Source organism: Plectropomus leopardus, chromosome 8 (genome assembly GCF_008729295.1).
Source record: "Plectropomus leopardus isolate mb chromosome 8, YSFRI_Pleo_2.0, whole genome shotgun sequence".
Lineage (NCBI taxonomy): Eukaryota > Metazoa > Chordata > Actinopteri > Perciformes > Serranidae > Plectropomus > Plectropomus leopardus.
In genome coordinates, this window is record NC_056470.1 from 644,721 (window position 1) to 716,809 (window position 72,089).

Below are 72,089 nucleotides of genomic sequence, written 5' to 3' on the forward strand. Positions count from 1 at the left end.
TGGTTTAAAGGTCCCACCACACTGTTTGGCTGTTGCTGTGTAACAGGTTTGCAGCAGGGGGAGGAAAGCAGTTATTCTGTCTCCATCATAGAAAGCTGAGGCCAGATGTGTGCTAGTGTTGAATCAGACATCTCTTCCTGTATTCGCCAGGCTAACTTTTCTCTGAATCAGCAGGTTCAGTCTGGTGTCATCCTAAAAAATTGTGGTATTTCAGCAAAATTACTATATTAGGAGAAGTTCTTGTGTTCTCTTTGCCAGGAGGTCAAAGGTCAGAAATGTAAAGGTCCAGTGTGTAGGATTGAGGGAGACATTGACAAAAATGGAATATAATATAATAAGTGTGTTTTCTTTAGTGTATAACCAGGAAATAAGAATTGTTGTGTTTATGTCACCTAATAATTCTGGTGCTCTGCCATGTTTCTACAGTAGCCCAAGAACAGACAAACTAAATAAACGGCTTTAGATAGGGCCACTTGAATTATTGTGTCTGCCACAGTAGTTTGAGGCCTCTCCTAGTTCAAATCGCTTATTAACTAATCAAAACTCACCTATTCAAAACTGCTATTAATGTCCAATTAATGTAAAATGATTTTAATGTTGTGTTTATTTTATTTTGTATTTTAATGTATTCTATTTTATGATCTTTTTTTGACTTCTATAAAGTGTCGAGTGTCTTGAAAAGCGCTCTATAGAAAAAATGTGTCATTAATATCATTATTATCTGCAACAAACAGCGTCAGAGATACACTAATTTGTAATATGAAACTGCTTTATTTAATGTTTTTACTGATTTAAATATCCATGTCCTTTTGTTTTTAGAGAAGAAAAGACTTCCACAGAAAGCTGGGCTCCCGATTAAAACATCCTAAACACCTGGATCTCAAGTTATCGGAGAAAAACGGTGAGCTCACACATTAGCATGCTGTGGGCAAGCTGACGTCTCTGACATGCCAAACAGCATAGGAGAAATTTGCATTGTAATGCCAAACTTTTTACCGGTTTAAATAACCTGGTCTGTTTGTTATGGAAAGGAAGAAACATCTGCTGATAATTCAGCTCCAGTTTAAGACCTCCTCCTCCAACACTGAAATAATTCTAGCCGGGAAAAGTTTCCGCTCTCTGCAATCTGCAGTCCTTATTGCTAGATACCTCTAAATCCCCCTAAATCATACACACTTAACCTTTTAACTCTATAACACCTGGATCAACATCAGTTTTCTTGTGCTGCCTTCAGACTTGTTTCACTAACGGTAAAACCACTGAAACTTGAGAAAATTGGTTTGATTTATTTCAGAAACGCAGGAAAAAATATTATGAGCAACATGGCAAGAAATATCCTGCAATTTTCCAAAAAGTATAAGTGTAAGGTGACAAGATAACGATCTGAAATTTAGCTGGAGGTTATTAGATATGACCAAAAAAATGGGGAAAAAGGTCAAGAAAATTATATTTATAATTGTTTTAATTATATATTCAAAGAAAAACATTTTTTTTTAGCACTTTGGTTTGTTATCGTTAGTTGTATTTCAAATTGTGAATTCATTCATTTCATTTTTACTGTAAATGCATATGGGTTCCAAATATCAGTTATCGGTCTCATTAACTACTAATCAGTATAGGTGTTGGCCCTGAAAACCAATAATGGTCGACCTCTAGTTTGTTATATACTGAATATGTATAAGAACCTCATACAACCCCATTTCAAAGGGATAGGTCAGGTCTTTTAACCTAATAATTAGACTGAGTTGCCATTTTTGTTTTGTTTGGCCATGCCTCTTCTGAGTTAGTACAATATCGTCACCTAAAATACAAAATATAACGTGAGAAAAGTAGACTATGCACGTTGGCTTAATAATTGTCTCACACTCACAATAGACCTGTAAAGCTGTTCACCTGAGGCAACAGCAACAAGCACACCACCTTGTAATTTCCATTCCTAATCATTCCCAGGTCGGGAATGTGCATCCTGCAGCCTTAGAGAAGTCAGTTTGCGTGTCAGAGTCTTTTGTTATGGGCCCCTCAGTGAGCGAGTGTTCATCTTTAAAGAAACAAGAAAAACAGTCGGCTGACTCTATTTCTCATATCTAAATGGAAAAAGCATTCTAGGTTTCAAACCTTAATAGCAGTGTGTGACAGAGTGTGTACTGTGTAGCAGCGGTGCAGAACGGACCACTGTTATTCACATACGTCTATTGAAGAATCCGCAGGGACTTTGTTTCCTTCGTTTAGACAAGGGGGAGAGTTCAGGTTTGTGATGTCTGGAAAGAAGCTTATGGTGGTTTTAACTGAAGACAGAGGCCCACCACAACCCACTGGTGCTCTGTCCAGGGGATGCACTTCTTACATCAGTGCTATCAAAGCAGGAGATGAGTTCCTGCTTATGTAATTCACTTAGAAGATGTTGGCTGATTATGTTCCACTGGTAACAAAGCGTTTTGTCTAATTCTGGATCTCAGATTAGGTGGCTGATCAGCAGTAAGGCAGTGCTGGTGGGCAAAATCATTATAAACTCATACTTAAACACTTGAGATTGATTTAGCCGTGAAACAGGAAATTTCACTCTAAACATGTTATCCTTTCGACTCTAAATTGCCCTTAGGTGTGACTGTGTGCGTGTATGGTTGTCTGTCTATATGTGTCGGCCCTGCGATGGTCTGGCGAACTGTCCAGGGTGTACCCCGCCTTCCGCCTGATGACAGCTGGGATTGGCTCCAGCCCCCCCGCGACCCTTATGAGGACAAGCGGTTACAGAAAATGACTGACATGTTATCCTTTCATTTTGAATTATTATCAACCTTGACAATGTTGTGATAGCTGGCATTGTTTTCACCTTGTGAGTCTGTGTGAGTCACCATGGCAAAATATGGTCCTGGCAACACCAATTGTAGCAGGAACTACCACAGAAGCCATTTTGAGAATTTTGCATAGACTGTATCAGTAATGGATGTGTGATGTCAACCACTGGTTTTTGGAGTTTGCTATTTTGGATGTTGCCATCTTGTTTTTTTGGCGCCAGAAATGACCATAGTTGGGCAAGAGGTTGATTCTGTGGAGGAGCTAGGGTTGGATCTGACTTAGAAGCTACATTTACACTGCCTATTTAAGGCAGGAATATCACGCCATTCTGTAGCCTATATAACAGCACTGGGGTTTACAGTGTATGACGATATAAGTGTGTGGTGGTATCTCCCCCAAATGGCGAGTTTGAAACTTATTTTCAGCTTAACTAACAAATACACAGTAGAAACCCATAACATTTGAAGAATTTTAATAAATTCTTAATTCATCAAGTTGGATATGAAAAACATGTTATTTCCCACAGTCTCTCTCTGCCATTGCTGGCCACCTGCTGTTTACAGTGTCTTTCAGTTTAGCTGTCTGTCTCTACCAGTAGAGATTGAGCTCTGGTGGTGCATGCTGTGCACTACGTGCAAGTAGTTTAATAGAAAGACAAGGGCCTATATTTAAGACAGTACTGAATAACATACTTTTAGTATTTCTAAATACCCTGGTGTACCGTAATACTGTGATACCACCCAAATCTATTCCAAACCTTATTTTATATAGCTGGTCATTTCTTTAATCTTTCAGATTTGCCTGGGAGGTTAATAACAAATTTTCTGTGGTGTGACAGACTCACCATACATATTTATTTTTGCTTTACCCAAACTTTTAATTGTCCAGGTTAAAAAATATAAATCAAGAAATGAATGACACATATGTAAGAGTTACAGTATGTGTACTCCAGGAAGACACCATGTCTGAGGTTTGGTTCATGAGGTTTTCTGTCTCGGAGTATCTCATCCTGTTGTTAACTGTTCAGTATTTTGGTCCTAGCTGTGTGAATTTAGCTTGCCAGGGAAAAACTGAGGGAATCCTTTCTAATTGGTAGATGTCAGCAGTTGTAATATGACAGTTTGTGCCTAACATAGCTGCCACACAGACAGACATGCTGTAACATTTAATTTGGACTGTTACATCAGCCTGCTGTGATTGGCATGCATAATAGAATAACTAACCGCTAGCTAATGCTGGTGATGCTCCCTGTTTTCTCTTAGCTCATCCAGAAGCTCCATACGACACCAAGCCTGTGATTAGCTGCAAAATATCATATTTTTCCTACCAAAACCTACATACCATCCATCACAAGGAATAGCCAGCAAATAACAGTGTGGCCTTGGCTGGATTATGCTCTGCTAGCTGTGGCCTATAATATTACAGCCAACATCATTGTTGCAGAATAACATAGGAAAATGTGTTTCGTTTTTCTTTGCAGAGTGCAAACTTAGTCATTCTTCAGATTTTACACTTCAGAATGCATGAAGAGAGCACAATGAGTGCTATTTTGGTCGAGGTTTCCCAGGATCAAGGCCACAACCAAGGTTTGGTTGTGTTAGTGGTGCCACAGTCAGATCCCACACCGCCCTTGTTTCAGAAATAAGTGTTTAGGTGACTCAGAAGCCGCGTGGCTTCAGTTCTCACACCTACTGTCTGTCTGCTGTCGCAGTGTTGTGTTATTTTGCTGACTGTTCCAAGTCCTGCTTGTCTGTCACTGGGTTGCTCCTCCTGTCTGTCTTTCTATAGTGTCCTATCTGTCTCTCTCTCTGTCTGTCCTGAGGTGTTGCCTGTATTTGGCAGTTATTGCTGCACTGATGCAACATTGTGTACAGTTTATCTTTACTTTCATGAGATGATGAGGTCATCCTATGCTGTCATAATTTTTCACACCAGGCCAAGTAATCAGCTCTACCTCACACATACAGACCATGGTTGTATTATAGTGAAGTCGATACAGACCCAGTGATATAATCTGGCAGTATGCAACACTGTTCAAAGCATTCATTTAATGTGGGTGAAACAGATTCTTTATGCATTCTTGTACATTTGCACAACTTGTATTGATTTACATATCAGGGGCATTAAATAAGATGCACATTTAGATGTGGTGGAGGAAATATTGAGATCTTTTAATAAAGTAAAAGTTTAGTAAAAGTAGCATATCATATAGATACAGTATACTAGTGTTTCCCACATATTCATTTATTTGTGGTGACCTGCCATGGTTAAAACATCTGCCACCACAAATAGATTTTCTTTTTTGGAGGTGAGGATTGGAGGTGGACTGTTAATTAGGAGCTCCGTTGGAATATACTGTTTGGTTATTCATTGCACACACTTTCAGAGTGCAGAGTTTACTTTTTGCATAGACGGAGCAGCAAAATGTCAGGCACATTGAAAGTGAAACTTAACCATTCGTTGTGCTGAGTCTAAAAGTTTGCATTCGGGGCGCTCACTAGCTCACCTGGTAGAATGGGCACCCCATGCACAAAGGCTGTGTCCTTGCCACAGTGGCCATAGGTTTGATTCCCATCTGGCCCTTTGCTGCATGTCATTCCCCTCTCTTATATACAGCCTTTCATGCTGTATCTACGCTATCAAATAAAGGCAAAAAATAATCTTAAAAAGTTTGCAATCATCACAGCAGCTGCTCCTCTCATCCAGCTGAGGAAAAAAAGAAGTTCTATGATGAGTTCTGCTTTCGCTGTATACATTAGTCTGCAAAAATGTCAGAACTTACAGAGGGGACACAGAATTATTAAGCACTAAAGCAGAAATGGAATAAATCTTTTTAGCATGTGCTTATTTCACAATAAAGAGCTGTGTTTACATGGCAATTTACATTATTTAATCTACTTAATGTGAGGAAGTTTAACAGTGCTAAAAACACAGAATGATACAAAGAGACCCACACAATCTAAAGGAAAAAACAAACAAACAAACAAAAAATTAGCTACTGCCTCACATATACTCTAATTCTGTGGAAGACACCCTATACACTATAAAAATACTAAATTACAAATAATAGTCATTTTATTTAAGAAGTACGTAAGTGTAAGCAACAAAATGTTTAAAATCATGAAGAATGTTATTATGTAAAAACCCATATTTGATAGTATATATTATTGGCCCTTATTCTACCTCACCTATCAAATGCATTTACACTCAGTAGGCAGTAATTTACATTGTCAGTGCTTTTAGATTCACTGCACACGTACAAGGGATTCACAAGAAATGACATGCATGTACTAGAAGAAATTTGGAAGATATGAACAGGCATACATTGGATATCATTTGTGTGCACTGCATGTTATGACATGATCCTGAAGAGCAGAACAGCTGGTCCCAGTTTTTTTGAAGAGAAAAACATTTTTTTCTGTTCAAGTGTAGTTATCATCAAAATGCAATAAAAACATTTAAATGTCTGTTGTACTGCCAACAGAGTAGCTGTGCAAAGTGTTTCCTGCCCCCAGTTGTCGATAAATGTTTTATATTCATAGACTGTAAATCATAATGGACATTGCCACTGTGATGTCACCTACTTGGTTGTAGAATTGAGTTTGGCATTGTGGCCAGGTCCATCTTGGATTTTTTAGGTGAAATTTTTGATCTTTAAAATGACTAATGACTATAGCTGTCGCAAAAATATACTTGAGTTAAAGTACCATATTTTTCTGTGAAATACACTAATAACAACAACAACAACAACAATAATAATAATAATAATAATAATAATAATAAACTTTATTTGTGTAGCACCTTTCATACAAGAAATGCAGCCCAAAGTACTTTACAAGAATGAGATTAAATTCACCAAGTGCTTCACATCAAAACACATAAAAGACAAAAAGACATAATAAAACCTGCATTTAAAAATGAATTAAAATCAGAATAGAATACATAGAATGCATCTGCAAATGGATAAAATCCACTTTAATAATACTAGTAAAAGTAAGATAAAATAAGGATGAAAATGAAGTGCACAGAATGCCTCACAGAAAATGGAAAATAAAATAAACTATATGTAACCCACTGACATTATTTATAAAATTAGCATAAAATAGAGTATATAGAATGCATAAAATCAAGTAAAATACAACATCTTAAAGATGTGGTGCAGTACACACAAAATCTATTTTTGCCAAAGGCAGACAGCAGCCGCGTCAAGCTGCACAGAGCAGATTGTACCATGCAGGAAGTCAAGCAGTGGTCATCCAGTTAATTTTCAAAATAAAACACCTTGCACAGACTCAGGATCATATTTCCCCTAACTATCCTTACATCAACGGTATTTTCTCCCTCCTCCTCAATCATCTGTATATTTTTTAAGATGGATATATTTTCAACTAAAACACACCCACAAATCTTCTGTCTGTTCTATGTTTATATGGATTTTTTTGTACTGATCTGTATAATCATCAAGATGAGCATGTTTGTTTTTTTTTTAGTTTCTTTTTTAGTGAATTCACTAAAAATTCTTAGATCTTCGTTCTTTGTTCATTGCTGTAGGCTACAGTACAACAAAGTGGGTTAAAACATCAACAGATATATTTTAAAAAGACAGAAAAGGAAACCATGTTTATATGTAGCCTACTCAGCCATGGTAGAATCACAGAAATCAAGGAAAAATGACCACAAAATCAAGGGAAAATTACAAAATTAGGACAATCTCAGCAAGTCTACAGTATCAGCTGGCAGGATGCGTCGCTTCTGAAACGCTCCCGGACACTCCCAGTGGGATATAGAGCTCTGTGGTGGAATCAAGGCGCTAGGAAACGGAGCTCTAACAGTAATAAAACCGGAGCGGCAGGGTTTTGTATCAGCTGTCATGGATAGTTTGACTTCAGTGTTCCCACTTGATATCATCAAGATGTGATGCCTCACTTTTGAAGAGTGCAGTTTGAATTCTTGCCAGCTTCCCAGTCAGGTTAAGCCCTCTCTGGCCTAAATATCCTAGACAGTCGGAGTCATGTGGCCGGGGTTCCCCTCTGCCATTGGCTCTGCACAGTTTGGGCAAGTCCCCCCCCCCAGAGGAACGAGGTCAGAGTGACTCCTTGCTTGTCCTGGCAAGCTGTGTGTGTGTGTTTGAACTCTGGAGGTCAGCAGCTCAGGACTCACATGCAGATCCTTCACATGCAAACAGCTCGTCTTGTGGGACTGATTCAAGTTGTGACCTGAAGACACACTGACAGCACTTTGCTCCATTAGAGGTAACGTAGAGACCTTGTGCGATGGTAGTGTCTTGCCAAAACCCTCGATCCTTTTGTTTTCAGTGTGTTTGACAGCTGAACTGACCTCAATGTGAAGAATGCGTGTGGTTTTTTTAAAGACTGACTTTGAAGTACATCAGTCTCACACTGATCTGCTTTGTTGTACGTTCTTGTCTTGTTTGCCAGGTGAAGAGCAAAAGTGGTGTTTGCTGTTATTGACATGCCAGCAGGCCACGCAGATTCAGTGGTTGGTGATAGTTGGGTCTGAGGTTTGAAATCAGACAGTTAAGGCTGAATCAACGATGACTACATACAATATCTGGTTTGATGAGTTTGTGTGTGTCTTTGATTCGTCACAAAGTGTGTGCTCATCATCTTCTTTATTCCCTACACACCCACAATGTGTGAGCTGCAAAGAGAAATTTGCATGTGTGTGCGAATATGTGCGGGTGTGTTTGGTGTTTGCTTATGTATTTTTAGAGGATCTTCCTTGTCCACGCTCTGCCCCACCCTTCCAAGACAACCGGTAGCAGTCTGGATGCCAACCTTTCTTCCATCATGCCCTCCTCTTTTCATTCCCCCCATTCCCAGAAGGCCTTGCTTCCTGACTGCACTGCATGTGAGTGACTCTGCCCTTTGCCTGTCATCAGTGCCTCTGGCTGTTTTGAGGTCGCTATTTAGCAACATGCTGCCTGTTAACCATTATTTACCCTGCCCCCGCCACACTGGGCCCACTGACCTACTAACCAGAGAGCTCAAACAAACAGCTTTGAACGTGTCTGTGTGTGTTACAGATCCCGGTTGTTGTTGTGTCACGTTGGGATCTTTCTTTTTTTACAATGTTGTCGTTATGTACCTGCAAACGGCCTGCAGAGCTAACATGCAGTAATGAAAGAAGCAGCTGTTTCACTTCATACATAAAAACATACTGTGTACCTTCAACACAACAGACTGACTCAGTGCTAACATATTTTCTCCTGATAGGTTTAATGGACTACATTTTAAAGGGGGACCAGTTTTACACAGGAAGTTCAATTTAACTGTCTCCAGCATGTGAAAACAATTTTAGTTGTAGTTGTCTTCTGTGGTTTGGGAGGGAGCTTTCTAAAGTTTGGAACACAAAAACTGTGATGATGTCATTGGGGTTATCTGGGATTGGAATTAAACATTTTTTTAAAGATTTATTAAACAATTTGAGAAATACGCTTATTTGCATTCTCGTCAGAGCCCAACCAATACTGGGTTTTTGGGCCAATATTGATCAGTGTACTGGCTGATATTATTTATATATATTCAATTGTAAGATTGGCAGTTTTTTTTTTATCTTAACCTCTACTAGAGATTAAAAGTGAAGATATTTGGGCCGACTGCTGCTTCAAATTAGACTATTTAAAACCAATCTTTGGTGAGTCCCACAACTTTATGAAATTACAATACTAAATCACTGTAGGACCCCTTTAATACAGAGCGGATGTGAGCGCTATTAATAAAATCTTCCTTCAGGGTGAATGTAAATGTGCTTTTTGCAGTATTGCCTGGAGTGGCAAAGTAAAAGCAGAGATATTTAAGGGATGGCTGCATGTGCGAAATGTATGGTAAAATTTCTGTTGTCTCACTGTCCTTATATCACCTAACTCTAATCCAGGCTGAGATTATTTTGCTCTCTCTATGAAGAAATACAAGTAGCGTCGTCCACTGTGCCAGGAGCATCTGTTGAGTCAGTTCACAGTGAGATGTTCCTCTAAGGAGTGTATTAAGTTCATTTAGAGGACATGGAGGGACACATGTCTCTGCTCTCTGTGAAATTTTAACACACCCTATTTACCCGGAATACAGTTTTTTGTGCTCCTGGAAAGTATGGTTTGTTTATATGCTATATTTGACTTGAAGAAGGACTTTTGAAGGACTTTGGAACAAGTCACATATTGCCCTATAGACCCGTCAATGTTTAAACAAGTCCAAAATATTTGCTTTGTCTGTTAGCAGCACGTTTGAGTGTGTGAAAGTCAACATGCAATGAATGTCAACGTTAACTAACGTTAAAATTTGAATTTTAACTGCCGTCTCTTATCTTTCGTGAAATAGTCTCATTTGCATGGTAAAATTCAAGACACGAATAGCAAATTTGAACAAACCATGAGGTTTAACCACAAGACAACTGCTTGTGCTCGTCACCTGCGTCTTTACAAAAATGTATTTTTTTTTTTCATTTTTGACGCAAATTCTCAGCTCAGTGTGATTTTCTCAGGGGTTTGATTCCTGTATGATATCTTTTACCAAGTGAGGAGGCAGGGTGACAGAGAGCGGGCGTGCTCAGGCATGCCAGTGTGTAATGTGAGCAGTAATGTGAGATGCGAGCCTGTTGTGTCCCTGCATTCGTGGAATGTGTTTCGTGCACCAAGTGACGAAGCTTATGATTTTGGTATGAGAGAGAGGAGCTGGAGCTGCAGTAACTTTACACCCCTCACCCTCTCCGATGGTCACTAAAAAAAGACATCTCCTGCTGATGAATCAGAAAAGAGAATAGAGCTGACGGAGTGTGTTTAGCAAACATCCAGTGGGGCGTCAATATAGAGTCATCATTGTGTGAGTAAGCGAGCATGTTTGCACATCTGTGCATCACGGATCACGGATCACAGAGTATTTAGCCAAATGAGAAGGCACCACACAGTCACACTAATACTCTTAATCCACCTGCCTCCTCTGTGTCTCCGAGTGAAGGTGTATGTTCTCATGGAGGTGCTTTACACTGCCAGGGGGCCGGCTGGGATGCTCACAGGGTATTGTGTTGAAACTATTCCCCCCTGGCACCGATATCGTGTAGCATGCTATAGATGTGAGAAAGACAGAGGAGGAGTAAGAAAGTTGATGAGAGGAATGAGACACAAGGTATACAGCAGGAATTTCAAAGAGAGAAGAAAAGACTGTTCTAGGGAGAGAAAAGATGTTATAAAATATAAAGGAGGAAGGGTAGTGTTCTCAGAAATGCTGATTTATCAGTACATATCGATTCTGAATATTTGAAACGGTTTGATATGCTGTATGCTGGCACCAGCTGTGCTTTTTTTCTAAATTAATTTTGACTACAGTTATTCTGCTGTTCTCTGCTACTCACCAATGAAATATAAATGTTAAATAATAAATGCTATATTTATCTGTTAAAGGTCCCATATTATGTTCATTTTTAGTTTTATGTATTTTGGGTTTCTATTAGAACACTTTCCCATACTTTAACCCTTTAAAATTTATTTTAAATGTTAAAAAAATTGTTGGAACAACTATTTTTCATAAGTAATTAACGTTAAATGTGTGTTCATAGTTATGGTAATAAAGTACCGAACACTTTAGAACTGCTTTTAGATAATGTGGAAAACTTAGTTGGAACAAATAAACCTGTATGGGTTATCAGCTGAAAAACTTTTCAATTTCCAAATTTAATTACCGTATTTATAATCACACATGTGTAATTCCTTATAAAAATTAATTTTTTTCACATTATTTAAAGGACTTTTATTATGTACCATATTTATGCACACGTATTAAGTTGATTTCTTGCAAAATTTTAATTGGTCCAACAAATTATTTAAAAGGAATTTTAAAGTGTTGTTCAAAAACACTTTATTTTCCTTTTACTGTCTACATAAATGTACCTGTAATTACCTTCTGTCTGAAATGCTCTGTTTTAGTGCCGTCATCCCAAAAGGTCCAGTCTGCTCTGATTGGTCAGTATTTCTAGGTTTTCCACATTTGTGCTCTCAGCATCCCTGCACTGGGGAAAGACTATAACGGCAATGTAGCGGCAGTTTCTTTGTTTATATGGTATAGTTGTGACATAACATCTTTACAAAAGTCCATTTGGCTCATTTAAGCACAGTTTCTGAATACAGACTGCATTTCTCTGTGAATAGGGCATTTTGATAATTTTACAGTATTTATATAGCACCTATACCTGCTTTAAAATTATTAGAAAAACACAAAACTTCAAACCATTCTCTATCTGGTGTATTTTCCTTTTTGTCTCCTTCTGTGAACCCATGTTGATGTTTTTGTGGGTCTGTGAACGCAGCGCAGGTGGTCCTCATCATGAGTTCCTTCTTTGTCAGCAGCAGTTTAAGTCACAGGGTGGAGAACTGATCAGTCGATCTGGTCAGAACTGATCAAATCGATGGATTAGAGAAGCAGCTGCTGCATGGGCGAGTGAAAGCAAATTTTTAGACCCAGCACAATGAATGGTTTCACTTTCACTGCGCCTGACGCTCTGCTGCTCCTTCTATGATCAGAGTGCACTCTGCGCTCCGATATTGTGGTGCAATAAATGACCAAGCCCTATATATATATTCCAAAGGCGCTCCAAATGAGTGGTCCAGCTCCAAAAATATAAAATCAACGCGTGGTGGCAGATGTTTTATCAGTGGCAAGCCACCAAACAAATGAATAAATGTGTGGGAAACCCGAATGTATAATTGTGACGTCACATCTTCATGGAAGTCCTTACCGCTGGTATATAGGCACAGTTTTTGAATATGGACTGTGGGCCTTTTTCTGTGAATTGAGCATTTTGATACATTCATAGTATTTATATTGCACCTATTCCTACTTAATAATAGCATTCTTTTAAAAAAAACTTTTAAAAAAGAGTTTTTACAATATTTTTACATTTCTATGTCTGATGATGACCCCCCCCCCCCAAAAAAAGGGGAAGGAATGGAAGAGTGTGATGGACAGAGAGTACAGAGGTGGAGAGGGTGTGGAAAAGTGTTGACCCAGCTGAAATGTTTATTGTCCCATCCTGTCAACTCCCACTGTGTGTTTTTGACTTCAGAGCCGATTGCTTTTCCTCCACAGTGAGGAGCCTGAGTGGAAGTCCGCTCCCTGCTGCTGCCTCCGGAGAATCACTGACCACTGCATGTGTGTGTTTGACTTTAGCCTGTGGGTGTGCTTGCCTGAATCCGTATACATGTATTTTAGTGTGTGCGTACCACAGGGAGGTTGGTCTGGTGCACCCCGCCCTGCTGACTCCTTTAAATAAGCACCGGCGCTGTGCTGTTTGGACTGTAAGGAGTGAGGGCAGCTCGGCCACGGTGTGCAGGAGGTGAAATGAACTACTCGTGGGAGTGGGCACAAGTGCTTTTACCTATTTATTTTTTGCATTAACTGGACACAAACCTTTTATAAACAAACACAGAGGAGTACTGTTGAGGAATTCCAGTATTTAAAGCCCCTGCTGAGCCACTGTTTTTCAGGAGCTAATGACAGGATATCCTTGACCACACCTTCGTCATAATCATAATCTTTTTCTTTAATTCACCACCTGTCTGTTATCCCACTTTACTTCCTTGACTTTCAAACTAAATAGAATACATTGTTTATTACCTCAGAAGAATCTATTGGAAAGAAATAGGTTCACTTTTTTTGGAATAACTTGGAGAAATCATTATTTTATTTGGTTGCTGGGGTGGGATAGAGGATAAACCCACCTAAACTCAGTGGATACATAGCATTTGTCTGCTTTCTTATGATGATGTTATGATAAATGTTTTTTAAGATTTACGTCTGGTCTTATTTATAGGAAATAATATATAACTTATTTAGAAGAGCTGTATGTGGCATTTAGAGCATATCTGTGATTCCGAGTCTGAGCCGGGATTGTCTACACATGGCTCTCATTATGGAGGTAGCTGGGCTGGCTGCTAGCAGCTAATGGCATTAACAGTTTGAACAATGCTAAAAGAGCAAAAAGTGCTGACAGAGCTAATGCTGTCAGTGTTGGCGGGAATTGGAGAGTGGTTGTTATGCTTATGCGACAACACTGTTTGCCTCCATGAGTAGGGACTTCATTCATTGGTTGTCAATTATTAAGTTCCAAACAAATTCAAGAATACACAGTACACAAATAAGCCCAAAGAACTGGGCTTATTCATGTACCGTGTAATTAAAATAGTCAGCTTTCAGCAACATAAAAACAAAACACTACAGATATATGGAACTACCATAAAATACACAACACACCATATATCCAATACACCTTGGTAATTCATGCTTAGCTTAAAATGGCTATTCTGCTACACCTGCATACTCTTTCCCAGGATAGTCCTCTTGTGAACAGGAAGGATGCATTTTATATTTTCAGCAGCGGCTACAGAGACGGCAGCAGTTTGTTTGGAAAAAAGCAGGAAAAGACTGAAGTTCTCATGAGAAGCAATGCTGTAGCAATCATGGCTGTAAATACACAGAAAAGTGTGTATTGCAGAAAAGGAATCAACTTTACTAAAAGTAGCCGTCCCAGTGCTATTCACACAGTTTATTGACTTCAGATTTGTGTCTATATTGATTGTTTTCTACATGTTGATTGACACAACCTGCTTTGCCTGCACCGCCACAACAGCACGGTTACAAACAGAAATCATTGTTTCTATTTCCTGCGTTACGGCTGCCACTGCTATAATTAGTGGAACTGGCACTTCAGTAATGAGAAAGTGTTGGGAAGATCACGTGAGTGTGAGTAAAAAGCTCCTGCTTCCTGCTCTCCTAACTCTCTTCCTGCTTCCACACAGAGGGGGTGGAGCCTTCCCCAGCAGTAGGAGGAGAAGAAGGGGAGCGTGTGAGCCCAAGGAGCAGAGAGACGCTCAGGTTAGTTTTCATTTGGCTCGCACACACAGAGCAACACACCACACGCTTACCGTCACAGTGTAGCAGCTGGAATCAGCCGTGCCGAGTTCCTCTAGCTGCTTCTGTCAGTGTGACACGTGACTCTGAAGTTCTCTGTGGTTTAAGATCTTACTGTCGGACTCATGTACATCATGTAAGTAAACTTTACCTTGTGTCCTGTTTGAGTAAGAGTGCCTGCAGTGGGTAGACATAGGGTTGTGTCTGTGTACTTTAAAGGGGGGAGGGCTTGTTGCTCTGCCAGGTATCGACAGTAAACTTAACACTTAAGATTTTTTCTCTATGTCTTAAATTTGTTCAGCTTTTGCTTTCTTATATGGGCTTTTTATATAATTGCATTGCTAATAATGTATTTGAAACCGGAGCAAGTTGGTTTGATTTCTTTCAATAACATGGGGAGAAGACATCAAGCCACTTAACAAGAAATGGCCCATCAATTTGCAAAAAAAGAAAGAAAATTATATTAATATAAAAATAATATTAATCCAAAAAGAAAGAAAGTATATATATACAGTATATATATATAAAAATGTGTTTTACTGTATCTTTTCTATTACATCATTCTTTGGTAAAATTATTATAATTATAAATACAGTTTTCTGGATTTTTTTTGCATAGTTTTCTATTTTAAAAAAAATATATTTTTAGATAATTTCTTGTCACCTTTTGCTAATTTCATAAAATTTGTGGGACATTTCTTGCCAAGTCGATCATTGCTTTTATTCCCCATGTTTTTGAAAACTATCAAACGAATTTACTCAGGTTTAAAAGGTCAAACAGCTTGTGAAAGGGAACGCATCTACAGAAAACTGATGTCAAAGGGTTAAACATTGGATATTAGCAAGAGGATCACTACAAGTCTGTATTTTGATAGTTTGAAAAACCATACAGAGAAATGCTCTGTTATTATAAAGACAGCTATTGTCTCTTTTCTTTGTCCCTGTCTGGGCTTCCTTGTCCTTGAGACGGAATGCCAAATCTAAAAATACTGGTCTTGATTATAACATTTGGCAGCTCTGCTCCAGGACTTTTCATTCTCTCAGAGCTCTCAGCTGTAACAGGGTGAGAAGCTGCGTGGCCGGCTGGCAGAGTGGATATAACAAGTTTTCATGTAGATGTTTTATTCCAAGCAGAAGAGGAGTGTTTGAGAGTGTGTTATCATGACAGAGGTGCTTCGGTTTACCTCAGAGTGTGCTGATAAGGGTCAGAGATCTGAAGGAGTTTCATGAGCTCATCTGTCTCTCTTTTTTTCTGAGATAAGTTACTTTTGTTTTTAAGCCTGTAAAGAAATATCAACGGCATATCACATCGGGCTGCCGGCTTAAACAAACACTTTTCCATGACTGCGCTTTATGCATTTAGCACATTAATCAGGGATTATAAAGGGTTAACAGTCACAGAAAGACTCCTGTGTGTGTACATGTGAGTATAACCAATGGTGTGTGTGTGTGTGTGTGTGTGTGTGTGTGTGTGTGTGTGTGTGTGTGTGTGTGTAAGTGAGTAAAACCCCTCCTCGTATCCAAGCCAACAGTGAGGCCTAGCCATTAAGGCGACTCCACAGTGACCACTCTCCCTCCCGAGAGTGTGTGTGTGTGTGTGTGTGTGTGTGTGTGTGTGTGTGTGTGTGGTGACTCTGTCGCTGACTGAGGACAGCACTATGTGATTGCGTCCATGCCTGCGTGTCTCTGGAATGTGTTCATCACCACATTGAAGGAGGGATACTTTTTTTTACTCCCTGAATATTTTTTTGTTTGACTTCAGGCTCTACCGTTGCAGCATAGATCTTTGTCTGTGTGTGTGTGTGTGTGTGTGTGTGTGTGTGTGTGTGTGTGTGTGTGCGTGCGCGCGCGTGCGTGTGTGCGTGTGCGCGTGTGTGTGTGTGTGTGTGTGTTTATGACTGTTCAGGTATGTAGTTCTGGATCCTTTCTATACTGTATGCAGTTGGCATGTAATTGCATTACAGTGTGCATTTATCCATATGTGCACTCTAGGTGTGTGTGTGTGTGTGTGTGTGTGTGTGTGTGTGTGTGTGTGTGTGTGTGTGTGTGTGTGTGTGTGTGTACCTAACAGTTGAGCTCCAGCTGAGTGAGGCAAGAAGAGATGCCTGAGGCCACTGATCCAAACACGTACTTGAAATTACACTCATCTCTCCAAAGATCTACAGAGAAGTTTCGGGGTATCATCACAGTTTTCACAATCAGCAGAAATTCTTTGCTGGATCAGAGTTATTTCACCCTCTAGAGGCTCAGCAGCGCCAGAATCTCTATGGGCGCTGTAAATCTGAGGGATCGTAATCCAGCAAACAGGGTCCAAAATGAATTTTTCCACCTATTTGCCAGTAGCTGGTTGTAATATTTCAGTAATATTAATCCAACAACATCAGATATAAGAGGAAAACACAGAAAGGAAACATTTTGCTGCACTGCGAGTACTTTAATGTGTTACACTTTAAGTACATCATGCTGGTAATATTTAAAGTTTTACTTAAATGATGTTTTGAATGCTGAACTTTTGTGAGTGCGTTGCTGACAGTCTTTCCTCGGTCTTTATTTGTAAAACATCACTTCTCTGTAAATGTACTTTTAACTGAATTTACACCGTTCGGATTTACTCCAGCAATGTGCTGCCACATACCTGCAGACTCTTGTTGCAATAAGTGCAAATTCTCCTCTTTGGTACCCGACTAGTGCCGCTGGAAATCGAGCCAAGATGTAAGCCCGACAAAATAAGTGCAATTGTAGCGGCAAGTCAGTTAAAGACTCACCGAAACAATTATTGACAGTCATGTGTTGCATTCCGCCACACAGCGTGAAGAGCTTACGTAATATTAAATGAGGTCCACTAACGTGTTGTTGTTGTAATGAGGGCTCATAGACTGCTTATTGAAACAACCACTTGGACTCATTGATGAACTGAACTTGGTGAACTTCAAAACATGTTAAGGCCATAACTCAGGAATTCATCCACTAATTATGACAACATTTCACACAATTGTCTAATAGGATGAAGTCATGACATTGTAGGTGCAAAAGGTCAAAAGTTAACTTCACTGTGACATCATAATGTTCTGCAAAAACACTTTTCTGGCCATTACTCACCATCATAAAACATCTGGACAGACGTGGACTGCAACATGACTGGTCCATGCAGGCATAAAACTGCAAGGTGGCACTTCTAGTTTTGTATTGTATTATGTTCATGTTGCAACACATATTAAATCTCTTTTTCTTCTTCTATTTATCTAATATGAACAAATGGCAGATGTTATAATATGTTTGCCTTGGCTGCCTGGTTTAGTTTTCCTGAGGGAAGACTTAGCCACCTGCTCCCCACTGATTACCTAATCAGTCAAAACTCTCTCCCTGACACACACGAACACACAGAAATGAGGATGCTGACATTCATGGATGCACAGCCACACATGTACATATGATAGACTCCCCTCACTCCACCCTTGGGTGTAATTGTGCATGGATGTGTGTGTTTCCTGGGGCCACAGACGCAGACAGTGATGGGCAGAGGTGGAGGGGAGGGGGGTTTAGGGGAGAGAGTGGGGGGAGGGCCGTACAAAGATGAACCTAGATGCTATAATAACTGTCTGCTTATGGTTCACTGGTTGTTTTTGCAGTCGACTAGACCCTCGTGCACATAAGAGTTGCGTAACCTTTTAGTCCGGACACTTCAGTCATGCATGTCAGTTCTCCACCCAGCCAAGAGCTGTTTTCAGTAGGAAATGAGCAGCGTGGTCAGAGCTGATAGCTGCACAGCAGTGTGTGGGGAGGCCAGGACATTATGGGATGAGGTCTGCTGTTGGCCTCTCTGTCTTCATTAGCTGCTTTTGAAGCTCCCTAAATCAGCCTGGAAGGGGCGTGGCTGATAACCTTTTGAACTCTTCTTTTAAGCTTTTTATTGACTTACAAAGTGAAGCTGGGGTGTCCCAGTGGGGTATATTACTGAGCTGGGGCTTTTGTTGCACGCACATTAACTGATTTTTTTTAATACCCAGGTTTGGGCATATTTGTTATCATGTTAGACTTTCATGTAACCAGACGATACAATGAAAATGTTTAACTTGGTTAATTAAGTCTGGAGTGTTGAAGTGGCAGCCGTTATCAGACTTTATTAGATGATGGAAATGTTTAGGAGGCTCTATGTGAAATTCAGTGTATGAGTTTGGACAAGATTCTCAACAGTGCTAACAGAGCTAACAGTGTTACTGGGGGAAAGCAGATGCAAATTTGCAAATCCTACGATAGCGAAGGAATGACCGGCTCCACTCTCCCTAGTGCTCCTTGCCTTCGTTGTTTAATTGGGTAGGTTTAGGCAGGAGGGGTTGGGTGGGATTGGTTAGTGTTAAGGTAAGAATTTTTGTCAATCAGAGGCAGAGTAAGGAAGCCATTCCTTTGCCATCGTAGGATTTACAAATTAGTGAACCGGTGGTTGCGCTACGCTTCAATGACGATGCTTTCCAGTCATCAGCACTATCTGCTGAATGGGTATAGTGCAAAGTGGCAGCAATGAGCTGGCTTGTGTGATACACACATGCACTACAAACAAACCACAGAGAAGCTTGGATCACAACACACTTAGGGGAGCATGACTTTATTTTCTGCTCAGGACGCCATTACTCCACCGCATCTTTACATCAGAAAAAGTTGTTTGCTGCTTAAGTATTACTCTGAATTGCACAAAGATCGTAAACTGTATGAAGATAGAGTGCTGCAGAAATTAGCCTCTAAAACCTGTAAATGAGTTAGCATTTAAGCACAGCTGGTTTTCTTGTCTTGATGTCAATGGGTTTTTTGAATGGGGTTTTTGGTTAGATGCTTAAAATACGTTCTGTGGTCAACACAAGCTGACGTGATTTTCACATTTTCTTGTAGGAAATAAATTTTGTCAATATTTTTGTCATGAATTTTGAAGCTTTTACGTGTCTCAACATGCATGCATGGTTTGATCGGCTACCACAACAAACCACAGAGAAGCTCGGATTACAACACACACAGGTAGACTTTATTGTCCACTGTATCTTTACATAGCAAATAGTGGTTTGTTGGTTTGATGTTAGTCATGATTTTTGTTGTTGTTGTGGTAAAGCAGTAGTTAGTCAGTCCCACAGCCTACTTCCGTGTGATACCCTTACAGTCGTTGCCAGTGCACACAGGCTTTGTGGCAAAGAGGCAAGTCCGAATGCCCAGAAATAGATGGGCGAAGGTCACCGTAAAACAGGGTCAACCTGCTGGTCAGTCTCACACACACATATACACATCCACAGTCTGAAGCAAACACTCCAGCTGAGCGCGTCTGTTTGTGTTTCTGTCTTTCTCATACATTTCCTGTTGTGAAATGCGTCACTGCTTCCTGCTCGTCCCTCCAGTGGGTGACAAACCTGAGGGCTCATTGCTGACTAACTTAGCCCAACTACCCCCTCCTCTCTCTCGTGCTCCCTATCTCTTGCAGTGCTTGGGTTGAAGGTGACTCTTTCGAAGAACATTAATGGTCTTGTGATTTTTCTCAGATATTGAATAATTTAAGCATTATTTGGTAGGTGCACGTTGACCATGAGTGGGCGAGATACTAAATCGTTTTTTGTTTATAATCAAAATCACCTTCAAATCACCTTATCTACATTTACATCATTCATTGAGGTCACAAGATTTCTGCAAAGTGTCACATTGGACAGGAGGGAGTTTCTGGTGACATCTCTTAAGGTGGGATCTCTGTTGTTTTCTTTACTATCTGGGGTCAATGTCCGCTGGGACCAAGGCTACTGCGATATGACAAGCCAGCTGGCGTCACAGACTCCGCTCAGGAACGCATCTTGTTCCTGTCCCCTCAGTTTGGACCCACAGAGTGCTGTGTATTCCTGCTGTTGTTGTGATTTTTTGTCATGATTCAAAACATTTTCAGACAGGAAAATTCTTCTTTAGGGTTCATATGATCATGAATAACCTGAAAAAAGCATGGAATTTGCAAACAGCAATTTCCAGGCCTAGAGAAGTTTTGGAAAACTAAATATACTCTAAGTTTTGGAAAAAGTCATGAAAATCTGTCTCATAAAGCTGTATAATAACATGATGTGACCATCCAAAATTTGAAAATCCAGCAGTCATTTCTGTTTCTACAGTCTCTGGCTTTGATAAATGGTGTCATTTGGTAAGCCTGTGGGTTTAAAGCATCTTTTCTTTAAAAATTACCCCCCAAAAAAGCCAAAATATTTTATTTAACAAAAAAAGAAAAGAAATTCACCAGAATTTTTTCTTCAAAAATTGCAAACCCTATGGTCTTTAAAATTTGCCTTTAAGTCATGGAAATTTATTGGTAAAAATGTGTATGAACCCTGTTTTTTTTCTCGACGCTCCAACAAAATCCCATTTCCTCACGTGTTGCTGTTTCTTCAATCAATCAGTAACTTAGTGTGAAAAAATATTGGTGAGGCAAATTGCTCCCAGTCGTGGGCTCTCCCTATAATTAGTCTTAAGTGAGCCTGTTGGTAGATGACCAAAGTCAGCTGTGGTCAAAAAGTTAGTCATGCGTTCCTTTCAGCTGGAGCTTCCTGCCACCCTTTGAAACATTTCTGGTCACAGAGGTCCGAATAATAACGTGCATCTCTCTGTTCTTTCTTTCCGTGTTTCTAATGCATTACTCACTCGCTCACACACTACGAAACACAATCTCTTTCTCACACACAGCAGACATCATAAGCTATATCATTACCCGCTAATATGGTGGTTGGAAAAGCAGTCCAATTCATAACAACAGAGTGGTTAGAATAGTTTTATGAAAAAAGAGCAAAGTTTCCATCGTGGACTAGAAATATCATTCCTTGGTCTGTAGATGCGGTGGGGGCCTGTGGTGCGCTCACTGCTTTTTGGAGACATTAGCTGTTTGTGAAGCTACAGAACATGAATGGAAAGCGAAAGACGGAAAGTTGGAAAAACAAGACGCACAGGCGGAGAGATGTTTTTGATTCCTAAGGAAATTATTTGTAACTCACACGCATACATACAGATTCATGACCTCACTTTTTAACTTGATTGATTCACACCTCTGATGGCAGCCAGAGGTATAACCACCACTCACAAATACATTAGTTTCATAACAGACATGCCTTTGAGCTGCCTGACCCTGTACATTGGTAAATGTATGACCAAAGCTGCTTTTTTTAGGAGTGGGGACTATCCAGACTGACGATGTTTACATGTAGAAGGCTCTTAGTGCAAAAGAAGGAACGTAACTGGGCTTGTATGTACATACTTCCAAATAGGACTGGCTGATATGGCCAGAAATGGTGTTATCACTATATATATATATATATATATATATATATATATATATATATATATATATATATATATATATATATATATCACTCAAAATCTATAACCTGTCTGGATAAATGTAAAATCCTTATTTTTTCAAATTTAAAGCCTGATTTTTACTATTGAGTAAAAGTTAACGAATCTAGGGGTCAACCAATAACGTTTTTCCTGGGTCAAGATCAGCAGTAACGGATATTTGGAACCGATATACATTTAGAAAAAAATAAAAGAAGAAAACTTTCAATCACTTTGTAATCAGCAAACTCCAACCTAAAACTTTATTTAACTATCTTTGCACTTTTTAATAAATTCATTTTATTGGTGTTCATTTCAAATAAAATGGTGATACAAATAGTCAGCAAAATGCCAATTATTGGCCGAAAATGATCCACCAGGCCGATGATCTGTCGACCCCTTGAAGAAACGGTGCAAGTAATTATGGTTTTATTGTCAGAACACAACAGTTACACATACTAATAATAACTTTATTAGCACGTTGCTGTACGCATTAGCTTAGTGATCATGCTAGCTTGGTAACGGTGAGCCTTGGTGGCTGATCTCATCTTCTTCTGTCTGATGGCAGGTGGAAACTAGTGTTAAATGTGCATTAGCGCCCCCTTCTTCAGATGTAATAATTATATCTTATATCTATATCTATTATATTTATTGATTACTTTCAAATCTGATCTCTAAGCAGTGTGAATACTAATCAGTTTTTATTAGACCCTTTTCCCAAACTTTGCTCCAGGTTTTTGGAGCCTTGTGTCAACAATAACCGTTTAAAGTAGTTGAGTTTTAACAAGCAAGATAGTCATTGCTTTTTAAATTGTAGCTGTACACGTGTTTTTATCGATCTATGGAACTGTTGTGTGATTTTATGCGAGTGTCATGGGTGTGAATACTTTGTCATGTTGTTGGAGCGCCCTATCAAAAGCAATTTCTGTCACAATGTGGTGACAGTAGCATGTAATCTTTGTAATCTTGAATCAACAGTATCCCTGACTGAACTTTTGGGTCCAGTAAGGTAAAAAATAGAGTGACTAATGAGTGGATCATGGGATTATGGTTGAAATGGGTTTATATGGGTGTGACAGAGATGTGTGTGTGTTTGCATGCCCACAGCTCTTGCATGGTTGTTAAATTGTGTGTTTTGTTGTGTTTGAACTGGTGACATATCCCACGAGTCCCCTCTGTGTTTACATGTCTTTCCACAATAGTAATCATGTTTAAAGCTCATGTTGGATTGGAGCCTTTAAATTACATTATGTTATGTTGTAGAAAAGCCAGAGAGGAGGCCGAGTTAGTATGTATACACTTTATAGACCATTACACTTTGAATTGGGACCTTTGTCAAAGTATTTGTGTTTTTTTTGTACCTAAATGAAAAAGACCAGCCAAAGGTCGGTCATTCATAAAGAAATTGGTCTTTTTGTGGACATGAAAAGGCTCTAAATCTGGATTTAACGGATGAGGTCTGTGTGAGGGTAATGACAAGGCCAAAGCACACTCAACCTGAGGTGGCTTAGGTTTCTGTGGACGGACCACACCGTCTTCACTCTTTCTGGTAAAGTCTTTCTGCAGGATGAGTTTGGACACATACAATCATCTGTGTTATTACATGTAGGTATTGCACAGAAATTGATTTTAGTCATTGTGTGATTGTGAGGCAGATGGCCTTTTTTATGTTTGAAAGTGATGTTTAGGGCTTCCCATCCTAAGTACTTTCTTGTTTAACCCTTTGAAACCTAAGCAAATTAGCTGGGTTTCTTGCAGAAACACGGATGGTGAGCAACTTATTAGGAAATGGCCCAAAAATGAGCAAGAAATTAATAAGACATTACAAGAAAATGTAAAGTAATAAGGAACATACAAAAAATGAGAAAAAATACTGTCTTTCTTATTAAAATTATTTTGTTATTTTTCTCATTCTTTTCTTTCTGTAACATAAGTTTACATATATATATGTGTGTGTGTGTGTGTATATATATATATTTTTTTTTTTTTTTTTTTGCAGTTTGCAATTTGCAGTTTGCAGTTTGCATAATAATTCTTGCCAAGTTACTTGTCACGTTTTTCCTTTGTTTTGACAGAGATCACATTTTCTCAGGTTTCGGAGGTCAAAGTGCTTGTGAAAAGCATCAAAATGCAGCACAAGATAACTGATGACAGTCCAGGTGTTAAAGGGTTAAGACTGCTACGCTGCACTTAATCAATATTAAAACAAATGAACTTGCGTTTCTTGTAAATTCAGATTTTAATGGCTGTTTTTGAGTATTCTCTCTCGCTTTATACTGTAAGTATTAAGTGTCAGTGGTTGGCTTCAGTTTTCACTGTGGTCTTTTTGTGTGTTTACTGCAGTGCAAATGTTTTCTCTAGCAGGTGGAGCACCGTGTTGAATCTCGGTTAGTTGACAGACACACCACAAACATTAATTTGTGTGTTAATGATCATTTCACACGTCAGAGTCTGTTTACAGAAGTTAGGAAGTGCAACTGCAGAGGTCAACAAAGCTGTGTTTTGTTTTCACTCTCCACGTAAAAGGAAGTGTTGTTTTGTGGTCGTTCCCACAAATACCGTCTATCTCTATCGCAGTGTGTGAGATAAAAACCAATATCTTTGTTCTGTTATATTGATTTTTATACTTCTTTTTTAGTCCAACAATTTTATAGGTGTGCTATGCTAAATCAATGGAGTGCTCTTAACTAAAGAAAGGTCAAGGATTTGAAGACAGGTGTGTGTGTGTGCGTGCGTGCGTGAGTGCGTGCTACTCTGAAGATCATTAAGTCCTTTCGATAAGCCAAAAGTCCCAACTTTGATGATGTCATCTGTGTGTCTCATGAGTTTCTGTTCTCCTGTAACAGAAACTAACTGCACAATCCCTCCTTTCTTCGCCTTTAAAATGATAATTATTTTTCTTTCTTCTCACTCAGATCATATTTTATTGTGCATTCAATTTTTCCATAACAGCTTTGGGTTTTTTTTTGTTTTTTTGACTTTATCCCCTAAATGTACCCCCAAGACGTTCGCCGAAAGTCTTGGGGGGGTCGCTTACTGTTTGTGAATCATTATTTTCTGTGATGCAAATGTGTTTGTAATTTAAGCTCGACTATTTTAGACCCTTCTTTGGTTTTGTCACATAGTCGAGATGAAAGCAAAGCGTGTGACTGTTGTGCATATCTGTGGGTTTTCAAGCTCTTGTAGTTGCTGAGAGCGTGTGTGTGAGTGTGTGTGTGTCCAAGTCTAAGCTGTCATGGTCTCTTTTGCTCTTCCTCTCCGCTGCTGGTCTGCTGTTCAGGGATGAGTGAAAGAGAGAGAGGGTAAGTGTGGACTGTGTGTGTGGGGGCGGGAAACAGGGTCACATGTTGACAGAGTCGGGAAGGAAGACAGCTATAAAAAGACTAATTAAAAATGTGTGGATAGATATGTTGGAGGTGGAGGTGAGGAGGAGGAGAAGGAGGAGGGAGAGAGACGGGCCCACTAACTGGGTGTGATGTAACCCTGGAGTGTAATGTTGTAAATGATAAGAAGAAGAGGAGGCATGAGGAGAGTGGAAGGAGAGAACTGTTTTTCTGGGAAATTAGAGCTTGGAGAGAAAGAGAGGTGGAAATAGACGCTGTGTGTCAGCAGTGCTTTGAATTCCTAAAATCCAGAAATAATGATACCGAAGTAATTGGATGCACGCTAGGGATGTCAGTTTCAATTAATTTTGCTTTTGATAGTCTGACAGCCATTAGGTGGTAACTAACTAGTTAATTTTTAAGGGAAAAAAACCCCAAAAAACGGAAAATTACATGAAATACAAGAGGCCTTTTTTTTTTGCTCCAGTACTCCATTGACTCAGTGATTTTTTTTAATTAAAAAAAAAAAACACATTTCAAAGCACTATCAGTTTGAACGTGGTGAAATTTAACAACTGCTAACAACATGTAAGATGAGAGGAAGTTACCCTGCTGGACTGAACTGAGCACTAGATGCTTATGGTGGCCGTGTGTACCCGAGCGGGTAACTTCCATCGCCAGAGCAACTGACTTCTGCTTTAGCGCTTCGCTAGCTCAAATGGTGGTCTTAAAAAATGTAATCTTGCGGCTCTTATAGGTTTTCTAAATGTTATTGTACTGGATGGCTAGACAGTGAAATGAGTCATCTCACGGGGGTTTTAACGCTCACAAAAAATAGTTTACTGTTGTCTCTTTTCCAATGTAAGTCAATGGGGAAAAGTCTTTGTGGGCCCGTGTGCATCATGTGACGGTTCCGGATGGTGGAATTCCATATTTGGCCTCTATGTCAAATTTGCATCAGAGCCTGGCGTACTTCCTGGGGGCTTGAAGTAAGCGGTAAATGCCCGTATCTCCGATATTTTAACCTCACTTCAGCATAGTGAGGGTAAGTGGGAGCAAGTTGTTCATCTTTATACACAGTCTATGCTCCCATCTATAATGGCAAAAAAGCCCCTCCCTCTCCGAACATTTAAGGCCGCTGTTTTTCTTCTTTGAATTAGCCTCTAACAGCTTCTTTGTAACCCTCCCACTGTGGGTTACACACATAACACGTGATCAAAACATCATCAAATATTATGTCAAATCAATCCAAAATCAATCAATCAAAATGTTATAAACAGAAAGGCAAGGTGGCAAAACGGCGTAATATTGAACATTATTGAACAGGCAGCGTAAAAGTGGCTTATAAAAGAAGGACAGGTCGTAACAGCATTTCAAATTTTGCACTGGAAACAGAGAAACTGTTTGAGTCAATGGGATGAGCACAACAAATCACTCCATCACCCATCATATCTTTGTTTTTTCAACTCAAGCCTGTTTGCTCAAAGATAGTTCTATCATGGTCAAAAATATTCTCGGCCGCTTGACCGTTGACATCCATAATGCGAACATGTAGACACAATATTCACCATTTGTCTAGTGTTCCCTTTGTTGGGCCAGTTTTTAAACATTAAGGCAGCAGCACTACAAGCACCAACTAAATACAAACGTAACCATGATTGGATTTGGGATAAAGCAATCTTCTTTTGTTTACTGTATTCGCACATCATTCTCACTTTGTCTCTTCTTCTGTGGTGAAAACAAAGAGCTCAATAAGACGAACAGTTGTGAGGGCTTTCAGTGTATTTCACCGTGTTTTCATAGCACCCTGCTGAGCTTGATGCAAGTCAATGTAAAAGATTGCAGCTGTTTTGCCCCTTGTCCTCCTCTCGCTTTCTCTCCCCCCCTTTCTCCCTTTCAAAGAATTTTCATTTGAATGAAAACCCTGCCTCAGTGTTTTGTTGTGCCCCGAGAGGGGGAGGGGTCCAATTGGTCAGAATCCTTTTCGAGGTGGACCAATGCGAGCGCGCCTCCCGCCTCCCACCCCGCCCTCCTGCGCCCCTCTGAGGCTCCCGGCCTGACGTGTGATTGGCTGGCTGGGAGGAGCCAGACTCCGGTTTTAAAGCCTGTCCCGTCTGCTCCACTTCAGTGTTGAAGAGTCTCCGTCTGTCAGCCAGTCCAGTGTGTGTGTGTGTGAGTGTGTGTGTGTGTCTCTCAGTGCGTGTGGATGCTTTTGTTAATGAGAGGCGGGCAGAAAACGGAGAGCTGTTATATGACTTGGACTTGCTTCTCTTTTTTAACCCTCTCCAGGACTGTGGGGCTCTCCAGCTGAGTTGCAGGACTGGTTTTTGCGTCACATCACCAGCTGGACAGGCGGACGCCGGGCTTGACAGACAAGTTGGACAGAGATCACAAAATGGATCTTAAAAGCTGTTGTGTTGCCGGTATCACTGCCAGCTGAGCTACCAGACCTGCATATTGGATACAGAGCTCCCATCGGCTGCTCTGTGGCTGACCGCTGACCCCGATCTGCAGCCTAACCCCCTTCTGGGTCACCACTGAGCTAATAGAGGTGCTCTGGCTGGGCCTGATGTGGAATTTGACCCCGACTGACCCTGTCCCGCAAGTAGCCTTTCACTGAGCCCGGACTCAGGATAAAAGAGCAAGAGGGGCGACGGAGAAGAAAGGAGGAAGAAAAGGAGAGAAGTGAGAACAGCAGTAGAGCGACTGGTGAGGAAGTTAAAGGGGGCTCAGGGTGTGAGGGAGAGAGGGGAGGGAGGGAGGAGAGTGGGAAGAAAAGAGACGGCACAAAAGGGCTCTTTTCTTAAGCTTAGGGAGGACATGTGGGAGCTCTAAAAGGATGTTCTCTGAGCACTAAAGCTCCACTTTCACCAACCTCTCCTTCTGTTACGTCTGCTGTTTGTCCCGAAAGCATGATCACAAAAATTGTGATATCTAAAATACTTTTTGTCGCCTGACATCAGTTTTCTTGTGCTGTGTTCAGACACCTTTCACAAGAATTTAAAAGTTTGAAACCTGAGCATTTTGGTTTGATTTCATTAAAAAAAGGCAATCAGCAACTTGGCATAAAATGTCCTGAAAATGGCAAGAGATTATTAAAAGGTGACCAAAAAATTACCTGAAAATTAGCTTAAAAATAAAGAATTATCATTAAACAAGGGGTAAATGTCCAGAAATGTATATTTATAATTATTAGAATTATTTATTTAAATGAAGTTTGAAAAAAAATATATAGACTATATATTTGTTATTATTGTATCTTTTTTTGTGAATATTTTCACTTTTTTTTGTTTTTGAATCTTTTGACTAATATCTTGCTAAAATTTGGGTAATTTCTCATTTTTTATTGCCTTCTTTCCACGTTTTTAAAAAAAATTAAGCCAGTTTCCTCCGGTTTAGAAGGGTTAACACAATAAAAACTGAAGTGCATCATCATCTTCATTATTTGCTTGTCTTCCCTCTGTACATTCTTCTGTTTCAAAAAGCTTTTGACTGATATAAAATATTTCTCTCTGTCAGCTCCTCCAGTATGCCGGTGGAGACCCTGCGGCCCTCAGACGGCCGTCTGGCTGGGGTCCCCTTCACCTCCGCCATGCCCTTCAGGATACTTAACAAGGGTCCAGACTACTTCCGTCGTCAGGCTGAGCCCGGGGCCCGTAAACTGAGTGCTGTAGAACGCCTGGAGGCCGACAAGGCGAAGTACGTGAAGAGTCAGCAGGTGGCTCTCACCCGCCAGGCCCCCATTAAACCACCAATCATCCGTAAGCCCCTGGTCCCTCCAGGGATGATGCTCCAATGCCAGATCAGTACTCCTCCAGCTCGCAAAGTTCCCCGCTGCCCAGCTGATGTGGAGAACGGAGGAGGGAGAGAAGGACCAGGAGGAAGACGAGGGCCGGCTCTTAACTTGGATATTCTGAATAATCTTATCAATGATGTATGTGAAGGACCAGTGCCCTCCTCCCAGTCCTCCTCCTCAACCTCCCCCTCATCATCCTCTCCATCATCAGGAGCTAAGAGCATCGGGAGTAGCTTGTCAGCAGAGCAAGAGAGGAGCAACCGACTCCTCAACAACCTCAAACCATTAAACCACGGCACCGTCAACTCCTCATCCACCTCCTCCTGCACCTCCTCTCCACTCAACAACAACCTCCGGACCCCTGCAGCTGAACCAACGCGCCGTCCGCCCCCTGTCCCAGCACGAGTGCCCCGCATTGGGGTCCCAGCACCCTACAGCTCCCCGAACTCAGTGACAGTACGCAGGGTGGACGTGCGTCCTCAGGCTGAGATCAGGAAGCCTCAGAGGGCCCTGCTGCAGCCGCAGCTCAGGCCCAGACAGACTGCCCAGGGCCAGGTCGCTCACCCCCAGGTCCCACCTCCACCGCCTCCTCCCACCTCTCAGAACCAACCCCAGCCCCTGCCCTCCCCTCCAGTCTACCTGCCGCCGAGCCCCATGCTGGTCAGAGCTGGCATGATCCCGCCAGCCTCCCCCGCTTTCACTCGTATCTCAAACGCCAGCTCCAAGGGGTCCGGCCGCAAGCACCCATCCTTGCACCGCTCTAAGTCGGACCTGAGCGACCGTTACTCCCGCGCCACAGCCGACCTGGAGCGCTTCTTCAACTACTGCGGGCTGGACCCCGGGGAGGTGGAGGGCATGGGCGGAGTGGAGCGCTTCACGAGAGCCAACTCAGACATTGTATCTGTGTCCAAGCTCCGTAGTGTCAGCACGCCAAGCTCTGAGTGCGGGGATGAGGCCTTCCCGGCGAGGGAGGACTGTGGGGACGAGGACGATGAGGATGGGCCTGGCAGAGCCAACGAACGGGTCCCCTACGGCATCTCTGTCATCGAGAGGAACGCTCGGGTCATCAAGTGGCTGTACGGCATCCGTCAGGCGCGAGATGCTAACAACGCCGTCTCTAACGTATAGACTGAGGAGGACTTGAGAGAAAAGACAGGGAAGCAGGACTTTTTGTATGTTTACTTACATCTGAAGAAGGGAAAGCCTGTCTGCTCGTCTTCTGCTGCCTTACGTGACATTTGAGGATAATCCAGTAGTTGTTTTCTATGTTTCCTGTGAAGACTCACACTTGTTTTGGAAATTACACATCAGTTGTTGGTGTGCAGGCTGCAGGTCAGGACTGCTTTCCTGCAGGACTACATGGACGATACATTTCCCCTTTTTCTTCACTTGATCTTGTTTAACTATACTGGTATATGAAAGCAATAATAGACTGGTATAAATGATGCTGGTGAGGATGAAGGCAGAGGATGTATGCGATAGTGTTTCCTCATGTAAAGGTACTTAGTGTGTATGCGTGTGTGCGTACGTGTGTGTGTGTGTGCCAGAGAGCTCCGCAGCACAGAGCCACAGGCTGCAAACTGCCAGAGCCTCTGATGATACCCATACCCCTTTTCCACCAACATGGAACTGGTTCGGTTCTGGTTCCTAATTTGAACCGCTCAGAGCATTTCCACCCAAAATAACTTGGTCCAAAACTCGAAAAGTGGGTTTCCAGCTGGAACCATAAAAAAGACTGTTTAGGATCAAAAATGTTGCTTTCTAGCTGGAACCGAGGTGTCATATTCAACAAGTTACAAAGAGAGGATGAAGAAGTCATGTGAGAAATTATGAGACAAAAAAAGAGCGTGCAGTGGTCTCATTAATAGTTGGTTCGTGCATGTTTTTTTTTTTTTTTTAAGTAAAAACAAAAAAAAAACCTGTAAAAACATCAGTTTCCAGGTAAACTATGCCATCTGTGATTTTGCTGCCATTGTTTAGGGCTGCCCCTTGAAACTCAAATCATCAGTTGGAGACCCTCAGTTGACTGCGATTGCTTTAAGGCAAGCAGCTGGTTCTCTTTTCTGTGCAGTGTAACTCTGGGGACGTTTTTGGTCCCCAGATCTTGCTGCGGAGTGAGTGCTCTTGACTTTCATACTACTCTTTGGTACAGAGGAGCTGTAGACATGCAGGCAGCGGCACAGAGGCGGAGAGGAGAGACTTTCTGCTTAAAATTGGTGAATTCACAGCTCACAGCAGCTTAATACGATATATTCTGTGGGTTTTGTTTAACTTTTAGCATCAGAAAAAAAAGTTGTTGCACATTTCTGATACGTCGTTAGCACCGTTAGCTTACTCACTATATTATGCTAATGGTGCTGTCCCACCAAATGTACTGCAGAGCCCATTCAGACTTTAAAACTTTCTATGGAAAGCTGAACAAATTGTCAAATATTTGTATTCATCTGCCAAATCCGATTCGACTGGCATAATTCTGAGTCAAGTACAGCCTTACTACTGTTTATATCTGTTCTGCATACACATTCTCGATGACAATTGGTTCTGGGTAAAACTGGCGGAAATACGTGCTGGTTTGCTGGATAGCACTAAGGTTCCAGGAATCCTGAATGGAACCGGTTCAAAAATCCGAGCTAATGTGGTGGAAAAGGGGTAACGGTGACTGTTGAACAAGCTAGAAGAGAACCACATTGATACTGTGAAACTTCACACACAAGAAAAGCTTCCATAAAACACATTTGTATTTTCAAAAACCTTTTTTCGGCTGTAAGACTGTTATTATACAAATTTCTGTCAGCATGCGAGTGAAACGTTTGTATACATTTTATTTTAGGGTTTTGTCAACAAAACACACACTTTCCTCTCCCTTCACAGCATAGACGTACATTCAGGTCAGTTCCAGTCAATATGCAGGTGCAGTCAGTGCTGTCTGTAAATCTAACGTTGTCTCGGTGTGTGTTTGCATCTGAAACACAGTCTCACGTCTTAGATTTACGCTGCGCTGGTGCAGCTAGAAAAATCTGTTTACTATGTATGTCTCAGCACGGATAAGAGAGCATGTGATAAGAGATGATCTCACAAGTGGATGGCTGAAGTAAGTGTGGCATGAAAAAAAGTTATTCTGCCTCCAGTAAGAATGGAGAGATGGGTAAAAAGAAAAGACTCATGGATAGAAAAAAAGATAGCTGGTGGTTCTGAAAGTGTCTCAGGAAGATGGCATACTAACAAAAATGGACCAATATTTATTTGGAAAATGTAATTTAATGTATTTTTTAATATTGGACAACTTTGTGTACAGAATTCAATCTTTGAAAGTGCAATCTCATCATATCAAGTACAATGATAGCTGTAGGATCACGTTTAACCCTTTTGAAACCTGGATAGACATCGGTTTTCTTGTGCCGCGTTCAGACGCTTTTCACAAGCTGTTTGACCCTTTGAACCCTGAACAAATTGGTTTGATTTCTTTAGAAAACATGGGGAAAAAGGCAACAAGCAACTTAAGAAGACATGGCCCAAAAAGTAGTAAAAAAATATATAAAAATTACATAAAAAATTACATGAAAATAAGCACAAAAGAGAAATAAAAAAAAAAAAAAACAAGAAAAAAGTACCTAAATAAGAAAAAAGTATTTATTTCAACTTGGCAAGAATATCCCCAAAATTGCAAGAAATGGTAAATGGTGACAAGAAAATAACCCAAAAAATAGTTTTAAAGAAATTATTAGAAAATACCTAAAACTGCTCCTGTTGCTGCACTTTTGTCCTTTGTAAAAAATGTTTTCTTTTTCGTTCATTTTCTCTTGATATTTGTCTGTTACCTGCCAAGGGACTACGGATGTAAATGAGCAGTCCTGCTAACTCCAGTATATTTACATATTTATTAAATATTTGTATTTTTTACTGATGGTCTCTTATATGTTGTGACCTTTTAAATAAACATTAAATAATAAAATAGGGAAATATCCAGAAAACATTTATATTTATAATAATTTTAGATTTGAAATTATGTTACAGAAAAAACATAATTAAAAATATAACATAAATACTCTTTTAAATGTTCAGTATTTATATTTTATTTGATTTTTTTTTTTTTACATGTTTTTCTTGTTTGTTGATGTTTTTTACTTTTTCTGCTTACTTTCTTGTAACTTTCTTTAGAAATTCTTTGCTAATTTTTAGGCAATGTCTTGTTAAGCAGCCCTCTCCCTACGTTTTTGAAAGAAATCAAACCAATGTGTGAGGGTTTCAAAGGGTTAAACACACAAATCCAGGCACCAGTCACATGCTCGGTATGAATGTTGTAAACGGGGGGAATGCCAGTGGAACGTGCCCCGCTGCTCTGCGGGGAGCACTAAAGAAACTGTTTTATATTTATTTGACTTCCTGTTTGTCGCAGCAGGAGTGCACGTTCTCCACCCTCTGCATCGACTTCCTTTAACCTTTCAGGATATTCAGTGTGAGCAGCAGCCAGGTTGTCCTCTCCGTACCTGTCACAGGTTAGAGGAGCGACGGCGGTCAGATCAGAGGGCTGGAGAACACGACGGCAGCGACAGAAGTGTGCTGTTGAATCCGGCACTGGATGCCCAAAGAGTCTTCAAGTGAGAGATCCAAAATGCTTTACCATGGTGTATTCTAAACAATTAATAAAAAAATGTTAAAGTACCTTCTTGTCCATGTTTTTCTTCTTCTTCTGGTTTTTCATTTTGACTGATGGGTCCTCATGGTCCCAGCATATGGCAGCAAACGGCCACTCCTCTGATTTCTTTAGTGTTTTGGGAGTTTAAGCCGTGCTGCTGCCAAGTCCTTGGTTTATAGTCTGAAATCTGGTGCGGGTCCAGCTCAGCAGGTGTTTGGCCCTCATATCAGCATCAATAATTGACTCGCAGCACTTTCACTGATCTCCTCTGGATGGGTTTTGTTTACTTTGATCGTGTTCTTGCGCGAGTCCGACTGCTACATTATTTAGAGGGAAAAGTGTTGACACGCATGCAATCTCGGTCCGCTCCCTGTCTCCTAGTCTCTCATTTAGTCACTCACGTTAAATTGCACAAGTTGTACTATGACAGTGTGCAGTCTAGAAGCCTGTTGTAATAACCCCCCACCCATCTCACCAATACCACACCCTGTTTAAGAGCTCTGCAGCCTCATTAAGAGAGCAACTGTTCAATTAAACTCACTGTTGGAGGAGAAAGAGGGTAAGAAATGAATGGCTGTGAAAAGAATACTGTTACTAACTACTGGTGTTCTCCCGTCTGGATTCATTGCACTGTAAATTTAGGCAAAAACATGAAAGTGCAACAGGAATATTCCTCTAAAACTCTTTCAAGTATCAAATTTTGACCTTCTGTAGGTTTGGAGGGGTAATAAATTTTAGAAGCAGAGGCGGAGCAAGATGTCAACATTTGTGGGCTCAGCCCCAGCCTGGGGGGTCCAGGGGCATGCTTCCTCCTGCAGCTATTTTTTTTTTTTGTTTTTAGCTATTTGAGAAAATAGAAAAGCTAAAAATCTGTACATAATTTGGGAAAAACATAATAATTACCAAGAAAAAAAATTATGTAGAGCCTACGTCCCATTTTGTATCTAGTTGTTCTTCAGTTGTCTTTATTATTCAATAACCAGAGCACAACAAAGGTTGAGGATGATTTAATTTCACTCCTAAAAAAGGCAAAAAAAAGTCTAATGTTACTGTTTTTAAATTCCATAACATATAGAGTTCCCCAGAGATTATGTTTTTCTGTAGTTTGTTGCAGAAGTTAGCATCGCCTTGGTTTCCTCGTCAAAAAGCCCATCTAATTTTTCATTTTATTTTGGATTATAGCAGAAAATAAGCTCTGTGGTAAAAAAAAGAAAAGTTTATGATACATGTTTTCTTCAGTAAGGTAATCATCACAAATTAACATCACTTTTAGGATTTTTGAAGCCTAAATGCTGTCGCCAAAAGTGAAAAGCTAATTTTGGGGGATAAACAAACTTTACTACGGTGGCGTAGCATGATGACGTTCTATAGTTTCATTTAGCCATTTGTTAGCAACCTTCTTTTTTAAGACACTGAGGATTTAAAATTTCACAGTGAGGTACTTAATGTATTTTATGTTGTAAGACAAAACATAAATGTCTCTTATGCTTGTGTTAACCACAGACCTTGTTTCAGGTATCTAACCAAAAATACAGGAGTTCACAGTATGAAAGTGTATCTAGATAAATTTGCCACATTTGAATCCATCCCATAATAAACTTGGCTGCTATCAATGATAATTCAATATCTGTGAGTTGAATATTGCGCCACCGGGAGAACATTTACCTGGTTATATTAAATTTCTTTAGGAATTATGGACATACATATCTATTTCTGAGCTTAAACACTTATGAAAAAAAATTTAATTTACCATTTATACACATTAACAACAGTCTTTGATGACAAAGAGAGGTGTTAAAAACTGCTATGAAGGTGAGGAGTGTCAATGACCACAAGACCCAAAGCCATGGAGACAACCGTGGTCTTTGATTGGCTATGAGGCTTTACAAAAATATGGGCGGGCCTTTGTTTCAGCACAGGCCCTGGTTGGCTCTTTGGGCCTTAGACATCATGGACAGCTCGCATTGGCTCAAATAAGGTGTCAAACTTCAGCCTCCATTTTGAAACCCAGGAGTCAGCATGGACATCTGTTTAATGTGTTTGGACTGAATATTTCACTGAATTTAGATCATCTTGACCTGTTGGAGAGTATGAAAACTGTATGACCTGCATTTCTGTTTGCATAATATCAATCTGTGGATTACCCTATCACTTCATAGGTGAGTTTTGTCTGTTTATTTGTTTGTTGTTTTGTCTGACAGAAGTGTTTGTTGAACCTGCTGAGATTGCTGTGTCTTGAAATGGTCCACATTAATTGAACTGTGAGTAGCCTGGCTTTTCGAATGATGGGTCATATGAGTAAACCACTTTAACACAGCAAATACAGCAGCTGTTTACACATCATAAATCATCCAAAAAACAACAACAAAAATGGACATACAGACAGGCGATGGCTAAACCAAAGCTACAAGCATTGGTAATAGACTTTGCTTTCATGTTGGCAGCACAGAATTTTAACACAATTTGTGCCCACCAGTACTTGTTCAGAATTCGTGTCCATTTCCATGAAACTGTAGTTTTTAGCACAAGTTTTGAATTTGAATTTGAATTGAGTTTTGAATTTGTATCCCAAAGCAACCTTTCCAGACTTCTGTAAGCTTCCTGCAGAGGTCATACCCTCTGTTTTCACAGGCTGAGTAGTGCCCTCAGTTTGGAGAAGCAGACTGGAGCTGGACACAGAAGCTAAGTTGTGTTCTTCTGTGGATGGGGGTCAGCAACAAAACATATTTTGGCCACCTAAACAAAGTCCCACCTAAATAAATAAATAAATAAATAAATTTTACTCTAAGTATATGCTATATTGAGAGTATTTTCAGTGCTTTATCCCTCCATCAGACTGCCCCTTACAATGGGGAAGTTCCATCTATGCTCTTATCAAAGCCATCTGACTCCACTGAGAAAAACAGTTCTTTAACTCACTGAACACAGATGCTGCTGGTCTACCTCTCTCTCTCTCTCTCTCGCTCTCTCTCTCTCATTCTCTCTCTCTCGTTCTCTCTCTCTCTCTCTCTCTCTCTCTCTCTCTCTCCCTCTCTCTCTCTCTCACACACACACACACACACACACACACACACACACACACACACAAAATAACTGTTCGGGGCAGGGGTAACCCAGCAGTAGCAGCAAGATTAAGCAGTCAAATATATTGTAGACTTAAACTGATATTGATTTATTTAGATGAGATGTTGTTGAGTTGGCTAAAAAACATTTTGTTGCAGAGTCCTCCACAGTAGCACATTGCTTATATTCCATGTTGGACGTCAGCCTGCTTCTCCAAATTGAGGGCATGTAAACGCTCATCTACTGTTTGTAGTACCCTGTCTATCCTGTCCCATACAACCCTACTTAAATAATCTGAACTATCCCTTTAACTTTAAATACTAACCCACCCTGAGTGCCTGAGCAGTCTGGATCCGATTCCTCATGCCCACCAATTCTTCCCTCGTGTGCTTGTTTTCCATGCGACTAGTTTCCAGGATCACATGTCACTTCTGATGAGCACTTTTGATTTCCATGCGAGTTATGAAATCCCAGAGCTTTCAGACAGCTGGACTTTGCCTGCTTCAGGTCTGCAAAATCACAGTCCCTTCACATCATGACATCATGGCATGCATGATCTCCTCTGGCCCTGTGGCCTTGATTTACTGCTCTCCCAGTTTACTGGTTTGGAGGATGTGGGTGGCGAGAGGATTGGAGAAGTGTGGTGGAGTGGAGCACGCTGTTGCAAATGATAAATATTGCTGCTTTGGAGCCTGGGGCTGGGCATCGTGACAGCAGCCGCCTGATGTCCCAGGCAGCTCTGATTAACAGCCAGCAACACTGATGGCAGAGAAGATCCAGAAAAAAAAAATCTAAAAAAAAAATCAAGGGATCACAGCAGTTTAAAGGCTTGGAAATGAAAGAGGATAAGAGAGGAAGGAAAGGAAGGAAATTATAGGTAAAAACAAAACGGGTGCTGCAAAAGTGAAAGTGAATTTATGCCTATCAATAAGTGTTGTATCAGCTCCTATTAGAGAAGCAAATAACCTGAGCTGTGGAGCAGCTGTGCATCTCTGGGGCTTTAACGTCCAATAAGTGAGATCAGCAGCTCTGCACTCACTGCTCAAAGTACTGACTCTGTGCATTTGCATTGTAATGAAATCAGGAGGGAGTTTTCCCTCTGAACAGAAAGAGAGACTGGCAGTTGATTTTAGTATTTAAACAAAAATGAGCATTACTTTTTGTCATGTTAATTTTAGTCTATTTAGTCTAAGCAATATTTTCAAAATGTCTATAAAACACGATTGCGAGATGACTGCATTTCCATTGACTAATGTTATGGGACTTCTCTCACTATGACATTCCAAGAAGCATGGCGATGTTCACAATATTAGCAGGTTTATTTCTATCGCAGCCACCGCACTAGCCGTCATTATGTCCAATTAAAGGCAACGTAGGTGTGTTATGCGAGTGATAATGGAAAGGCAAGCCCCTTATAGGTGGGAACGACCACGTATTAAGGGATTTCTGGGAGGTGATAGTCCAAGATTTCATAGAGAAATTGTGGAATTAAATATTTTAGATGATCTGCTCAACTTCTGAAGAGTTATGTGCTGCATCATGAGGGAGCCAGTTCCTACTGACAAGCACACAGCCATAGCATCATGTGACCTACAAAAGCAAAAAAAGTGTTTCCATTGCAGTTTTTTGAAACATCGCTTTTCTGAATCACCTGAAATACCGCCTTATGCCAGTGTAAAAACTTTTTTGAGTTTGAGAAATGTTTTTGGGAGTTTCATACATCAGAAGCATATTTGGTTACACAACATGCTCGTCATGGAATAAAAACTTGTTATACATTTCTAAATGCATTTATATCATAGATGTGAATTTATTGGCTACATTCAAATAGCATTCCAAGTAGACATGCACCATTTTTTAGAAATGAATCATTTTAGCCAAATTAAGACATGTCAACTTTTATGCCATATATATACAAAGTGTGTATATATATATATATATATATATATATATATATATATATATATATATAGATATATATATATATATATATATATATATGATAATTGTCCAAAAATGGAGAGGTCCTTGACCAGAGACATTGCTATGGTCACTGCACATCTGTAGAAAATGATATTTTACCGGGCTTGGTTCTCTATTGTACTGAGACACTGAGAAGTGAACTTATCTTTCCTAAATAGGACACATCATCATTAAAAATGTATTTCAACTCTTTATTTTTTAAAAATCTAACAGAATTTGAATGGAGCCCTGATGTATCAAAGCAGATGTAGCTACAAAAAAAGAAAACAGGTTTGAGGCAGACATGGAAAGAAAGACGGAGATCACAGAGTGACTGTAGCTGCCAGGTTTGATTCCAAGCTGTCACAGCGTTTGTTTTGATACACGATGAACACACTTCACATTTTTCTAAACCACTCGGTGCAACTTACATAACTAACTAGTCAGCCTGGCACGACAGTTCCCTTGTTTTCATCCCGTGACGGTCTCATCGTTACATAACCAAGAGTGGACACCTCTGACCCGCTCCCCGGGGGGATGTGAAGAGTCAAAAAGGCTAAACGCTTCAGCTTTGGGAAAGGAACACATGTCCTGGGAGGATAAGATGTCTCCGCCTGCTGCGGTCTCCCAATGGACAGATGAGGAAAACACGCCAAGCAGCATCTCCGTGTCATCTTCCAGTCTCTCTCTCTCTCTCTCTCCCCACAGAGGCTGACCATATGTCCATATTTACTGAGAGATCAGCTGGGCTTTGGCATCCTGTCAGAATACAAACACACACAAACACACAAACAAACACACACAGAGTTCCTATTTGCTTGTGCGTGCCCTGTCGCGTGTTTCAGCCTTGTTTGTGTAGTTTTTCGTGACAGTAAGTCCTCCTTTTTTGGGATGTTGCAGTGTGTTTTCTTTGCATGCGTGCATACTTAAGTCTGAATTTGTGTGCATGTTTGGAGTGTGTCAGCTCTAATGTGTGTGTTTGTGTCTGTGTGTGTGTGTGTGCGCGCACGCTTGGTTAGGAAGGATATATTGTTTGATCCCAGTTGTGCCACTAATGTATGTCAAAGCTTGATATAGTCCTTCTGAACGGCTGCAGTGCAGGGAGTGATAAGCTGATTAAGGCGCCGGGGCAGATGGGATCTCTGTTTTTGACTATACGTGTGTGTGTGTGTCAGTCACTGGGACCAACTGTATATCCCGTGGGAAAACAAAACTGGGTTGTCTGTGTTAGCTCAACGTGTTGTCGCAGAGCGCTGCGTCGCTTGCCTAATCTCTTGCCATCCATCTCTCCATCTTCCTCTCTTTGTCTCTATCTGTTCATCTCAATCATATCAGCCTTTTGGATGCCGCTTGCTGCCTAAACACACTGTAAACTCTGTTTTGTTTACGCTCCTCTATAGATTTGGACACAGTTCAGCTTTCATCTTTTCATCCAGCCAGTTTCAGACAGGATAAAACCACAAATACCCTCAATCTTATTCCAGGCTTTTAAATGTGACGGCAATGGAGATTCATGTGTATATACATAAAAAAAAAGAAGCAAAGAATTCAGCCGTTTCATTGTGAAATTCCAAAATTCATCCTCAGTAATTAAAACTAACATAATGATAGGTTTGATTTCCTGTGAAGACGAGTCTTTGGTGTTGGGAGATTTCTGGGCAGCAGTGCTGATGTGTTGGTCCAAGTATGCGGAGCAGGAAAAATGAAGAGCTTAATGTCTTTGTTTCAGTCGTCTGGCAGCCTGCAATGAGACAGGAGTCTGTTTCTGGAATTATTTCGTCCATCTCGTTCAAAGTAAGATTCTGCTGACACAGTTGCTGCTGTAGTTCAGACCAACAGCACGCTCAACAGTCTACCTAAAACATAAGGACTCTCTGTCTCTCTGTATGTTTGTCCTTTTACTAACATCTGCTCATCCAATAGCTTTACAATTGCTGAGGAACTACAGAAGTGAAGTGCAGAGTCGAGTGTCAGCTCTATAGGTCATATTTATTAGTTGTACTTTCTAGGCTTGCACGGTATAACAAGGCGGGTTTCCGTTAGTCAGTAGTAACTTGCCCTCCCTCATGATGCAGTAGTTGCTACAAGAGCTGCTATTGCATCACATAACTCTTCAAAGTTGAGCAGATCATCCAGAAGTTTTGAATCCACAGTTCCTCTGTGAAATCGTGTCACCGTGACTATTACCAGAAATCTGGGATGGCTTGCCTTTCCATTATTGTTCGCAAAACACTTCTACATCGCCTTGGATTGGAAATAATGACAGCTAGTGCTGCAATAGAAATAAACCTGCTAATGTTTTGAACATCCATCATAATGCTTCTTGGAATGTTATCACAAGAGGAGAAGTTGCAGGACATCACTCAATGGAAACACAGTCATTTTGCAATTGTATTTTATCATAATTTTGAAAATATTTTTTAAGTTTTGTGCAAAGCTGTGATGGAAACCCATCAACAGTATTATGGTATACTTGGGTACTTATAAAACCCAAAGGTACGTTTTTCAATACTGTCATAAATACAGGTGCTTCTCTTTCTATTAAACTCATTGTATGTAGTGCACAGCACGCACCACTAGAGCTTAGTCTCCGGTCTTTCCTGGTAATATGACACAGTTTGTGTCTTGTGCCAAACCAAAAATCAACATTATTTTAAGAAAGTAGCCTAGTATGATGCAATGTGGGAAGCTTTTATCCAATGACGTTTTTCATGATACATTGAGTTTATAAGAAACAACAACCGTGAAGGTATTTCTAAACTTAAGTTCTTTCGTTGCCTAAACCTTAAGATTTACTAAACCTACCATGAAAGTTTGCATTTGCATTTGATGAGCAAAAAAAAGTACATTTCCCATGAACACAGAAGTTTATTTTGAAATGACAGAATGCACGTATGATCAGAAATTGACACGATGTCCCTGAGCCTCCAAAAATGAGGCTAGAAGGGTACGTACAGAGTCATAATTTGACAGAGAGGGTCACTAACCAAGTTTTGGTATTGGATGTTGGAGTGAGAATTTGTTTGCTTCATTCATGCTTTATAATCACTGGCTCACTCACCAGCTGTGTGGTTATCAGCTGATAAGTCACAGGCTATCATATTCATGGAGGTATACAATACAGTTATTATAACCTATTGCTCTGCTGATCCCCTCATGCCACTGCTGTCTGCTGCTGCAGCTCCCTCTACCACCACAACCTCTTCCTTGTGTGCTACATTTTTGCTATTTTTACTTTAACTAAGATTTATGTTCAATTGCGTATTTATTAAAGCAATCAGTTCTCCCAGCAGAATCCACGGTGCCTCTTGAATTTTGGAGAGCTTCATAAAAGAGCCGAGATTTCTCTGCCAAATAACTATTTGCTTTGAATGACCACTTTGTTCCTATAAAATAACATTTCCATCAACATTTGACACAAATTATAGCAATGTGTTTTCATAATGTGGACTAAGAAGGGGGAAACTCAGTATTTATAGTAAATCTGTAACACGTGGAACAAAGAAAATGTTCGGTTACGATAGTAATACTAAAATAAAACTGAAGGAAATAAAAAATAAAGGTATTAAACTTATTGTTGGATGAATCCTTCAAGGAGTGATAGCAATAAAAGATACCGACACTGACCAGCAGCAGACAGATGATAAGTCATGTTTCCCCCAAAGACAAGCTAATGTGGGAGGACGACCAGGAAGGCATGATTAAGCATTATGATTAAGAGTGTTACGTTAAGATGCATGTCTGTGTGGCTGAGTTTGGACTGTGGATGTTTTGCAACACTGACACACTCACAGACCACAGCAGAGAGCACCATTTCTCAACACACATATGAAACACACAGGACAGAACCAGGGCAACTGCTGAAGTGCAGAGCTGCATTTGAACTACAGTATACACACACACACACACACACACACACAAATCTTATTAAGACTCTTTAAAGAGCATAAGTGCAAAGAGACATTGTCAGTAATTCATTTTGCTTATCATGTGGCGTGTAAAAGCACAAGAGACACTCAGCACCACAGAAGATGTGAGGAACCTCACCACTGACAATTTTAATTACTCTTCAAATGCTTTGTAATTCATATCGTGTCATGTTGGGTTACGAAAATGACAGAGCTACCGACACATTCTAATCCCAAGTTGTCAAATATCGCTGCTTTGTCAGTGGACTTCAGTGTCTACATATTACTCTCGAGGTATCCTTCTGCGTCTGCTGTCGATGTTGTGTGATGCCGCTAATGAGTCAGAGATGTCAACAAAAGCACATAGTGGAATAACACAAGTTTGAGCTTTATTCAATCCATCCACTGCTCCTCCCGCCCTTTCCATAGAAACCTTTGCGGTCCTTGTATCACTTCATTATCGGCAGCATTTCAGTCATTAACCAGTTGTGTATCATGCCAGTGTGAATGGTTCCAACAGGTCACATTGTCGATTGACACAGCCTGCCGAAATATATAATTTTTTCTAACGTCAATTGTTGAAACTGTTTTCATGCTTTCCGCCATTTCTGCTGCTCTGAAACATCAAGTAAACATTACAACTCCACAACTCAGGTATCATCAAAATTCCCCGATTCCCCCACTCATAGTAAGAACTTTTTGCCATTTCTGCTGGTAACTTGTAAATACAATATTTCCGAGGATGTGAAGGCACCATTAACCACGATAGCTAATACCAGTTTATTTTTGTGTTTTGTTGGAGACAAGCATTTGAAATAATTTAAGGAAACTCAAGTTTATTTGGGACACGTTTTATAGTTCTTTATGACAGAGGTGGCAAGTGCAAAGATAGAATGATCCATGATCAGAATGGCCTCATCCATGGAAACAAGACTCATGCTGAAAATCACCAACATCTTCCCTATAAAGGCCCTGACACACCAAGCTGAACGTTGGCCATTGGTCATTGTTGAGCATCTTTGCAGTGTTTGTCACAAAAATGCTGCAAAAGGACAAAATGGCTTAAAACAAGTAATAAATGGCATAAAAAACAAGCATATATTCCCTTGATATAAGATATTTCATCTTACGTAGACTTCAGTTTTAGCAGTGCAGGCACAGAACAGTGCTTGTTGGCTGTCGGTTGTGGTCTCTGACATGTGTTCATGTGCAACTTTTTAGCCGAGATACAGGCGATATGAAACGAGGCAACAGTTGGCTTTTGTTACCGCTGTTTTTTTAATGTTGGTTGTATGTTTTTGGGCGTTAAATCCGGACATGTGTTATTTCACACTCTAATATGAGCACAAAAACTTCTGTGTTTCTTGTCTTTCAGTCTGAAAAAAAGTCTAAACTTAGTATTTAGTGTTTTCTTCCTGTTTTCTTTTATTTTTGTAAGTGGTGCTAATTTGTCCTGACATTTTAATGACTCAGTCATGGCGCCTGGACTCATGTGAGGACTTTCCGAATCGAGGTGGGCCGACCTGCGGCTTTAAAGGCCTCAGACTCAGCCAAGCAATCTGGGAACTGATCTGCTGGACTTTGACACAACAACAGTCCCACGTGCAAGCAGACATGCTCGGCCCTGCCGGCTGTTTTTGGATCCTCCCTTGCTCTCATATAAAGTCTCCTTTATTCAGTAGCCAGAGCCTGTTAGGGAGGACAGAAGGTGGAAAAAGGAGTCAAAATAACCGCACTCTTTTGACAGCTCAGCACATTCAATGAGGGGAAAAAAGCAAAGTAGAACCAAGGAAAATTTGATTAGAATCTACGTCACTGCAAAGCTTAAAAGCAGTGTAAAGGACTTTTTTTTAATATTTGGAAGGGAATTCACACCGTCCATCTGCAGCCAAAACAAAATCTCTGGCCAGCAGCTCCACAGCAGCAATCAGCGGAAACATGGAGTTTACCCGCCGACGGAGGCTGCCAGACACAGAAACTGTGACTGGCGAGTGTGTGAGAGAGAAAGAGAGAGTTGGATTTCAGAGGCTTAATGTTTACCTAACCTCTGACTGCATGAAAAATCCCTGTCGCTGGCTGACTAACATCATAAATACAGTATAGGAAGTTTCCCACCCTGCTGTTATTTCCAACTTTCAGGTCTCCTGAGGTCTGCCACCTCTTCACAGATACATAACAGAACATAACTTACATTAAGATTGTGGGAGCGTTCCAAACGCCTAGTGGTGCCCTGCAGAGTGGACTGTACAGAGTATTCAGCCATGTTATGTGAGATTTCAAACCTCGGAGCAGTGTTTCCAGATTGGAAATCTTGAACTATCGCACAAGAGGCTCAAAATAATCGTATTTTGAGAAAAACATTTTGTACATCAGTCACAATCACAAGAACGTATGGGCTAAATTTAACTTTAACTAAACTAAGTGCTTATCGTAAGTGTCACAATGGTCAAATTATTGTACATGATGGCAATTTTGAAATTATTGATCATACGTCGTACAGAGGGCAAAATTATTGTACAAATCTGCTAATTATCACACATCCAACAACACTGCCATGGAGCAAAATGTGCTCAGTTTAAAGGGAACTGTGTAGGGAGGAACTGAACAACGATTCTTAGGGGTTTATTAAATTTAATTCAAATGGGCTTTATTATCGTTGTAAAAACTATGTATGTTACAAAGCAAGTGTAAAATTAAAACAAAAAAATGTATGTACAGTATGTAAAGATCAACCAGAATTTGGTTTATAGATGTCAGTGCACCTCTGACACGCCAACCAATCGCGAGAAATACCTGAAAGCACACTGTTTTAAGGAAACATGTCATTCAATCCACTGACTGTATATTAAGATGGACAACATGACTGCTCCCCCAAAGTGAAGCCAACACATCAGGATCGCCCCCTGGTGTCTGGCTGCAGTATAGGTCATAAAGCCCACCCCTCCATGTTAGTGAATTGGACATAGGCCAAACTAAAAAGTACATGCCAAATACATTTTTCCCAAAGATGGTTTCTGTCACTGAAGGTAGTTCTCATCACCCTGATGTTTATTCAAGTTATTGTTTTTTCTGATAAGTTTGGTTTTGTTGAGTTATTTAAATGCCATGATTGACAGCTGTGTGTGCGCTTGCATTCAATGGCGTGTGGAGTGTTTTGGCAGGAGGTCGATACTGCACAGACTCCGGCTCCAAATGACATTATCAGTGCAAGATGGCAGCATCTGTTTTCCAGATATTTTAGCTTCACTTAAGCATAGGGGGAGCAAGTGGAGACGTGTTGCGAAATATGGCTTTTTCAAACCGCTGAAGTACCACCTCATGCGAGCAAAAAACCAACATTTTTTTTTTAAATTGACGTGTTTCCATTAGGCGGATTTTATATTCACAATTTTAATTTGAGCAGGTAGAGGATTAATGGAACCTTGTGTTGCATGATCTGCCTGCTTTAAGCAAAAACGTCTTTATTTGGCAAGTTTCCAGAAGTTGCCTGCTGTTTTGGACTGTGGTGAATCACAACTAAAATATCATAAAGTGATGATTCCTCTTCCCTTTTTTTGTGACTGCTTCTACCAGGAACAAACAGTCATGATGTGAAAGCATTTAAATTGAATGCACTGTTGAGTCAGACAATGAACCAGTACATTCCTCTCCATACCTGTCCTCTGCTGTCGTAAAACCAGCCTGATTGTATTCATAATCATCTTCCTGTTTCCAGCCCCTCTCTGTCTTCCCTCTCCTGTGTGTATCTGATCACCTCTGACTTGTTTTTTACGTGGGCAGCTGAGGCAAGCATAGGTTCATTTTTTTTCTTTCGATAAGTGTGTGTGTTTGATAAGATAGTGGGAGTTCTCCCCGGTTATGTATTTGCAGCATGGAAATAGATGACAGATTTATGAGCGCACGGAAAGTTCAAAGAGCAAAAGAAGTCACGACTCTGCAGATGTGTTTGATTAAAATCTTGCTCTTGAATGACATATCTACAGCATTAACAATGAGACTCCAGTGACTTCTGAAGTGAAAGTGCAGAGCTGTCACCCAATTATAAAACCTCCCTCTCCTTCAAAGTGGTAGCATTGCTGTGTGAGCTGTAGTGACTCCTGTAAAATACATTATAATATCATTGGCACTTTTTGCAGGTTAAATAAAGTTATTTTAAAGTCAAGCCAAAATTTCAATTCATTTTGCTATGAAATCGTTGTAAAATGTTAGTTTTGACTTTGTTGTAATCACTGCACAAATAAAACAAATAAACAGTGCTGACGTCAGTCGAGATAAAAAAATCCCAATCCTTGGAGATCATTAATATATAGAGAGTATGTGATGACGTCACTTTCCCCCCAGAACACGCCCCCCTCAGTTGAATTGAGTGGCAAAACATCCATCTACCTTTTACAGTTTAGCAGTGGAAACAGTGAAACTGGGCGTAAAACAAACGATTATCTGCTCAAATTAAGGGTAGCTGGACTCGGCAATGATCCTTATGACCTACCATAGAACCAGTGGTCCATGGACACTGTCATGTGACAAATCGTTTATCCTGAAAGTTATGTTTACCTGATTTTGACCCTTGGAAAATACACAATGCAGAGCCTGATGTACAAAAGCCTTGACGCACACACATTTTAAAACGTATTTATTTAATAAGCCACTAGATCGTTAGAAAAATATAAAATATCAAATCAGATAATCAGCTGATAATGAGTCAGTTCACAGTATACAGTGTATTGACACCTATAAATATATGTATAATTTACTTTTACTTGTACTTTTGATACTTAAGTACATGTATTGCCTGAAAATTAATTTTGATACTTAAGTACAGTTAATACAAAGTGGGAACCGCATATCCACATTTTGGTGCCTGGATTCTAGTTGTTTCTGTGGATTGCAGCGGTCCATTTGTTTCTCTATTTTCTTCTTTTTTTGGCAGTCTGTAAAAAGATAGCTCCGATTGCTTGTTGAATCTGTTTGTACAGTCAATCGCACGCAGCTCTTCCCCATTTTAGATGTGGTTTTTGTGTTTTTGCAGCATTCTAGCTAATACTGCTGCTCTTCTTTGTGCCACTCACTGGTGTGACCGCAATGACCTCTGCGTGCTGCGAAGTCACGTGCATACCCTCTATTAAGGACTGTAGAACTTCAGTTTCTCCTTTTGGTAATGCAAAATTAGAAGAACTTTGTAGTTGGCCAACATGGAGTTTGAATTGGTGAAATGGTGCATAACAATAAACAGAGTGCATAAATATACAGACTAGGACAGGCCGCGTTCTAGACTGTTTTAAATGGGGGGACCATTAGAGATTATGGAGGGTAATATGTGTTATTCTTTACGTATGCTATGATGTGAACTGTTTCATGTTTTTATTTTAAGCTAAATGGGCGTCTTTTTCAGGGTTAGAGGACATTTAAAGCTTAGATGGGACTTCAGTAGAGGGGTCTTGGGGGGAGGAATCCTCCTTTGAGAAAATCTGATAAACAAGCTTTATTTGTATACTTTTTTATGCACTCTGGCTTATATTCATTCTTACCTCCTTACATTCATTTATTAATCATTGAAAAGCTGAGATGTGTATGTCAAAAGATGTCTTTCTTAGCAGATTAATTGTGAATTTTGAGGTTAGAAATATTAGTAGCTGGATTGTGGGTGGCTCACTTGGTAGAGCGGGCGCCCCATGTACAAAGGCCAAGTCTTTGCCACAGAGGCTGTGGGTTTGGCTCCAGCATGTGGCCCTTTGCTGCATGTCTCTTCAAGTGTTGTTTCTGAGAAATCTGTATAATGATGTTCTCCACGTGTGCCTCCTCATGTGCCACTAGAGTCATTATGACGATTGGTCACGGAGCCTCGTGTGCATAGTGTGTGTGTGTGTGTGTGTGTGTGTGTGTATGCCAGTTGTCGCTTGGAGAGGACCGTTGGACCACAGCTGCTACTCAGCAGTACAGTGAAACGGTCATGAGCAGCTGTCAGTTGAACTGAACTGAACTGTGGGAAAGTATCTAATAGAGACAACAACCAGCCAGATACAGTGCAGTGTGTATGGGTCAGTTATTATGGCAGATTAGAAAAACACAATGAAAACAAGAATTACTGCCTCGTTGTTGTATGCCTGGGTGCAGCAGTCACATTGCAATTACTTTAGATCAACGTCTAAGAAAAAGTGGATGCTTCACACACATCTTCAACCTCCAGCAGCACAAAAGATCTCTGCGATCAGCACAGTTTCAAGTTGGACACCCAAGATTAGTGTCAGCAATTTAGTATCTGACCCTAAATTATGGTGCTGCATAAAGGCCAGAAAAGTGTTTTGGGAGAACATTATGATGTCACATTGAAAATGACCTTTGACCAAGGCCATGGTGACCTTAACCTTTGACTACCAATTTATAATCAGTTCATTGTTAAGCCCAAGTAAACGTTTTTGTCAAATTTTAAAATGTTCCGTCAAGGTGTTCTTGACATATTGCGATTACGAGAATGCAACCAGCAGGGTCACAGTGACCTTGACCTTTGACCACTCATTTCTAATCAGTTCATTGTAAAGTCAAAGTGGTCACACTGACCTTTGACCACCAAATTTTACTCAGTTCATTTTTAAGTCCAAGTGTAGTGCAAATTTGGGAAAATTCTCTCAAAGCTTCTTGAGATGTTGTGTTCACAAGAATGGGATGGACACAAGGTCACGGTGACCTTGACCTTTGAAACCAGTCTTTCATCGGTTCATTGCTAAGCCAAAGAGGATGTTTGTGTCAAATTTGAAGACATTCCCTCAAGGTGTTCTTGATATATCGCGATGACGAGAATGCAACCAACAGGGTCACAGTGACCTTTGCCTTCGATCACCCATTTCTAATCAGCTCATTGTTAAGTCAAAGTGAACACTTGTGCCAAATTTGAAGAAAATCTGTCAAGGTGTTCTTAAGATATTAAGTTCACAAAAATTGGAATTATGTGAGGTCACAGTGACCTCACACCACCAAAACGTAATCAGTTAATTTTTAAGACAAGTGAATGTTGAAGAAATTTCCCTAAGGTGTTGTTCAGATATCACATTCACAATAAGTGATTTAAACATCAGATTTAAACCTTTTTCTTGGGAACAGCCGCAGCACAGTGAGCGTGCTGAAACAAACGTGCTTGATGGCTTCATCTGTACTTTAAGCATGGCTGTCCCAGCAATGCGGTTCCCAGAGGAAAAAGACGGGCCCGACGTTTTTACCGTTCAAGTAGAATTCCAGTTGATACAAGCGCTGATTCCCCGCTGAGATGGCAAAGTGACTGAAAACCTCCCGGGGAGAGAACCTCGATTTCACAAATTGACCAGAATTTGTAATGAATTGAGCCCCAAATCTCCTTCCTCCATCTTAAAACAGCTGGGAACAAAGACAGACAGGAAGCAGTTTAAATAGATACACACACACAGGAACACGCTCAGAGTGTCTGGACTGTGTAAATAATACACAAAACAGCAACATTCTCACAAACAATGATAGCCATTTGTTTCTTTTACTCAGCTCTGCTTTCATCCGATTCAGTGTGTTTTTGCCGTCTTCACAGAGCTGAGGGGCTTTTTGGGGAGTAAAAACCCTGCTCTAATTACAAATGCACCATGTAGCCCACTTTTGGCTGCAGCTAATGTTGGTAAAACTGCCTCTGCAAGGCTGCAGAGCTTATACTCGACCGCACAATGAGTTCTCCTCAATCTCTTTTTGTTTCAGTGAAGCTTGCAGGCAATGCACGCTACATCTAACAGAGATGCACCTCGCGCCTGTATTCCTTTACATGCTGTAGTATTGTAAATACACTTCTTTGTTGGTGCTGAAAAACACATCCTGATGATGCTTTTGAAGCAGTTGAAGTGACATCCCATACACACCAAATAAATCAAACAGTGTTTGAGCAACAGCATCCTATCACACGCACACTGTGTAAATGTTGTGTCACATCCAATCTGTGTGTGATGAGATTGTGCTGTAGCAGTGCAGACGGCTGAGCTTCCAGTTTTCTTCAGGAATCTGCTTTGTCAAATGACTATTTTTTCTGGATCATAAACTGATTCAGAGGGCTGTCGTGGCAGTTTGTCACACCGATTTTATTCTATTTCGACACACAGGCTCTCCTCTCATCTCCTGCGACCGCACAGGCCAGAAGACTGCCTATAAATTATAACAGTGAAAGCCGGTGAAATAAGTGGAGCGATTGTAATGTGAAATAACCTGGTGATCCAGCCGGAAACCTCATGATATGTAGGTTACTGTCGGGGGTTGTTTCTCGTCTCGTCGGCCCATCTCACCACTCATAGCACTGAGGAAGAGTCCGCCTCTGAGCCTGGATTAATATTTCACTATTGTTGTACAAGGGATTTGTGTGTGTGTGTGTGAGAGTGTTTGTGTCCAGCACATATGTGTTTGCATGCGTGCATTTAGGTGTGCATGTGCAGAGGCTTAACTGTGTCTGTGCATGTGTGTGTGTGCAGATTCATCAGTGCAACATGGTCGCATCTACTGTACTGCATGTCTGCCTGACTGCATCTATGAATGTCTTCATGCATTTGTGTGTGGGTGAGTGTACTCGAGTGCATTTACATGTACATTTATATTATTTTACTCGACCTTTCCTGCTTTATCAGGGCAAAGGTGATGTTGTTGTTGATGCTGGATAATAAGCCCTGCAGACGTGCCTTTTCGCAACAGCACATGAACTCCGAGTGGAGTTCAAAAAGTAATGTCCCCAAACTCTTGCAAGCAGAGACTTTTTTTTGAAACTTGTTAAACTTTGGTACACACGTTTTTTTCTTTATTGGTCTTCTTGAGATTAATATAAAAAAATGTTTTTGTCGTTTTCAGGAATTTCAGTCCTGCAGCAAAGTTCAACATGGCCACTGCTCTTGAGCTTTGTTAGAAGAACAGAAAAAAAGAGCTGTCATAGAATTCCTTGCTGCAGAGGGAGAACCACAGAGAAACCTCCACAGAATATTGAAAAATGTGCACTAGGATGAAGACAGCTGTCAAAAAATGACCTCGTAAACAGCTGGCTGACTTTTGCGATGCTGGAATACAAGCCCTTGCTCACTGATGATTCTTCCCAGAAAGGTGGGCTCACTCTGATTCAAGGAGCTGAGTGCAGGGGTCAACAGTTGCTGTCTTCTGGTCCTCCGTCTTGTGTCCAGCTGGTAAGCAAAATCAGTTGATATATAATTTGTAATTTCAGTGATGTAAGTCTGTAAGAAAATCATTGTACTATACTATACAATAATATTGGGAAATCGTATATTACAGTATCACATTTAAGGGTCAGCCACATACGTGGCTAACCCCCCTAAAAAAAAAAAAAAAAAAAAAAAAAAAAAAAAAAAAAAAAAAGACCCCCCCACCCCAATGGCGGACAAAGCTCTGGACCAAGGCAAGTCATTTTCTGAACTCACCAGACTGTTGTGGCTGTTATAGTATTTGACTTTACCCACTTAGTCATTATATCCACATTACTGAGGATTATTTGTCAAAAATCTCATTGTGTCAACTCTCGATACACAATATCATCACAGTATTGATGTCAAGGTATCTGGTCAAAAAATGTCGTGATATTTGATTTTTTTTTCCATATCGCCCAGCCGTACTCTAAATATTATGTAAATGAGAGATGTCAGATTTTGTCAGAATGAATGAGTGAAAAATTGCCAAAAATCAATTTAATCCATTCGAAAACAAATCTACAAACAAAAGTGTGCCAAAAGTCAGAATACGTCCTAAAGCCACTGGATATATGGTGACACTTACTGCATATTTGTGGATTTACTGTTGCTTCATACAGAATTACCTGTGGTTTTCTCCATGCCTCATATACATATTATATACCATATTTATTATATCATATTCATGACACTGTAATCCTAACTTTCCATGTGCCAGGAAAAATTGTGAGACAGTGTTTATGAGCATGGAAACATATGATCACTGTGTAACAAAAAGTGATGACTACAATTATGCTGCCCGTCACGCGCGTGAGAAGCATCAGTGTGACGTACACAAGCAGAGATCTTAGAGCTTCCACACTGGAGGATGTCACTCACATGGTCAATCATGTAAACAAAACTGACCTGAATCAGCAAAATATATCATATCAGTATAGCTCTTATGTATTCTGTGAGGCTGTAAATTATACATTGAGAGAGAATAGATTATTGTATGCAACCGAACACTTGACAATCATCATTATTGAGTCATAATAACAGATATGGCTAAGTGAATAGTGCACATTTCTTTTCCCTCCCGAGTTGCCAGTTGGTAATTGAGCGATTTCTCCTCCTCCGGCTCTATAATGGGCTTGTCATGCTGTGCTGCTCAATGCATCTTCAAAAGGAACCAACTCTCTGTGGCTCAGAGGCGAGGGCTGTAAACTAGGTCGCCAGAATGAGCCAAGGAATTTTGCAAGACAGGAAAGAAAGTTTGTGTGTGTATGGGGGGGGGGGGGAAAAAAAAGGTGTATTATTAAGGTGTAATGGCTCGGGCCCAAGTGAGCGCTTCTTGGATTTATTTGGGTCTGGGGAGAGAATTCTAAATGCGGATTGTGTGCATTAAAAATGCCATAAAGGCGTTCATTTATTCAGGAGGTGCATTTCCATTGTTTGTTTGGAGAGTTACGTAAAACCGAGGCACAGTTGAAGGTAAGAAAGGAACGACAAGGCGTACAGAAAGAAAGGAGGACAGAGTGTTCCTCTGCCAGCATCATCATCAACAATTTCAGACAACTCTTATCATGGCTGACAGTCAGATGCAGGCATGTTTGAACCTTGGAGGTCTTTTTCACAAGCATCCAAATGCACCACTGCCTGCTGTGTGGAGGATCATCTCCGTCCATTTTCAACTGATTGCCATTGTACCGTTCATAAAAGGTGTCACACCATTAAAGGTCCCCTCTCTCTCCCTGTCTGCCCCTAATGCTGCTGGTTTAGAGGGGGGTACAAGTGTGAGTGTATGTCTAATGGTGTGAGACAGGGGGGGTTCTTGCATATGGGGATAATAGCCTAGTTGAGTGCCAGACCTTGGGAGCTTTTCCATTTGACGAGGTGAGATCCCATAAGCCTTTTCAATATCTTACTGCCACTCAGAGACCATAGACTGCACCTGTGTGTGTGTGGGGGTGTGTGTGTGTGTATGAGGACATACAATAAGGAATATCTCTCTCTCTCTGTGTGACAGAGAGAGAGAGAAAGAAAGACAAAACAGAAATGGAGGACAGAGGGCAAGTACTGGCATTTATCAGTGTTCAAAACTGTGTCACAGTAACATCTTTCTTAAAATACAGTTCACCCAAAATCAAAATACATATTTTTTCCTCATACATGTAGTGTTTTTTTTAAATCTAGACTGTGTTGGTGTGAGTTGAGCACATACATTTTTTTTAAATTGAAAAAAAAATTGAAATTGATTTATGTTTACATTTTGGGTTAGAAGGAAGTGTGCATCTACTGACTGAAGAAAGCTTTGAGCTTCTGACAGCAAAAGATTCAATCAGTAATGGCATAACATTAGCAAGCTCAGTGGTGCTAGGTGAGCTAGCAGTAGATGCACGCTTCCCCCTGCATGGTAATACTGTTGGCAGGTGTAGTTTGGAGAAAGAAGCTTGCATCTAATGCTAGCTCACCTTTCACCACTGAGCTAGCTAACGTTACAGCTAAGTTGAGGAGGATGGCATTAATGTTTACATCCTGTGCTGTCATAAGCCTCTCATACATGAGTAGATACACTCTTCCTTCTGCGCAGTGATACGGTTGGAGGGTGTAGTTTGGCAGAAAGAAAACAGTTCCTTCTTGAAACTGCCCCCAAAAAGGTCTGTGGATTTTTTTGAGACATTTGAGACAGAGACATTGCTGTTGCGTTTTTCAAATGTATTACTTTATTTTATTTTATTTTATTTTATTTTATGTTTTGGTGGTTTGAGCAACCATGTAGTCCCATTATATTGGAGAAATGGCAGACATCTCTACAGCTGATATCTCCTACACTTGGTAACTTACACCAAAAAAACTAGAAAGATAAACAGCACTGCAGGTAAGAGGAAAAATGTGTAATTTTATATTTTTGGGTAAACTGTCCCTTTAAGCTTGCGTGTGCATGTGACCAATAAAACATGGCGCCCTGAGGCGCATAATTCAGCTCTGTTTCTCCATTAAGACTCAGACCTGCATGTCTTTCTTATGAAATATGTAAACAGAGACTCTGTAAGCAGTTTTTGTTCTAAGCGTGGCCCTTGTGTGTGTTTGTGTGTTTGTGTGTGTGTGTGTGTGTGTGTGTGAGTGTGAGTGTGAGTGTGTGTGCGCGCGTGTGAGTGTGTGCTTGCGGTTGTGGAAGTATGCTTGCATGCATGCAAAGGTGTGTATGTGTGTGCGTGCATGCATGTGTGAAAAGGGTGTAGACGAGTTTTCTGAGATCAGACTATCAGAGCAGAGTAACAGCTGTAGAGCTGCAGCTGATGAACATGGTGTGCATCCACTGTGCATACAGTGTTTACATTGTTTGACCTGACTGACACTGACACACTGATACAGTTATTCACACACGCACACGCACACACACACACACACACAGGCCATCCACTTAGCAGAATCTGCTAACTTGTTAGCGTTCACTATAAGAAGAAGCAGTTTTGTCATCTTAAAATCTGCAGCCCAGAAAAACCAAACATATCTCATGACAATAACAACAGAAACTAGTTGTTCAGATTTGGCCGATTAACCATGTAAATACAGATGATTTTTTTATATGGAATATACTGGTGGAGGGAAAGTATGTACCCCATTAGTGTGGTTTCCCCACATAGTCCTGCTTGTGGTTGTGGGATCAAAAGGAGCAGAAAAAAGGCGAATTCTCGTGGTTGTTCATGCAAGAATTCTCATGTGAGAAGTAGACGCCTCAAAGAGGACTGGTTAATAAAATGGCCTGGAAGTGAGCAGACATTGCAGCTCATATTTCAGCAATTTAGCTGATGCATGAAAGTGGTGGAAAATGAAGGTAGAGCATCTGAGGGGAGGTGAGATTATGCTTCACTGGAAATCATGGAGAGGATGTCAATATCATTTTTACAGCCTACATTATTTCTTTGCTCTTTACATTGGGGAAAGACTTTACAGTAACTAAGTGCAGTGGGAGAAGCCAAGCCAAGATTACTAATTTAACAAGACTAAGAGTTTACAGCAGGGGTGGCCAAACTACGACCCGCGGGCAAACTGCGGCCTGCTGCCTGTTTTTAAACGGCTCTCAGCAAGTTTTTAAAAATAACTAGTGTATGGCTTGAGCATGTTTTTAATAAACTACACTGTATGTACATTGCACGGCCTAGATTAAACATGATGTCACTGTGATCTTGAACACCTATGAGCTAGCCCTGCTAGTGCGCTTCATCATGCACTTCTTAAAACAGCTCGTCTGCACACATGCTGACATGGATGGTTAGGTTTTGGTCACAAATTCAGGGATGGTTAGGTTTAGGGGAAGGAGGCATTTCGTATAGAATAAAAACAACATATACAGACGGGAGGTGAACACCGGACTCCGGCATGAAAGTCCAGGGTTTGTTGGACCCATCCACTGCCACTAAAGCCCACCCTATAGGTGCTTTTGTGCTCCTTATTTTACGTTGTTACCAGCAGTGTTTCAACCTGACGCCATCCTGCTTTCAGGCTGCTGTTTCATGCAGAAGCACAAGGTTCCATCTGGCCGTGTTCCTGTGATGCGGCAGGTGCTGTCCAGCATACCGCCGGCATATAATAACACTGCTACCAGTTCTGTCCGGCCATGTTCTCACCTGACGCCATTCAGCAGTGTTGCCTGTGGACGCAAAAGGTGGATTATGGCATCGCAATCTTGTGCCAGTGTCGAAGCGTTGGTATTTTATGAATTCGGAATGAGAACAAGCTGCAAATATGGCAACACTTGATCACATATTGATGCCATCACAGCTCATCTCTGCACTCTGCATTCTGTTAACATTTGTCTGTTGTTCAGTGCTATGTCATATATTTCATTTTTTGGTTGTAGATCTTTCAAATTGCGTCCACATCTTTTCGATCTACGGCCATCGATCCCACCACTTGCCATTGGTAAAAGAACTGAGAGGTTCCAGACTGACTTGCATTTGTCAGTTGATATGGCAATGCCAGATTCTTCTAGGGAGCCATTAATGTCTGTACCAAATTTCATGGCAATCCAATCGTTGTTGAGATAATTTGGTCTGGTCTTGAATCATCCAGCACTGACATTGGTCCAAAATCTCATGCTGGAGATTAACAGATGATGAGGACAAATAGCTGATTAAGGAGACAGGGGGCAAGACAAGTTGTCATAATAATGTGTACACTGCCCAGAAATAGAACTCACAAGAAACAGGAATCGTGTCTGATACCAGTGCACCATCAGCACTGAGAGGAGACAAAGCTCTGATGGAGATCAGGCTGAGAGAATGGAGATGGAGACAAAGCTGAGAGTGAAAGGGGAGGACATTAACATGGGAAAGGAAGGGGGTTTGTGGCAAGAAGGTCAAAAAAGAGAGGATTAGAGAGAAAGAAAGAAAGAAAGAAAGAAAGAAAGGGAAAAAGACATAAATCCCACATGGAAAGATTTCATAAGGATTTCTTTGTGCTGCATGAAAATGGAAAGCGGAGCCGTTGGTGAATTGTTGAGTGGTCATCTCACATCTCATGAGGATTTAGCCACTTTTCCATACAGCGATGATCATGAAAATGAAAAGCTTTGACAGTGTGAGAGAACACGTGCAAGAAATCTGTCTGCTCAAGCATAACATGTGCGGCAAGGGGGAGGGCGCAGCGTATTGTACATGTGTGTGTGAGTAACTCATGTGAGACATGAAAAAGGAGGCCAGGTAAACATGGAGTTGAGATCCTGAGAGTCCAGCTGGAGAGAAGAGCTGATTCAAAAGATGTACAGCTTTGAATGTGAACACCCAGCGTCACTGTGTGGGGAGCGAGCTGTGGCTGCAACTGAAACACACCAATCTACATATTATCTGCTTTGAACTGGAAACGTTTTTTCACTGCGCGACTGTAGAGGAGTGTTTTGCTTTGTGGGAGAGATGAGACCCAGTTTCATCTACTGGCTGTCACTTCAAATACTTATACGCAAATTAGAATAAAATGATTTAAAAGGGATGCAGTGGAGCAGCTATTAATAATTTTTGCTCCATACTATGGAGAAAAAGAATTTCATGTGAGAGGAATAGTGCGGCATATTTGGAAATATGCTTATTTGCTTTTTTTGCTGAGAAGATTTGTGCCACTTTTATATCTGTGTGTTAAATATGGAGCTAGAGCCAGATGTTGATTAGCTTAGATTAGCATTAAGACTGGAAGAAGAAAAATAAAGCTTGCCTAGCTCTCTCCAAACTTTAAAACGAGACCCAGGCCTACTGTAAGAGATTGTCTGCACATGGCTCTCAACATGGTTGAGCCAGTGGCTGGCAGCTAATGGTACCCATCATACGATTGTTGCTTACAACAGCAACTGTGCCAACAGTACTAACAGTAGGTGGGTTTCCATTAAGCATCAAATTGTGCAAACTGAAATTGCGAACATAAAATATGCCCAATGGAAACACGTCAATTTAAAAAAAAAAACCCAAAAAAAACCTCCCATTTATTGCAAAAAAGGTTTTCATGCACGCAGCCTCATTGTGGGGGATGATGCTGAGTCATGCGAGTCATGTGGTTTAGTTTTTTTTATAGCCAAACATTAGCTTTTTACCTCTGATTATTGCATTCGGGCTTCAAAGATCATAACAGTGGTGTTCGTTTGTGTAGATTATCTTGCTGAACAAAATATTTAAGGACCATAAACATTTGTTTGCCACAGAGTTTATTTTGTGCAATAGTCTGAAATGACACAGAACAAAGGGTCGGAGTCGCCTTTGTACATGGGACACCCGCTCTATAAAATGAGCTACTTGGCGCCCTCAGGTCGTCACTAACTTCTACATCAGCCTACAGAACATCCCTCTATGAGCTACATCTTAAAATACAGTTATTGTAATTCCTTGTTTATGGATTGTTAATGGATTGATTTTTTTTCCAATAATTTTTTAAATTTTTACAAAGTTTGTTTGAGCTTGTACCAACTGATAAGTGACTGCTTTTTGCAATACTTCACATTTCTTCACATCTTTTAAAATTTTTATATTTCCAAAAAAATAATACATTGTGACCAGTTAATCACTGCAGTGAAATGGAGAGCAGGCTATATTTACATTACATCTCCCTTTAAATTCACATTTGGTTGCGAACATGGCTAATAGGACAAATATTTCTATCCATGAAGATATTGCAATTGTTACTGTTTTAAATCAGGAAAATGATGCCATTTCTCAGTTTGAAAACATCAGCAGTGATGCGATTTGTTATTGATTTAACTCGGGGGGCCTCCCTTCGTGAATGTCTATTTTGACCGGTTCAACTCATCGGAGGCTTCAGCCTGATGACCTACAATTTCCCTCATTATACAGAAGAGAAATGGGGGTAGTTGGAGGGGAAAGGGTGATTAGAGTAATGATTATAGTAAACCTCTGATAATGTGTGCTGGATGCAAGAGAAGAAGGGGGTGAGAGGATACAGGGGTTAACAAGAGGATGAGAAGAGGGGGTGCAAAGAGAGAGAAGGGGGTTGATAATGGAAGCAAATGATGAATAATGATGACAGAGGTTAGAGAGCAAAGAGAGATGGAACATAAAGAGTAAATACAAAAGGAAACAATTTTTGGGAATTCATTGGAAAGAGCTTTTTAGTGGAATTTGGACAAAGAAAAATGTATAAGCAGTTTGCTGGTTGAGGAGGAGAGAGAGATGAGGCAGATTATGATAAACTGTTGTTGACTCCGGGCTTACAGCTTGTTGAATGTTCATCTGTCTGTTTTCCACACACACTATTGGACACACAACCAATCCTCTTACATGTACCCCGACCTGCGGCCATCTAATCCGTGGTCTCTCATTCCACGTAGTCACGGAGCACAACCTGCGTGCGTCAGTCATCGATTGGACATACTGTTATTGGAGGCATTTGCTGCTGTGAGAGTAGCAAACTAAGCATTTGTACTTTTTTGCACTTGCGGTTCCATTTTGCTAAAGTCTGCTGATCAATGTTGGAGTAGAAACCATCTTTTAAAATACACCTAATGGAAACACGTCAATTTAAAAAAAAAAATCCCACACTCACATGAGGTGGTATTTGAACACTCTTTGGGCTTTTCTAGGTCACATGATGCTATGTCTATGTTCTTGTCAGTAGGAACTGGCTCCCTCATGATGCAGCAGGAGCTGCAAGAGCTGTTATTGCATCACATAACTCTTCAAAAGTTGAGAAGATCATCCGGGAGTTTCGATTCCACAATTCCTCTGTGTAATCATGGAGTATCAACTCCCAGAAATCCCTCATACATGGCCGCTCCAACGGCTTGCCTTTCCATTATTGCTCACATAACACGCCTACGCGGCCTTGGATTGGAAATAATGACAGCTAGTGCTGCAATAGAAATAAAGCTGCTAATGTTTTGAACATCCATCATAATGCTTCTTGGAATGTTATTATGAGAAGTGAAGTTGCAGGGCATCACTCAATGGAAACACAGTCATCTTACAATTGTATTTTATCATCATTTCAAAAATATTACTTAAGCGCAAATCTGTAATGGAAACCCATCAACAGTATTACGGTATACTGGGATACTTAGAAAACCCAAAGGTGCGTTTTTCAATACTGTCATAAATACAGGTGCTTCTCTTTCTACAGAAATAAAGCTGCTAATGGTTTCAGCAATGTTCACATTGTACATTTCTGTATAACACGGATACACTACATTTGTCAACAACACTGTGGTTATCTTAGTTTTGTTTAGGAAAATATCATATTTTGGCGTAAAACACGTGTGGTGACAAAAGAATTGTTGAAAAAGCAGGGACAGGTCAGTGAAAAATGTAGGTAATAACACCCAGAATCGTGGCTCTGATGCTTCTGGGAAACTGAAACTAACTGCAGGAATTGTGTGTTTTTTGGAGAAAGCGGATTTTGGAGCAATAAGTGCTTTATTTGGGGATAACGGGCTGTTGCAGAAATGGGAATATGTCTAATTTTTGTGCCATTGGGACGATGGCATGGCACCGAGTGAGGAGTTCAGATGTGCTTGTAAATGATTTTTCAAAATTTGGACAGAACCAGCTGTCTGCTACGGCTGAAAACGACAATGAAGAGAGCCATGAGAGTGAGCCAAAACATTAAAGTTTGGTGCTGTAAAACCAAAACAATGAGCTGAAAGACTCTAAAATACTTTTGCATTTTGTCATTTGGTCTACAATCAATACAAAAACACTGATTTTAGCAGCTCTCACTGCCTGAGTTATTTGTCAAATTTTAATGTGAGTGAATGTGATACCACAACATTTTTTCAGGTGTTAAACTTGAATTGTAGGAGTAAAGCTGTCCAGATGTGTGTCAGAGGCAGGTGTGTGAGGTTTTCGCAGCGTAAACAAAGTGGAAATGTACCAGGCAGCAATCCTCTTGGAAGAACTGAGGCTTGGCACAAAACATTCATCACATGCCTGATATTTCCACTTTAACTCCTTCACCACACATCCTAGCTTTATGTAATACTGTAACAGTCTGCTGACTCATTGTGGCATTTCCACACAAATGTTTTTTGACAAACTGTGAATCATCGCTCGTACTTTTCCCAATTCAGACTAACACTTCCAAGGCAACAGAGGACAGGATGGATCAATAATGGAGGTGTGAGCGGTGTGACGTGTTAGTTTCTGCTCTAACACCACTGCTTCTGTCAATAGACCGTACTCTTATCAACAGGCCATGTCTGGCAAGACAAAAACATTCACAATAAGTCCGAATAATTTAGCAGAGCTTTAGAGCTTTGGCTCTAATAACGTTTTGGCGAGCATGACTGGTATTCCAAACATTCAGTCGATCTGATTAAGATAAAAGATTATTGAAAACAATTCAGCAGCCCTCATGAGTAATATGTTTGTGCTCAAGAAATTTAAAATGTCATTCTGGGGAATTTAGGAGCAATTGAGTAGAGTCACGAGGGATAACAATGCCAAATGCAAATCAATGAAATGGGAATAAATCTTTTATGCAGTATGTAGCCTGTAGCCTTAAAGCACTTTACAAAACCAGAAACTAACACTAAAAGAAATGCAGCGGTGATGCAGCTGTCAAATATGTTTAATATCATCAGGTGGGTTTCCATTACCCCTTTCATACCTGGACCATTGTAAGTTTTCTTGTGCTGCATTTAGATGATTTTCACAAGAATTTTAACCTCTGAGCTGCTGAGAAAGCTGAGAAAATTGGTTTGAGTTTTTTTTTTTTTTTTCAAAACACAGGCTAAACGTAATGGGCAACTTGGCAAGAAATATCCAGTAAACAGCAAAGTGAAAAAGCTCCCCAAAAAATCTACTTTGCATGCATATTGAAAATAATTACATTTTTGTATTTTTTTTCCATCTAAAAATATAGTGGCATCATGAAAAAAACTCGGTATTTAAAGGGTTAAAATTCTAAAAACGAATAAATATTTTACATTTATGATTTATGATATTGTTTTAAAAAATAACTCAACAAAAGTAGAAAATCATTTTAATGCAATTTTTTTTTTTTTTAAAGCTTGATTTTGAAATACGCATTTTGTGCGCAGAGCGATACAAGTGTGTGTAATATTAAAACAGGCTCTAAGGGTTAAATTCCCTTAAGGTGTTCTTGAGATATAACAAGAGTAGGACGCACACATGTACATATGGACGCATGGATAGATGTATGTACGGAATGACAGATAACCTAAAAACATAATGCCTCCGCAGTCAAACTGTCATCTAATGGTTAACGTTTATAAGTAGTTGAATTATCAGTTGAAAACCGAGATAAAAGCATTTGAACTGTCGCTGGAGGATGAACCTGCTGAAAGCAGTAGAAATGTCAGCTGATGTGTGAACACTGAAGGCAGTGGAAAATTTAGCCAGAGTCATAGATAGCAGCCGCTGAATTGTCTGCTCAAGTGCGAGTCGACATGTCACCAGTAAAAGTAGTTCAAATTTCAGCTCAAGTGCCTCGGAGTGACTGACACTTGTGAAATGAAGTGTGGAAGTCGGACTGTCAGTTGAGGGGTACCAGATGAAAGCAGTTGAATTGTCAGCTCACAGACTCAACAAATTATGTCAAAATCTCTGTGAATTATGTATGAGATGCAGGAGATGAAAGCCATCAGCACTCTGAAACACAAATAGAAACGCAGACGTCCTAAATGAATGTTTGAATGAAGTTTCAAGAAAAAGGTATGAAGAAGATGTTTTTAGCCCCCAGAAGAAGGATACAGATAGGAATGGTGAAACAAGCACACAAATTAACATCATAATCCTTCAGCCTCTATTAATTTTCTTTTCTTGTCAGCACCTTTTTTTAAATTTTATTTCTGGAACACTGACCTAAGTCAGGTCTGTTAGTGGAATAGCTGCTGTTCATAATGTAACCTGAACAGAGAATTGCAGAACAGAGGGTCGGTGTGGAATTTCACTGGCGAGAGTGTGTATATATGCACACGTGTGTGGGAGTGTGTGTGACTGACTCCTGGACAGTGTGTGTGCTGTATCTTTGTGGTCACCTCCAGGCGAAGCAGAGCTAATATCACAGTCTCAGGCAGGACTTTAATGCATGTTATTATAACCTGTCATGTTGTCATCCCCTCCACACTGAATGGCCTTGTTCTCTCTGCTCCCTCTGTCTTATTCCCACGTCACTGAAGCCAGGTAAGAGATCCAGTTTGGGGTCACAGCACCAAGACAGCATGTCTTTTTCTAGTTCTCTCTCAAAAATGATGAAATGTTTTCTCCTGCAGCTAGTCAAATACTACACATTTTCTCACAGGAAATTACTGTTTTATCACATACTCCTCCACAGAGTGGTCAGAGGTCAGATTTAGCCTGAGAACAGCAAGCCTGGGGGCTGGAAGGGACTCTTGCTCACTATCACACTGGCAGGATGGATGCTAGCCAAGAGAATGAGTCAAACTCTGATTCTCTGGCTGATAAACGAGCCGTCAAACCAACAGGCCGAAAGTCTTCTATCCTGCTTTCCAATATGTGTTTCAGACATTAAAGGAGCTTTATATGACATTTATAGCACTAATATAGCATCAGACAGATAAAGGTATAGTGGTCGAAAGACGTGATGAGCAGAGAAGGAAGACACATTATCTATAGGAGAGTTTCCATTACAGATTTATACAGAAATTAAGCGTTATTTTCAAAATGTCGATAACACACAACTGCAAGATCACTGCGTTTCCACTGAGTGAAGCGGCTTCTTCTCTAGTGATAACATGCTGAGAAGCATGGTGATGGATGTTCAAAATATCAGCAGCGTATTTGATGGAGATCTTTCGAAAAGAGAGGGGGGAGAAAAGGCAAAAAAAAAAAACAACTTGGAAAGATACATCTCACAAATTGAAAAAATTACCTGGAAATTAGTTTGGAAAACTGGGGGAGACTTATTAGAAAATAATAAAAAAACTGAAAAGAAAATTTTCATTCATGTAATTAGAGAGACGTCTGCAGTGCTTTGCTTGGCCTGCTGCTGCTATGTTACAGGAAAAAAATGTATTTTTTTCTTCTAACTCTTGACCAATTTCTTGCTACATTTTTGACCCTGTGTTGTTAAGTTGCTCACTGCCTTTTCCCCATGTTTTTGAAAGAAATCAAACAATTATTGGTTCTGAAAAATTTCTTCGTTGCCCAAATATACCAAAGAAATGAGACAATTTCCTGGAATTGAGTCATCTTTATGCCACCAGTAGGATGATATGTCTTATTTTGCATATTTCCTAGATACTGTTACATGTTTGAAGTGAAACTGCAGGAAAAGAAAAACTACTTCTGCTTGTTAAAGTTCCTCTTTCTTTCGGAATTGTTCACATATTCAAAGATTTTATTCCGCACCTCTCACTGTACAGGCCTTGATTGCATGAATAAGGAAAGAAAAATGAAACAGAAGACTAAAAAAAAATGTAACACAGAATGTGAGGCTAAATGGGTTTGCGTGTTGGATGTTTTGGCAGCGGGTGTCTCTCGCGTCTTTCGCTTTGCATCTTTTCATCCTAACTGAGCATGTCGGCTACTTTAAATCTTCTCCACTTCCACCACTCTCCCTCTAAAAGGTTCCATCAAAATCTTACGTGTCACGCTCTGACACACACACACACACACACACACGCACGCACACACACACACACACACACACACACACACACACACACACACACACACACACACACACACACACACTCCCACGCGACTTAGAGGCTGAATCAGCTGTGGCCGTCACTCTGACGTCATTCAAACTGAAGGGAGTTGACTGAAGAACAAACAAAATACGTAAACACGCTCTAACATGCACAGTAAGCATGCACGTGCACTTTCACATGCACCCGCACACAACAGGGAGTGTACCTGAGGGTGTCTAATCAGCCCTAAATCATCTGCCGTCTGTACTGTACAGACTAAAACACACAACAGATGCAACCTTTGTGCAACGTCTGAAAACGCCACGAACTTCCTATTTTTCCTTTCATATTTTCTTCCCTGTTCTTCTCTGTGTTTGCCTTTTAACTTCTTCTTTTCAAATGTCATCAGTCTGATTAAACTTCACAGACGTCATTTCAGTGAGCTAACGGTCGCTCTGTCTTCCTCTATGTTTATGATGATGCTATATGGGCTCATTAAAGTTTGCGGCACCATCAGTGTGAGGTGTGGGCTGCATAGCTCACATAGCTGTGATGTTTCAGTGTTTGACAGATGACTCTTCAGGAGTACAGACGAGAGCAGGTGTGAACGTGTTTTTACATGAGCGGAGTTGTAGAGGTGATCCTAATGAGCAAGTTGGGAGTGTGCTGCTGACTGATCTAGGGATACATCAGCTATTTGTACATCCATCACTAATAAAGAAAGGACAGTCTTTTGTTTGCAGTAACTGCTCTTGTTGTTTGAGACTAGGAATTTGCTACATAAACCCTTTGAAACCTGAAGTGATATTACTTTTCTTCTGCTGGTTTCGGAAAACTTTCACAAGTATTTAATCCTTTGAGCCCTCAGCCAATTTGTGTTAAAGTGAATTACATAATTAAATATTATGTGACAAAATTATTTTAAAAAAATGTGAGCACTCTTCGAAGGTTGTTTCCCTTTATTTATTTAATTCATTTTTATTTTTATTATTATGATGATTAATATTATTGGTAATAATAATAATCATAATCATAATTGCTGTAAAATTAGTCTTGGTCAATTTTGGGTCAGTTCTTCTTCATTGCTTATTGCCTTCTTTCTTCTTCTTTTATCAGGGTTGAAAGGGTTAAAACTGAGGGAATGATGCTAAAAAATTGAACTTGAGGCTTCAAACTGGGAGTCCAAAAAGAAATGGGTCACGGTAGCTACATCCCGTCAGTGATTGAAACCAATTTTTGTAGTGGCCACACATTTGAAGAAGATCCGTCAGGGGTTGCCACATGGCCCAAAAACACTTTTCCCTATAGACTGACAGGGAAAATGAAACATCTGTAAATCAGTGGATAAATATCTTTCGGTTAGCTCAATGGCTCAGTCTGGATCGTGGTCTTGGTTGTGCTGTTGCTGTGGTCCTGTCTGTGGCTGCGCCTGTGACATGGGTCTTGGTTGCGCTGATGCTGTGGTCCCTTTCGACGCCAACCTCTAATGTCATTATTATCAGTTTTGCCTCCATTTGTAATACACACACTGTTATTGCCACTTACTTAAACTACAATATTTGCATGTAACATTGCATGCTATCACAAATGACATTTATTATTTTGTGTCTGTTATGATTGTTATATTATTGTTACCATTATTGTTGTTGTGCACTTCTCCCCCTCTCTTCCTCCCTCTCTTTCTCTTTTCCTCTCTCTCTTTCGTATATATAATTTTGTCATCTACTGTAATTTAATGTTTTTTACGACATCTATTGCACATCTGTCCGTCCTGGAAGAGGGATCCCTCCTCAGTTGCTCTTCCTGAGGTTTCTACATTGTTTTCCCTGTTATAGAGTTTCTTGGGGTAGTTTTCCTTAGTTGATGTGAGGGTCCACTTAAAAACTAAAGCACTATAACTAACACTTACGCTGTCATAGACTTTAGTTAATATGGCTAACTTATGAGCAGCTGGTGAAAGCAGCTCCTGTTAGCCTCACCACATCTGCATCTTCACTATAAAGACGTTGCTCCAAGCTGATATGAAGCTGAATACATTATGGCAGAAATATTTAATTCACTGTGGTGTGGCTGAAAGTCATGATGTAATTATAGCGTTAATGCATGCACACATAAAGCCGTATGCACACAAATGAGACAGGAGAAAAACGGTAATGGACGCCTCTCAGGGCCCTCAATTAAAAATTGATGTAATGTTCAAGTGAGCTCTCGGCTGCATCCGCTGAATATTTGATAAACAGTCTGACTTTTCTTTTTACATTGGCACCATTATAGTGTACTGGGTATATGGGACAGGAAGCCACTCTCCTCTATTTCCTGTCTGATAACGCCCACCTCTGGAAGAGTGGGAGGAAACGGCACCAGAGGAAACAGGGATGAGGAAAAGGGAAGGTGGATAAAACAAAAACAGGAGAGAAGAAGCTGTTAGATGGACGCATTTAGAAAAGAATATATTTACTCCCCTTGTTGAGTTATTCTGGCGGATGCGGAGACAAAACGGGACTTGCAAGTGTCTTATCAAATCACAAATGTTAAAAGAGTGAGAGTATGTCTGTAGGAGGATAACAGGAGAGAAGAGGGGTGAGGAATGATAGACAGTTTGAGAGAGTGGCAGGAAAAAGGCCCAGACAGCAAGAAAAACATACAAAGATAGCGCAGCAGTGACAGTGTCACAAGATCCAAGGACTTGTTTTGTCTTTGTGAGAATCAGAGAGAGGAGGAGGAGGGAGCCAGGAGCTACATGTGTATGTGCAAAAGAAAGTGAAAGACGGGGATGAAAAGTGTGCTGCCGTGTGTGTGTGTGTGTGTGTGTGTTTGTGTGACGGAGGGGTGGAGGGACTCCAGGGAAAAAGAAGCCCGACTCAGCCTCCAAAAATCCCTTTCATGTGTGATTGGGGCTGCGCCTCTGTCTCCTCGTTATCTCCATGCACAGGCCGGGTATCGCTTTCTCTGCGCTGGCTGACTCTGTAACCGACACCGAGTGTCTGCAGCACAACTTTGGCCTGCTTTCCTCAGCCCGCTTCCTCCCTCTAAACTGATTTGAATAAAGGCGAGAAGCAAATGGCACAAATGATGCTTATGTTAGCCCTGTTTTTAAACAAGCACTTAGGTATCATTATTTTAATGATATAGTATTTAGTGGGATATATTGGCAGATATGGCATATAATATTTATAACTCTGTTTTATTAGTGTATAATCACCTGAAAAAAAGAAAGGTGTTTTCGTTATGAGCCGTTATATCTATATACACAGCAGGTCATCCTTCACTCAGTCTGCCATGTTGTTTCAACATGTTGTCATTCTAAGTTGTCACATGTTGCATGGGACAACTTAGAATGAGGCTGCACGTGGTTATATTTAGACAACACAAGCACATGGCAACCAACGGCAGAACATCAACAAATGCACATGCTGGCGTGGATGGTTAGGATTAGGGGAAGGAGCCACATGTTAGGTGTAAAAAAAAAATCATCAACACAGGACTCCCTCATGAAAGTCTGACGTTTGTTGGATCCATCCACTGCCCCTTCCGCCACCCTCTGTTATGTTGTTACTGGAAGCTTTTCAACCTGACGCTGACACCTCTGGCGTATCATGTGGACGTGACAGGTTCCATCTGAACGCATTCTCAAGTAGCACTGACTGTCTGCGTGTCTGCCGCAGCAGGTGCCATCCACCTGCCCACCAGCGTAAAGTAACACAACGTGTGGTTCAGTCCAGCTTCATTCTCAGCTTCCGCTGTCCAGCAGTGCATCGTGCAGACACAAGAAGTGGCATTGGGATCTCACACTGAAACCTCTGCAAAAGTGGCAGTATTTCATGACTTTGGAATGACAATGGGCTTACAAATCAAACTCTGGATCGAGATACGGTCATTTGTATTTTCACGTGAGTTTTAATTCTTCTGCACGCTTGGCACAAGAGAAGTTTCAGTTGGTTGCAGTCTATAGTCTCACCACTAGATGCCACAAAATCTTACACACTGCTATTTTAAAAGACAGAGGTGAGGATTATAAGAGACTTTTTGGAGGGGAGGCATTCACACAACCAGTTAAAAGTTATGTACTGTAATTGATTATTTTTTTCATTTTTTTGAAGAAATTTTTTTGGGAGTTTTTATTGCCTTTAATTGACAGGACAGTGTGAGTGTGAAAGGGGGGAAGAGAGAGGGGGAGACATGCAGCATAGGGCCAAAGCTGGGCTTGAACACAGCCTCTGTACATACTGCGCTATCCACTGAGCTACCAGGTGCCCCTAAATTTGATTATTAACTGAAGAGTTGTCCACTGCAGAGGCAGATTGAATTGACATGATGATATCCTGATGATCACTGACACCAAAGTTCATGTCTAAAACTGTGAAAATCTGACTGTCTGCACTTGAAATCAAAGCAGAAAGCACTGAACTGATGATGTCATCATGGGGTTAGAGGTTGGTCATTTGACTGATGCACTCTACCAGATCTCATGTAGTCATCCGATGAAGCCCCACGGCTGAAATGTCGTTATTATGAATAAGAGAGGAGCAAGTGTGTATTCATCTACAGTGCCTTTTTGTCTACCGTCAAAATCACTGGGATTTGAACATAAGGCTTACAGCTGTTAGTCAAACAAGCAGATAATGAGAAGAAGCCAAGAAAGGAAGTTTCAAGGAAGTTTATTGATATCATCACACATCAGTCACAGGCCATTAAATTTATTTTTTTTTGCAGTGTACAGCCAAAAAATGTTTACTAGCTCCCAATCTATGTATCATCTACAAAGAGACGTTGCAGAAAGTGAAAAAAAGCTTTCAACCGCAGTAAAAGCACAGTCACTGATCCACTGCAGATGGTTATTCTGCTGCTGCTGAGGTATTAATTGATTTAGTCATTACACCTATTTATCATCAGGGACAGTGTAAGGCTTTAGCAACAGTCACACATCTGAATAATCCTGTTAATCGCGCTCAGTCTTTCCAACTCATTGCTTTGTGTCCTGGTCTATTTCTCTCTGTCTTTCTACCCGCTCTCCGTCTTCCTCTTTATGCGACAATGCCATGTCAGTGGCTTACATAAGCACATGCATAGATGGAGAGAAACTAAGCCTTTTTAAAGTGTGATGACTGAACCAGAAATTCAAAGTCCCCCCCCAAAAAAACTGGGAAGATGAAGAGACAGAGAAAAGAGAATCTTTAATTCTGATGAAAAAGAAGACACTTGAGAGCATCTGTGTTGTGTGTTAAAAAAGGCCCAGTTTGGATGAGGCAAATCAATATTTTACCCCGTCTCTCCATCCCGACCATAACTCTGCAGCTTTAGATATGGTGAAAAGCTAACAAAAGCAAAGCCAAAAACACATGGAAATGGTGTCAGAGCTCCAGAATGCATCCAAGTGTTCTCATTGGACTTAAAAAAAAAAGAAAGATATTCATATTCACCATTGACCAGAGTCACCAGCCCTTCCCCCACCACCAATGCATCCTTTCTACAGACACGCAGACACTAAAGGCTGCCAAATGTCAACCCAGATCTGGGACAGTTTCCTCGCAGGCATGGCACAGACGCCTATACACTGCCAGATGAGGTCCTGCATCCACCCGAGCATGTGGTTACCACGGTGACCCTGGTCTCTCTCCATCAGCACCAATAAAAATGCTGGAAAGCTGCAGTAGGGGGGGATTTCTGGGAGGTATTTAGTGGAATGTCATGTGGTATTACCCCAAACAGAGTGTGTACTAGTGTGTGTGTGTGTGTGTGTGTGTAGTGCCAGTATTGGGCATGTAAAGGCTTTGAAAGGGCCTTGGAGGCTGCCTTGATGCTCTGGTGTGGTAATAAAACACACAAAGAGACAGGGTTTGTCTGAAGTCCGTTTATAGGATGTTTTTATCGGAGTTTGATTTAGGTTTAGTAGCCATTAACGGCGGCTCACAGTGCCTGCGGCTTTATTGCACTGATGATTACACAGGCTCATTGACTCGCTTTGTAAGTTCAAACGTGGATGCACTGAATGTTATCAGGTGCTATTTAAATGGACACATGAGGCCCCGACTGTATTTACTGTGTTTCGCTCTTGATGGTTATTGCTGATAACAAAAACACAGTAATAATGTAAACATTATAAACTTGGTTAATTCAAATATTTCTTTCTAAAGCAGTATTGCTAAATTTGGAGCAATTACGTGCAGTCAGATTAGTCTATGTCTCAGAAAAAATGAAGTATCTTCAAAGCTAGTATTCTCATTCTCTTTGCAATAAGCTTTTTTAATCCTTTAAAACTGGATTGACAGTTTTCTTGTGCTGCCTTCAGACACCTTTTACAAGGCAGTTTGATTTCTTTCAAGAACATGGAAAAAAAGGCAATCAGCAACTTTGCATGAAATGTCATATTGTAAGAAATTAGTAGATTAAGATTTTTTTTTATGCTAGGGAAAAATGTCCACAAAACTATATTTCTAAGTAACATAAATACATATTTAAAATTATGTTTATAGAATTATTTTAATTTTGAAGCACTTTTTTAAGGTCAGTTCCTTATTTTTGTTTTGTTTGTCTTTTTTATTTTCCCATTTTCTTTGTTTGTTCCTTCTCTGTTCTTTTTTTGCCAATTGTCTTTTTCTTTTTTTCTTTTTTTTTTTTTTTTACTAATTTTTAAGTTTTGCGTAATTTTTTCTGAAGTCACTCCTTGCCTTCTTGCAATGATATTGACAGTAGTCAAGCCGACAAAAGGGTTAACTGGTAGAAGGCCTTTTCTTTTCTCATGCTGAAGTTAATACTTTCACTATACGGTCTGAGATAATTTACTTTTTTGGCCAGTTTTCTTCTAGATTTACAATGGGGGAAATTGTTTAACATCTTTGGAAAAACACTTATTTGCTTTCTTGACAAACCAGGATTGATTCCACATCTGTCCAGATCATAGACTATGAATAATGGACATAGCTACCGTAACGTTTGAATGTTGAATATATGTACACTGGCAGGTGAAGTGAATAACATTGATCGTCTTGTAATAATTTAGTGTTCTGCTGGGAAACCTTTGGTCCTTGCATTCATGGGAACACAACCTGATAAGCACCAAACACTGTTT

The 72,089-nt window shown here is 40.4% G+C and overlaps 1 protein-coding gene across 1 annotated transcript; it reads left to right on the plus strand.

Moving 5' to 3' along the window:
- The first annotated feature begins 14,703 nt into the window (after positions 1-14,703).
- On the plus strand, positions 14,704-31,925 carry wu:fa11c10 (protein FAM110B). Its single transcript, XM_042491872.1, has 3 exons — positions 14,704-14,850; positions 27,664-28,083; positions 28,894-31,925. Exon 3 carries the CDS (start codon positions 28,904-28,906, stop codon positions 30,296-30,298), a length of 1,395 nt encoding a protein of 464 aa, XP_042347806.1. The 5' UTR covers positions 14,704-14,850; positions 27,664-28,083; positions 28,894-28,903; the 3' UTR covers positions 30,299-31,925.
- The last annotated feature ends 40,164 nt before the right edge of the window (positions 31,926-72,089 follow it).

Bases quoted from the DNA above. Each gene is read 5' to 3' on its own strand.
- wu:fa11c10 (XM_042491872.1), top strand. From the start codon at position 28,904: ATGCCGGTGGAGACCCTGCGGCCCTCAGACGGCCGTCTGGCTGGGGTC.